The sequence below is a fragment of the Abrus precatorius genome, unplaced genomic scaffold (genome assembly GCF_003935025.1).
Source record: "Abrus precatorius isolate BTA unplaced genomic scaffold, Abrus_2018 Scaffold2, whole genome shotgun sequence".
NCBI lineage: Eukaryota > Viridiplantae > Streptophyta > Magnoliopsida > Fabales > Fabaceae > Abrus > Abrus precatorius.
In genome coordinates, this window is record NW_020874362.1 from 30,950,076 (window position 1) to 31,010,640 (window position 60,565).

The window sequence follows — 60,565 nt, forward strand, 5'->3', positions numbered from 1 at the left end:
CAAAACTTTAGACACTAAGAGAATTTGTTTTGCGCATATATGTGATAAGATTAATTTGAATAAACCAATAATAGAAAAAAAAAATATGGTTGAAAGATTTTTGCCAAGAAGTAGAGTATAAAAGCCTAAGTCACATTTGCTCTCATTATAAACATTATAGACACTTGACATGGAATTTTAAATAAATGTAAATGACTATTGTAGTTGATTACAATATATTGTCATCTATGTAAAGGTTCTTACTTTTTTTTTAGTGTTTTTTGCAATGCCTATGATGAGAACTTTCAATGGTTACAATAATGTAGCTATTACAAAAATAATAATCAATGTGAATAATCACAAATCATTAATCCTTATGATCAAGGAGTCAATTATAGTTAATGATAAGGAGGATTTATTTAAGGATTGAGTGGGATTTATGTGAATAAAAAAGGAATAAGAAGGGGTTGAAAGTTAAGATGACATGAGAGGAATAGAAAGTTAAATCTTAAAAATATTGTGCAAAGTGTTAAAAGTCATGTAGTGTAAGTTACATTATCTAGGTGGTATAAACTTGTCAATAGGATTAAGGGATATGAGAAACAAGTGGGCTATGCTAAAGTGCCTAAGGGATACACTATCTCCAATCTAAATCTCAAAGACTATGTAAAGATGTAGACAATTTAGGCTAGAATACACTAAAACCCTTAAGATCACATAACCTAGATACAAAAGATCCTTTGTCTAATAATGAGCTTACTTCAACCATTGTGTAAGAGAGTAAAAGGGTTAATCCAACTCAAAAAATGATAAGAGGAGTTAGAGATTTCTTGGACTTAATCCTTTATATATTAAAAAAGCTCATGACAGTGTAGAGGGCATATGGGTTCAATCTTTGTGTGTTAACTTTTGATTTACTCTAATTGATAAAATTACCTAAGCTTTTACATTTTCTATTGATGGCAAAGATAAAAGTTAGTTCTGCTCAGCTATATGTACTTAACATTTTTATATTACTTGAGTATAATTGTGGGATCATTTGATAGACTTAGAAAAAGATTATTAATGACCCTTGGGTACTTATTAGAAATTTTAATGAAGTAACTATTTCTTGAAAAATCTCACGAGACACTTTCTTTATTTTTAAAGCTTGCAAATTTGCTAATATGTTGTTAGAGTGTACTTTTATGGATATTGAAACTACTAGGGTCTTTTTACATGGAAAATAAGTAATATGCATGAATACATGAGCTCAAAAGTTAGATAAAAATGTTATATGTTAATTGAAGACTCACTTTTCCTCATCATATCATGGAAGTGTTGCCTATGTATAATTCAAATTAAGCTTAAGTATATTTTTGGTCCTTATAAATATTAGACATTTTATGATAAGTTCTTATACTTTTTTTTTTAGGATTTAATCTTTACAGTTAATTTTTTTTCCATTAAATGTTAAGCTAGTGAAGGGAGAGGGGTTATAGGTAGAAGAAGGGTAAAAGACTTTTTTACAAATATCAGAAATGTGTTTAGAGACTTATTTGTAAATATTAATTTTAAATAATAAAATAGTATAAAATAAATAATGTGATATAACATGTGAGAGTGCTAAGCTTGATTAAAAATAATTAAGATTGATGAAAATAATTAAAATGATTTGATAAATTGAAGAAAACAAAATGCGAAGAAATTAGAGTTAAACTTATGTGGATATAGGCCTAGGGTTTTGGCTTCTTATGATTACTTGTATGTATTCTAATTCAATTCTAATCAACAATTGTTCATGGGCAAGTATACCCGTCGAAAAGTAATAAAGAGTTTTAAAATTAAGTTCTCAAGTTATCGTCTCACAGAGATTATTTTCAAGTACCAAGTACGCTTCAATTTAATTGTTTAAACTAAAAAGGTGCATAATGAATTAAAGCCAAAAGTAGTTTAAATCTAAAAAGTAATTGAAAGGACACAAAAGGAATTTTTTACAGAATTTGGATAAGGAGAACTTAGGGCATATGTTTTCACCCATTACACCTTTCTATGTTCTTTTTAGTTCAATTCTGATATTAGTGTCGTTAATGTTCACCAACCACATATACTTATTCTATTAATAGTCAATGATCATGCAATATTAATATTATTTTTCCTATGCGATTACTCACAATGATTATGTAAGACAAAAGAAAGAGAAAACATAAATAGCCTAGGGGTTTGTTAATTTAATAACAATTGGAATAGAAAAATTAAGTTTGATCTACCTAACCCTTTATCCTATCTTATCCTATAGTTCTATTAATTACATGTGGTACGACTGCCTATGATGCAACTAATTATGAGATGCTAAGAGTGATTAGTTCTTAACATGCTAAGTTTAATTCAATAGGATAAAGACTAAATATAAAAAGAAATCAACACCGTTATTAAACATAAAAATCATATAGAGTATGCAAAAGGGTCTGCCAAAACCTTAGCTATGGATTTAGCTACTCATAACAAAGTAAATAACTCAAAATATAATAAACAAATACATAAACACAAAGGAGAATTCGAACTGAAAAGGTCCAAAACAGAAAAGGATGGAAATAACACTCGTTCTCTAGGGGCACTCAATCACTAACTCAAACTTTGAAGGGACATTCGTTGTCTTTGCTAAATAACTCTTAATGGTTAATTCAATTAAAATTTAGGGGAACAAGATGGTGTGTAGAAAATATCTCTTCTAGGAGCATAAGGACTCTTTATATAAGATGTCCACTGAGTTCCCCGATCATCACTTGATCTTCAACAATTAAGTTTTATCTTTTTGAATCAAAATTGGTTTTGCCAAATTTTTGTAATCTAAATTGAAATCTCTTTCGATCTATCTGAGTTTGATCTATATTCAAACTCTTCAAAATTCAAAAATTAACTTTCAAAATTTGTTTCCAAATTGAAGCAGCATAATAGTGCAGTGTTTCCAGTACGGGCGTGCTAGATAAGGATGCATGCTCAGGTTTAAATGCAACACCGTCGTGCACTGTTGCGAAACACACCCTTGATGAGTGTGAAGCACGATCGTGCTCTCTTATGGGGTCAACTATAATTGTCTAATTTTTGCTTAGAATATTCTTATAATGCACCGGTGGTTCTTTTATGCTTAACTATGAAAAATATCGATAAAATTAATGTGAAACACCTATAAAACAAGTTTCAAGTATTTAAATATGTCATAAACATATCAAAATATGAACTTATCAACTATGTTAGTGTAATTACCAATCATCTAATTGATTATTACCACTACCTAATGATAATGGAATAATGATAATCTTCTTATTTGGATGTTACCCTAATGATAATCAATTGATTGAAAGTTTATGTGATAGATTGATCCTCATAATCTTTAAACTCAAACTCTATGATTTTCATTAACCTATTAATGGTATAATCATTTATTAATTGATCAACTAAGATTAATATTAGGTGGTCAATTCAAGAATAAAAAGAACAAAAAAATAATTTTAATCAACAACTAACATCATATTATAAAATCAAATTTGAGTTCAAAAAAGTTACATTGTAAGTATCCACCTGAGTCCCATGACTAAGGTATTTAGTTATACATGTTAATGATATTAAAAGCAAAAGAAACTAAACAAAAAGTATCCATAATCCTAAATGAAAAGGAACAAAACAACTTTGTGACTAATCTATTTGAGAGGAATACCACCTCTTAGAAATATAGTGGAGGTGATGAACATAATGGAAGAGGGAACTGATGTAAATGTGAAAGATGGAAGAATTTTGGATGGAAAGTTTAAGGTTTGAGTGTGGAGGAAATAAATGAGAAAGGGGAGTTGTCAAAGACAATTCAAAATTTATAAAGAAAAGTTTCCCCTTAAGAAAACCTAAAATTTTCTTTTATTTAACGCCATTAAAGTCGGCATGACGCATTCTCTCATTGAGCACACCCTAGACAAATAAGTCTTCACAATTGAGCATAAGACGTGCTCAAGACAGGGAGTCCATATCTTAGTCAGATGATTTGTTTGTTTAACATGAGTTATGCTAATGTTGGGCACAATTATGCTCATTTAAAAATCGCATGTGAAATGATTATTCTTGTCAACTTAACTTACTTGTTTTGGTAGATCTAGTGATCAAATAAAAATTTATTTGTAATTTGTAATTTGTTTTGTTTGATAAAAAAAAATACTCAAGAAAAAAATATAATAAATTATTATTTAAAATCATCAAATATTCATAAAATTGTATGTATCAATACCACCATGGAATGTTATAATTTTTAATACAAATTTACTATTTATTAATTTTTTAATATATGTCAAGCACACATTAAAAAAATTATTTAATAAAATATATTTAATATTTTTTATATCATATACAAAAGAAAACTCCTAAAACATTTATATAAAGTATATAAATATATGATTGTAATGAAACATATTGCGTAAATTATCTTATTTTGAATTTTAATTCATATATATAAATCTCAACTCACGTTAATCTGTACACTTCTTGAACTTTAAACTAATCGAACTCAAGTTAAAAGTTATTGATTTATGTAATGAAACATGAACTATTGTTGAATAACTTGTTTTAAAATAATTTTGAAACAAATGAAAGATAGATTAGAATGAAAATAGATGCATAACTTTTGGTAAATTGCAAATCTAATCGAATCAAGCTGTTTTTGTCGTGTCAATGCAGTGGACACCATGTAAATGAGATAACCAAGAGATATCAGCTATCTAGCTAGCTGTGAATAAAAAGAGATGGCATGCTAATAATGGTAATGTGTGGTACGTCTTAGCCAACTTGTGTAATCAAAAGTACTTTCTAATCTTTGATCTGGACCAACGATATTTGTGTTGCAGCAGAGGATTTTCACTTTAGCTTTACTCACCAAATGGCATCTCCCCGGGCCTTGCACGTGATCTCACAGCCCATAAAGATATTTAAAAAAAAAAAAAAGCTTGCGTTTCAAAAGGGTCTTTCAATCGGATACAAACTCATGAATCTTAAGGGATAAATATTTTCTTTTAATGAAAAAGTGATAAATATTTTGGGTTAGATACTTCACTAACAAGTATTATATTTGAACTCTTCTCATAATAAATCAAATATAATTTGTAGGAAAAATATGAGTAACCTGTATTTTAATTCTTTTGAAAATTTTATCAATATAAACAAAATTTTTATTTGATTATATTAATAATATTAAATATTATATTTTTAATAATTTTTTTTTTGTTAATCATTTTAAAATACAAACAATATAAATAAATTTCAGTTTCAAAGTATTCTCTCTCATCCGTATAGAAATGGCTTTCACACTACACAACCCACGTACGGACATCTAATTTTGTGCATAGGTTAATAGAATAATTTTTATCTAATTTGTGATTCTCATCTATATCTGTTTATATATATATATATATGTATATATATATATATATATATATATATATATATATATAGACACACACGTGTGTATTAAATATAAGAAATATACGCATTTTAAGAATTAGTTTTGAATAATTATGCTGCTTATAATTTTTGATAAATATTTAGAGATGTATGGTCTTATAATTAACGTTGCTATATTTTAAAAAAAAAATTATAAATAAAAATAAAGTTCGTTAATTAGATATTAACTTTTAATTCAAAATTTTGATGAACAGAACTTAGTGTTTATAAAAATTTATTAAATTGAGTAAGTAATTTAAAATTTATTTTAAAGACAATGACGATTTTTTCATATAATTGTTTCTAGTAAATTTTAAATAAAAACATTGTCAAGAGAATTCCGAGAGCATTTTTAAAAGTATTATAAAATGAGAGTATTTTTACAGATTAATTTTTTTATTATATCAAGTAATTTTTTATATTAAATATTTGTTTTCTTAATTTAATATTACTTTAAATTTTTATAATTTATTTTTTATTTTACTTAATACAATATAAATTTAATTATGAATAATTATTATATTTGATAATCTTTAAATATATTATATTTTAAATAATTTATTTAAGATTTTAAAATTGAATTTAATAAGACTTATGTATTGCCATGAATAATTACTATTATATATATAATAAGTGAGACACATATGCTCACGTTTTTTTTTTTTACTAAAAGTATAATAACAAGTTATAATTTATATTAAAATATACATAAAAATATAAATTGTTAACATATCTTTTAAAATTAAATAATTGAATATTAATAAATCTTTATATTATATATAAAGTGATATCTTTAACATTATTTAGTATGTAAATATCATGGGGACCCCTTCAGAAGTCTTTTGTTAGATAGTCAATGCTATCTTTGCTTTTCCCCCTTTTTGTATCCAATGGGATATGGATCTTTTATTTTTGCTAGATTCTTTCCCTTGTTTGCTAGATGGTATATGAATCTGTGTAAGAGAGAAACTTTATAAAGACATTTTCATTAAAAAAAAAAAACATGCTTTTTTAAAAAGGAAGCATCGGTGAAAGGTATGCAACAAGGTTTGCATGTTGTGGAGTAAAAAGAAAGTTCACCAGCACATGTATATGTTCTCACAAAGACCATCTTCTTTATAAGTATCTTATCTGTTTAAATTCATTTTTAATTAATATAGTTTACATTTATTTTGATTATGATTTTTATGTATTAAAAAATAGTTTTCATTTTATAATTTTAAAAATTTGTTTGTCTTGCAACCATTCTTCAACATATGAGAAAGCTATTCAATGATCATTTTTCCAAAATCCTTTTATCTGCGTACGACAACTCCACTGCCAATAACCTGAGACAAACCAGCATGTGGTCTACGTGGAGAAGTGATCCATCTATAATGCATGCATGTAATGCAACTCAATGGTCTGAGCCCATGCTTCAAGTAAACTAAAGCCAAATATCCACCTTTCAAACGTTTCACACACTATTGAAAAGTGCACCTTTATAGGCTCATAGAGTATCACCAAACCTTACCCTCCACCTTAAAAACTTAATTAGAAGGAAATTATGAGTTATTATGTTAAATAGAATTATTTCTGTGTTGCAGAGATATGAACACGAGTATTGAGTATGATACAATATTTGCATTATTTTTTTAATATTAAAATACGAGGACAATATATTTATGACAATATACTTATATTTATGTATGCATAATGAATATTTTATGATAATTAAATTTTAATCATATAACAATCTTACAAAAGAAATCATAAAATTAAGGTTATATTTTAATAAGTCCTATAAAATATAAAGAGACAGAATTTTATTATACCAGTGTAAGTTTAAGAACTCTTACACTTAATCTGAGCCTTTCATTTAACTTATATCTAACAGGTTATAATTTATTACTTCAATGACAGTTAAATGTAAATTAAATGAAAGACTCATACAAAGTATAAAAGTTTTTATACTTACATCAGTATTAGTATGAGAAGATTATTCTCCAAAACATAAAAATTATTGTTAATAATTAACTAGTAGTAGATACACTTGAGATATGGATGCAAGTGCGCTTTATACGCGTATCTTTATACAACATACGCATACATAAACTGTTTGTATTCATGCATTTGAGAATTACTTCCATTAAAACAAGTACAGGTTTCTTATATGTTTTGTAGTCTGATTTTTCAGAAGTAGAAGAACACGTGAAAGTCAGGTTCCCTGAAGCAATCGTGCTTTAGTTATAAAATGTGTCCTTTGTAGTTCTTTCCTTTAATCATTTTTAACTATTGCGGTTAACGAGAGAGTAAAAAGTGCATGATGAACTTATTATCTAATGAATAATCACAAGATGATGACTTTGTCTCCGTGATTTCCCAACTAGGAGTTTGGAAAACAATATTCTTTAGCTTGCCTAAGGCTGTGAATATAAAAAGAAGAGGTCCCATCAGGTTAGTAAAGGGAATGATGTTCGTGACGAGAGATCATCCGAGTATTGAGAATGAAAACATATGGAATTTATTTTTGTATGGATACCTCGTCTATTTTACCAAGCATGAGAGAGGTAAAAAACAAAAAGAAAAAGCGAGAAAAAAGAATGAGATAAGCAGTGTGATTAAGAGAATTGGATATATAGAAAAATAAATTATAAAAGTGTTAGAAGATTTAATAATAAGAATGATATAACCCATTTTAATAAGTATCCTATAACAAATTACTTCAATATCATGTGTCTTGTTAGAAAGAAAGCAAGTTAACATCCTTTTGACATATAGATTAATAACATTTATCCTTGTTTTGTGGCAACAAAATAATACAAAGTTTTTGGAAGTTACTATCCCATTTGTTTTAAAGTAATTTACTGTTTTCACTGGATATATTTCAAACTGGAAATTTAATTTAGTACATCTATCACTTGTTGAAAAGCTAATTTTATTTATCTTTTACGCATTTTTTATAACTTTCTCATATTTTGTTAGCTCTACGAATGCTAGAGTTTGATTTTAATTAACAACATGAAAAACTTTAATTAAAAAAATGCGTATAAGCTAGGTTATCGACACATGGGTCTTACATACGTTACAACAAATTTTATTTAAAAATTTGTCACTAGGTATCATATATTTGCAAGTAAATGTATTTTTATATTTATTCACTGACATTTCAACCATCTATTATGTAAAGGAAGAATAACGGATAATTAATTGCCATTGTAACTTTTACTTTTAGTTACAATTATAAATTTTTCTTTTTTACAATTTAATGAGATTATAAGTAAAAGACATAGAAGATATTACATGTGTGTTCACTATTTATTTTTTTGTGTGGCAATACATATAATTTATTATCTATCTAAAAGTAATTTAAATAAAAATAAAAAAATACAATTTATGATAATAAACTATTTGAATGAGCTTCAGTACATGTCAGTTTATTTTTATATTTTTTTATATTTATCTTTATATTAATTTTAATTCCATTTTTTTTATAATTATTAATTACTTATATTAAATTTATTAACACTTAATAGTTATACAATATTAATAGTCTTTTTCTTAATTATTACTCCTACCTAATAATCATATAAGCCAAAAAGAAAAGAAAGTATAAAGAGTCTATGTGCATGTTAATTTAACAACAATTAAAAGAGAAAAATTAAGCTTAGTCTATTTAATTCTTTGTCTCATTTTACTTAATAGATCAATTAATTATTAACTATATGTGGTATAGTTGCCTACATATAATTAATTATGATATGTTTAAAAGTTAATTCCAAACTTATACATTGTAGTGTAATAGGAAAAACACTAATTAAGAAAAGAAATTGAATGATTCATGTGGAGTCATGCAAATGATTCACTATAACCTTAGTTATGAATTTAGTTGGACATAATATAATAGAAAACTAAAATAATAATAAAACTAATCACTACAGGAAAAGAATGATTTATTCATGATTAATTATGACACTAACGGGGTTTAAACTGTTATTAATGACATTACCTGTGGTTGATAAAACCCTAGCTAATTCAAACATGGCAAACAAATTACCAAAAGTTTTGGACAACCGTAGGGAATTGTTGTATTCTTCACGGTTGCCTAACTTTTGTTAATTAATTGCAGTTTGTGATAAACATTGTTAATGGCCCGCGCTTCTGTAACCACCATTAATTACCTGCAGTTCAATAACTGTTGTCAACTATCGTTAAATACCTGAGATTGAATAACCATTGTTAATTACCAGCAATTCAACAACCTTTGCTAATTACCCATGATTTAGTAACTATCGTTAACTACATGTGGTTTTTGAATCCCAGTTAATTTGCATAAATTTCCTGTAATTTTAAAACTCCTGTTAAATACATGCGCTAAAAATTATAAAATTATTATAATTGAAATTGAGATTAATTTTTTTAATCTACCTATATGTCATATAATATTTACATAAAACAATTTACTTTTAATTAATAAATATAACAAATTTTATAAATTACAACATCCATACTTCTATAAAGTTAAAAGCCATACATAAAGATCTCATAATGATTAGTCACATTAGTTGGTTGTTCATTTTCTTGATCAGACATCTAAGATGTAGTAGTTAAGAATAAGTTAAAAATATAAATTGTTATTAAATTTGTATGTAATACTAATAAAACAATTCAATTTAAAAGTATTAACGATAAATTTTTAAACATAGTTAAGTCTTGAGTATATTTTCCTTTGTTATATTTCTCTATCATGTTACTCCTATACTTCCTGTATTTTTTTTTTTCTTGTTCCCTTTGAATTGAGTTGCATTTTTTATCCTACAGTAATTGTCTTTGAATAATGTAATGCTCATCATGTGAAGTTCTCACAATATTGTACACTCACTAATTCTACCTTTCCATTTAGAAGCATGGCATAATCATCTTTTTCTTACTAATTGATGCAGTGTAGACAATAGAACTGCAACATCTATCCACAAATGCAATAGAACTTGTTGAAGCATTTATTTTATGCTCTTGTAGACTAAATTTTATAGTTTCAATGACATACTTACGTTCATAGCTTTTAAGGGTAGGTGAGATTATTATATGAGTATTTGACAAATAGAAATTTAGAAAAGTTATAATATAGTTTTTTAACAGCCACTTTGCTTATGGGTCAGTTTATATACATCTACTCACCCTAGCTTCAAATAAAGTCATAAAAAATGCTATTATTATTATTTACTTTTGTTAGAGGGAGAAGGCTTGTCTTGGAAAGGTTTTAAAAAAATAAGACACTAAATTTTCATTCAATGTCAAGATTACTTTTGAGATGTTAATAATTTTTTACTTATTCTTGATATTTTATGGATACTAATTTAGGGTGCTTGTGTCTGAATCTTTAAGTACACTCCCATATCAGATGCAGAATCAAAGATATATTTTGTTTTGTTAATCAAGGTGCACTGTCATTTTGAGGGCATTTCTTTTCTTATTATGTAACTTATCTAGCATATCATTTTAATTTAAAAGAGGCATTTGAGTGATTTTGTTTTCAAATTGCTGCAGGTGTACCTTGAAGGAAAAATGAGCTAGTATTTTGCAAGCTTAAAACCAAATGATGTTGAAGTGAAAGTGGCCAGAAGGTATAAAAATGCAGGGTTACGTTAAGATAGGTACAAATAGAAAAATTTGGAATTGAACATTGTAGTATACACGAGGTAGCGACTAATAATTCTAACAATTTCAACAAAATTACATCAGATAGGCGTTGGCTTTGTTTCATCAACTACACACTAACCTTATTACACATCCAACTAATCTACACCATTAATTGCGATTTTTTAAATTCAAGTAATATATGTACAAAATAAACATCAAATGCTTCCTAATTTCAAATTTCTCCATCCACATTCAAAGAATCACTCTCTCTCTCTCTCTTTGACAAGGACTTCAATGCTTTAACCCCAAACAACATCAACCCCAAATGTAAAACACAAATTATGCTTGGTTGAGAAACGTTAGGAGGATTAAATCAAACCTTTGTACGACAAAGAGACCACAAAATTGATACAAAGAGGAGTTGAGAGAAGGGATGATATTTTCTCAATAATAAGGTTAGGTTATGCAGGCATAAGGTAAATGGGAGAAAGGGTATGATTTGTGCTGGCATAAGGTAAAGAAAACTGATAGAAAATTTTTTTTAATAAATTAGTTGGAGTTTTTTTCAAATGTCATTAATTAACCATGATTATTATATTAAACCGTAAGAAATGTTTAAATATAACTACATTTATTTAAATTGCAGAAAAATTTTAAAATTTAACTACAGTTATATAAATCGCGGGGAAAAAAACTATGGAGAAAATTAATTTTTCTAGTAGTAAATCTATAATCAATAAAGAAGTAAACACAAATTAAAGGAGTCTTTAATAAAGAAGAGATGAAAAGAGTTTTTGATCCCAAGACACGCTCCCAAAGATCCAAAAGTCATCAACAACTGGCCAAAACCAAGATGTTCAAGTTGCAGGTCTCGAGATTCTTTAAATAAGGTTTCAAAACCCTAAAGGTTATCATATTTTTTATTCCCTTGGTAAAGAGCATGGTCGTATACACTACTATGCATGATCGTGCATATGCTTTAAAGCATGGGCATGCTTGCCTTATTTTTCATTCAATTTGGACCTTAAATGCATCCAAAACTCATTTATGATCTTCTCATGTTAAATTGCATAATTAATATAACAATTAAATCAAAATTCATTCAACTAAAGTACATAAAAATAGACTACAAAATATTACAAAATACACACTTATCACAAATAATTAAATATTAGTTGGTATACATAATGTCAATAAAAGTTTTATCCATAGTTATATTGAGTACCAACAAAGATTGTGATAATCGCTAGTAAAAGATGTAAAATTTTAGTATTAATTATTGCAATATTTATAATAACAATTAACCATGACATTTCTCGAATTTTTTACAAAAAAATTATTAAAAAAATAAAAAATATAGAAATAGATTCAGCAAGAATATATTTATCAGAATGAACCTGTTTACTGTTGCATAAAAATGCCAGTACAAAATTTGGTTTATGACGAACCAAATTCTGACTTTGGTTTTTTTTTTTTAAATTTTGTTTTATGTTTTTATATAATAAAATAAATATTATTATTTAAATTATATTTATATATTTATATTTTGTTAAAATAAAAATTTATAATATGTTATTCTAATAAATATTTATAAATATTTTTTTAATTATATATAATAAAATAACTTTTATTACTTGAATTATGTTTATATTTTTATATTATTTGAAAATGAATAAAAATAATAAATAATATTTATTTTACATATTTATTAAAATTTATTTTACATATTTATGATAATAAATAATATTTTAGAAAACAATAATAATTATATTTTTAAAAACTAATTAAAATATTTAAATAATAAGTATATTATTTTAGATAGTAATGTTAATACTTAAATTATTTATACTTAAAGAATAATAATTATATTTTTAAAAATTATATAAATATATTAAATATTATTCTATTTATTTATTTATTTAAATATATAATTTTGAGTTAATATTTTTAAATATTAGTATGATAAAATAATATTTTGAATAAAAGTTTTATTTTAATTAAATTAGTTTTTTTAAAATTACATTATTTAATATTATAATTTTTAATATCCTAAACCCTAAAACTTTACTATTATAATTTTTAATAAATTTTATTTTAGAATAAAAATTTTATTTTTAAAAAGTAAATAAAATATTAAATTATAAGTTAATTATTTATACTTGAGACAAATATTTTAAAATTAACGTTTTCATATTACTAAGATAACATTGATGAAGATAAAATGCATTAATAAAGATAATAACAAATTCATAACATTAATAATTAACTATCTCTATAATGGTAGCCAGTTTCACAGTGAATGTGATGTCTGTGACGTACTGAATTTCGTTATTGTGGTTGTTCCTCTGGAATTTCAGGATAAACTTTTGGAGAATTTAGATTATTATGAAGGTCTAGTTGTTGGAATGCATTTGATGAATTACCAGGTTCATTAGCAAAATCCAGTTGGTAAAGAGACTGCATGTAAGTTTGTACTGAAGATGGAGTTGTAAAATCAACTCCAAATAAGCTTGTAAAAAAATTTTCTGATGTTGTTGCAAACGAATGTCTTGTGTTAATTATGTTTGCTTCTGGCGTAATGTTCAGAGAAATTAATGCAATCTCATGATACGATGGTGTGGATGTCGTACCGATTTCAAATGTGTTGGTAGTCCTTAGTTGTTGGTCGCTCCTCCTTAGATCTTGTAGAAGTGGTGGCACAAATAGGAAATATATAGAATTGACAATGTACTATTCCATGTATTCTTGTGTGGGACATAATAGGCCTTACATTGGATGACCCGTTATTGTCAGCTCACATCTATTGTTCCATATCTTGATCTATTGAGCATGTCTTGTAACCCAATTTTCATCCTATCTTCCTCTTATGTCAATTTTGTGGAGCTCATTCAAATTATTTGGTGGAGAAGGGACTTTTTGGAAGAGATGAAATTGTAATTTAACTCAATCTGTTTGATGCCATTTAACAATTGCAAAATAAAGGATGGCGGTACATGAAGTTCACAGTTGGACATCTCTATATGTTTCCATGGGTATTGATATTTACAAGTCTTGATATGGCATCCATAAAAACTACAAATAAATTTAACTTTGTTACTTAAGATGATGTGTAAAAGATAAGAAAATAAATATGAATTCAAATTTTTGTTATGAAGAGTTACATGATTAGCTTGAATTTGATCAAACATTGATCTATACCTCACAATATCATTGTGAGGTTTATTTCGAATGTTTAGTACTCTACCCCCGCTCCATCTACACACGAGAGGGTATATTGGTGGATTACTAGAAATTGACGCAATATATGGAATGCGATACCATGCCTAAGACATTAACAATGATGAGCAACTACTTATTGTTTTGCTACCAACTTTCGTGGCTCTACGCATTTTCCCATACAACATAGCTAAATAAGCAGAACTCCAACTATATCGTCTTATTCTTCTAAGATTAGTTAATAAAGCTAAATACATAAGATGTACTTTATTGCCTGTTTTGTCAAGCATCAAAACACCTCTAATTAAACTTAATATATAAGTCCAACAATGGGCGTGAACTTCTTCTTCAGATGGTTCTTCTAGTAATGGTAACATGTTGTCTCTCAGCCACTTCAGTTTCAGCATAGAACCAATAAGTGACTCTCCCTTGACTGGCATGATACCGAGATATGTGTCACACATTTCCTCCCAGTCAAACATTGTTGGAGCAATGACTAGTAAACTGTCAACTCTTAGCCTGAGTTAAAGTGCAACATCCTTCAGGGTTATGGTGTACTCCTCTGTTGAAAAATGGAATGTGTGAGTTTCAAGTCTCCACCTCTCAACCAAAACTGTTATCAATGCGTGATCTATCTTAAGATACCTTAGTTTTGCTACCCCAGCAAAACCAAGTTGTTCAAGTATAGGAACAATTAAATGACAGGGTTCTGGCATTGAATGACAGAAAGATGAAATCATGTTTTTAGTTTCCTGCAATTATTAACAAATTAATAATATTATATGTAGAATATTAATTTACATATTCAGTAAATAATAGTAATGTGTAAAACTTAACGTTCTTCCAATGAAGGCGAACCTGTGTTTGTTTCGCTTCCACAACAACATTTTTAGTAATGGGAGCAAAGACAGAGAGAAACAAAGAACAAAGATGAATGCAAGTTTGAATGAAAACATGTGACCTTGGATGAACATATTTACAGATATACTTTGGTACGAGAGAGTAGCCTTGGATTCTTGAGAAGTCACTATCTCTTGGTCTACGTGAATGTCAGAAGGCATCTTTGATTGGGAGGAGAGAAAGTTTGTTTGGAAGTATATGGAATAGCTTGAATGAGAAGAGAATCCAATGCTGGGCGTGACTAAGAAGTTACTATCTCTTGATCTACCTGAATGGAGAAGTCACCATCACTCGTAAAAAGTGGTGAAACATTCAATGACTGAGAATCTAATATTACTATTATAAATAGCCATATTCGTTTTCATTTTCTTCATTCAACCTTCTAAGCTTGTTCCTTATTCTTGTGAACCTTCTCCTTCTAAAATCTTTCATCATTCACTTTCTTTAGTCTAAAAATGTCTTCAATCTATGTCATTGTTCACTCTGATGGTACCATTAACTAATGTCCTAATGAAGGAGTCACATTCACCTCATTATCAACCAAATTGGTACATCTAAAGAGAGGAGTAACTCTCTAAAGGCTCAAGAAAGTCATCAACACAAAACTCAACCGAGACAAAAATGAAAGGGTGACAATCATACATTGTTACTACCTAATTAGACTTGACTCAAGAATTAGTAACTACACGTGTTGAGTGAACGATGATGAAGACGTCGAGACACTCTTCAATATTCACGATTCAAATCAACTTCAATTAGGTATAAAATTATTTGTTACATTTGCTACAAATGTAACCTAGGCATATGATATGAATTCTGACTTTCAGTCCTACACATAACTTTTAATTGGTCCATTAATAGACCTCAATGAAATATCCTTCCAACCATTTGAGTAAACCCTACCCTCTCAACCTTTTGAAGAAACCTCCGTTAAAGAACATGTTGTTGTGAGTCTCCCAATCGAAATATTTGATCCTTTTAGCGAGGACGAAGATGAAATCTTATCTCAAGAGTAGGATGATGAAGAAGACTCCCTCCCACTTCCAAATATTCCACCATCACAACCATTACCATTATACAACTCACCTCCACATTTTCTAGACTTGTCCAATCAAATACAAGAACATAACTCTGAGTTTAGCCATATCTTTAATCGTGAAATGGTAATGTATTCGCCTGGAAGACTATTTGTTGGCCAGCGCTTCCTAAAAAAAGAATAAGTGCAAGACTTCATAAATAAATTTCACATTGTCAATTATTGCACTTACAAGATGAAAATGTCAAGCACAACTAGTGTTGTCATGGAATGTGTTCACAATGATTGTGCCTGAAGATGTTGCCCTATATTGCGCACCAAAGAGCAACACTGAAAAATAATGAAGCTTGAAGGGTGTCACACATGTGCTTCCCCACTAATTTCACAGGATTATAACAATTTGAGATCACGAATGATTTCTCAAACTATTCGTGAAATTATTGAGACTGATCCATCCACACCTATCGCAACCATCTTAGCCCACATAAAGTCCACAATGGATTACACAGTCAGCTATAGAAAGGGATGGTTGGAGAAACAATATGCCATTGAAAATATTTTCAAAAATTGGGAGGAGTCATACCATAAGTTACTTAGACAGTTGCTTACAATGCAATTGTATGTTCCAGGCTTCATCTGAAAATTGAGTACACAACTGACATACAAGGGTGGCCTGTTCGACGAGGGGAATATGTTCTTCAAGAGGTTGTTTTGGACCTTCAAGCTATGCATTGATGGTAAATATATTCTTGCTGGGTCTATTTTTGTATTTTTTTTTTAATAATTTTTCTGTAAAAAATTCACATTTCTCTTCCTCTATTTAATTAACTTTTAACTATTGCCTCTAAAAATTTATAAAAAAAAAAAAGGATTTATCTCAACCAGTAACACATTATTAATCATTTATCATGACCTACATGTTTTTATATGTGATAAATCCTTTTAATAATTATTAATAATTTTGCTAGTAAAAGAAATAAAACTCAAATAACAGTGAAAGATATCTAATCTAAACTAAAGAATACCAAGATAGAAAAGAAAAATAAAGAAATCTAAAGAGTAAGTAATATTCAAACGAATTTATAGTGGCTATGCTAGTTAACAATTTTAGCCATATCAATTAAATAATAACAAGAGAAAAGTTTAATAACTCTAGATTTATGAGTAGTGAATCATTTAAGTTCTACATGTATTAGTTATGTATTAGTTAGTGCATCCATATTCAACAAGTTTTAAATCAGTTTAACTCTTTTCTACTTATAACAAGTCCTACAAAAGAAAGTTAAGGGTAATTCACTTGATTTAATAACTTGAATAAAAATATCTATAATTTTAAATCTAAAACCATTTAACATACAAAAAGAAAGTGCATGTAAATTTTTTTCTTGAATCTCTCAAGATCATTAGCAAAGCTAAGCCTTAGAGAATAAGACATTCAAAATCAAGCTCCTATTAGACTTGGAGTTTGAACTATACAAGCTTCATAATAAAAGCAATTTTTAAGTTGATTTGTATTTTATTGAGATTTCTAGAGATTAATTGCTTCAAGTGTTTATAGGTTCATAAATCTAAGATCTTCCTTTCAAATATTATACCAATATTTCAAATGTTTAACTTATATAGAGGAAAAAGGAAAAGTAAAAACACGTGTAGAAAAAGTTTATTCCTATTTCAATGATAGTTTTCAACAATAGAAGAAGCTGTAAAATACATGAATGACATGCAAAAGGGCATACACGGGTACATAATCTACAAAATAATGGAATAAAAATAATTCTGATGTGGATAGTCTGCTACACGAAGAGTATTGTGATAAGTAGGTTAAACAATGTCTATCTTGTAAAATGGGTAAACATATTGGTTAAGGAGCAAGCCCTTCAGATAGTTAGTAAGCAAAGTGAAAACATGTGTAGAAAATAAGATATCTTACTATATTACAGTGAATGGTAATAGAGCACAATTGCATTTGAATCTCTATATGAAAACAAAAAAAATAGATAAAACTTTTAAGTTAATCAAAGATTTTACTTTTGATTCAATAACTATTAAAAGAGTTTATGAAAAAACATAAAATGTAGAGCAATAGTATTAATAGATAGTATTAATAGACTAATAGATAATTGAACTCAACTAAGTGTAACGAAAAAGAAAAATACTAATAAAATTGCATCTTTCTTTATCTTTAGTAATAGAAATATCCACATGCATTAACATTAAGCAAGTAATAATGAGCTTTACATTAAGATAGTAGTAACAAGATAACATTTTAAACTAAGTCGTGATAAGATTAATTTGATATAAAACCACTAAAAAGAATTGTTAGAGACATGCAATACATTTACCAAAAGAAAAAAAAGTACCCAAGTGCATCAACAACTTATGTCTCAAATTTATTTTCTCTTTATTGCTAATTCCCTTGAACAAAAGAAAGAAAATAATACGTAAAAGGGCTATAAAAATATAAAATAAATAAAAGACATATTACTGCAATAAGATTAAGATGATACTACACTCGAAACGAAATAATATATATATGAATTTAGCACATTTTATGAGCATCTAAGTTATGCAGTTGCTAGCTTAACTATCCACAATGATCATAGAGCAAAACCTATAGTTGGCAAAGTTGTAAAGATATACAAATGAGTCAATTATTTACTTTAAAATAAAAATACCAAATAGTTCTTAATAAAGTACATAAATAACTTGATTTCAAATTATTATTATCTTTTCCGCATATAAAAAAGATAAGAAAAAAATAGAACAAAAATTATGATTATTTTTTAAAGAAATGTAAACTTAATTGGTGAGTGCTTGTCTTAAGTTTTTTTTTTTTTTTTTTTTCTGTGTAAATTTCAATTGAATGGTTTGTTTAAAGGAAAACAAGTAATGAGAAGTTCAAGTCAATTTTAGTTATTAAATTTTTTTTTTTAAGTTCATTTTCATATTCATAGCTAATAAATAAGTAAGAACATGTATCAATTAGCATACCTATGGATGACAACTATTTGTTTCAAACTAATATTCTTAAGTGTCACACTTGTTTTTAACAAGGATACAAATTATTATTGTTCAACATAAAAGCTCTACTAAATTAACTAAATTGTTTTACATGTCCTAATCATGTATTTATTATAACTATTAAATTATTTAGTAATTATTGGAATAATTCAGAGTATACATCTTGCTCAACCATTTAATAATTGGATAATATATTCATTAAAACTTGCAAACGATAGTAATATTTTTTTACATAAAAAAGTCAAATATATATATATATATATATATATATATATATATTTACATAAATAAGTCAAATATCTCACAATTTATTTTGTACGCTTTGGTAAGTAGTAGAGCCTTAACATTTAAGTTCTATTGGCTTGACAAAATAAAATGTTATTGAAAAATTTGATTGAAAAATAGTAAGAGAAACAATAGTGAGAGACCATATATGAAAATGCATTTCAGAAAAAAGGTTAGTTTAAAAGTCATAACATATTTTGACATCATATAATGAGAACACGAATGGAAAAAAAATCTAATTAAGAATATAAAAATCTGAAAAGGTATCATAAAAATTCAATTTTCTCCACAAAATTTATGAATGAAAAAACATCAAATTTTAACAATAAACCTTAGTAAGACAAATTAGGAGAGTAAATGGTGAAAAAAGTAATTGAAATTACTTGAAGTGCTAACGAAGAAGCATTGAAGCAATCCACATTATTGATAATAATACTAGCTCAAAATTATAAGAAAGTATGTGAGCTTCACTACACCGAAATGAAGATCTGAGAGTGATTCCGTTTTAAATTAGAAAGTGTTTATAACTGCTCTAAAATCTTGCGTTATCTGATGTGTTATATTTAAGAGAGCAGTTAAACAACTGCTCTTAAAAGTTAAGATTAGAGAGCGGTTCCAAGCGGAACCGCTCTTCAAAGTATAAATGTAGACTGCGAATCTAAAATTTGAAATTAGTTTCTTTTTTAGTTTTCTGCTGTAAAGTAAAATTAATTTATTATTACGTTTAAGTCAAAATTTGAAATTGATTTCTTTGTGAGTTTTCTTCAGTTTTATCACAAATCAAAATTGAATCTTGAGTTTATATGTTTAGTGTTAACCAAACAGTCTACATCTGCATGAACCAAACAGAAAAAAAAAAGAACAAATTAATAGGATGATTTTTAACGTTAATAGAGAGAATGGATGATTCATCGTTAATAAAGTGAAGAAGTACCTACAGATGTAAAAAAAATAAATTTGTTAGCGCAAAAAATATGAAAAGAGCAGGCTAACAAAGAATAAAGAGGTACCTACAAATATGAAAAAAAAAAAAAACTAATTGTTAGCGCATAGAAGATGAAAAGAGCATGCTAACAGAGAATGAAGTACTTACAAATGTGAAAAAAAAAAACCAATATGTTAGTGAGAGAAGATGAAAAGAACAGACTAATAGAAAAAGATGAAGAAAACATAAGAGAGCAGAGAAAACGAATAAAACTTACAGTAAAAGAGACCAACTTTGTTAGCTAAGAAGAAAAAATGAGTTAAGCGTGTTTCATTTATAAACAACTTTAATGACTTTAGAGAGCGGTTAATAGATAACTGCTCTTGCTCTTAGAAGTATAGTTCTGAGAACAGTTGCTCCCAGAAGTATAGATCTGAGAGCAGTTAATAGAGAAACGCTTTCTAAATATATAGTTACAATGCAGTTTTTACTAACTACTGTCTAAGTTAGCACTCCAAAAATTCATCTCTGGCATAGTACTTCTATTTGATTCCACTTATGAGTCACAACAACAAAATCATTTAATTTTTTTAAAAAAAAATCAATATTATTGTATGTAAGAAACTTGGAAAAAGAATGTTCTATCATGCTCTAAAGATAAGTGATGTAATTTGTCAATCCTAGAATGAAGATTGTACCTTCCAACTATCTACTATACAATAAATATTATGTGAGACTAGCTAATATTTGTAAGTTGACCTTATGAAACAACATAAATCAAACCATTAGAATTTGAGGTTGAGGTTATTCCTATAAACTTTTCCAAAGTCTCGAGTAGAAAATAGAATTTAAAAAATTTAAATTATAAAAATGCATACCTCTTGAGCAATAACATTCAAAATTGCATTATTTTATGGATCTTTTGAAAATCGTATTTGAAAAGTAGAAACTATTAATTTTCAAATAAATCTCTAATTTCTGAAGCCTAATAACTGCATTAGAACTTTGAGATGCAACTTTAGAACTTATTTGACATGGAAGCTTGGCAAGACAACGCATTCGATACTTCTTTTTAGGCCCTTTCACTTTTGAGTATATATCATTGTTCAATCTAAACTAAAGAATCATGTGAATTTCCTAGTTGACCATGTGCTTCTTTAGCTCATCTTACACAAACCACGTTGAAAACATCAAACAACCCATTTTCATCATAAGTTTCTATAATAAAGTAGAAATTGTTAGACATCATTTTTCTTTTTTACTAAAAAACAATTATATATAATATTCAAATACAAAACGTAGTAAAAAATAATATTAAAAGAAATAAATCATTTCATGAATCAACCTTGGAAGGTTCTTGGTTCCCATGCAACGCAAATCTTCAAATTTTAAGCCATTCCTTTTGGTTATGTTACATATTGTAATAATGAAACTAGGCATATGCTACCTACATGTATAGTTAAATTCTTGTTTATATTTAAAGATAATTGAAGTTTAATTCTTTGAAAGTTAATTGATAACTAAATTACACTTCACATTTACAAATTCACACTTTTATTTGATGGAGGGGGTAACACAAATTACTTAACTTGATTGAAACTTTAAGTTATATTAGGTTTGAAAAAAAATTGTTTTTTATTTAAATTATAAATTATATATAAATTATAAATACTAATTCTTGAACAATAAATTATAAAAGTATTTTTAAATGAAAGCATTTTTAAGAATAATTTCAAATAGAAACATTTTTAGTGATTGGTTTTTTTTATGTCAAGTGATTGATTACCTCTACCTGGTTTATCTTTTAATTTCGTATTAATTTAAAATATTTTATAGTTTATTCTTAATTTTATTTATTATATTTAAATGTTTATTATTAAAAAATATAATCTTTATTTTTAAAATTTATTAAATTTGAAAAGTATTATATAATATTTTTAAATTATTTATTTTAAAAGAAATAATTTAACTATAATTAATATAATAGTCAACTTTCATATTTTATAATTCAATAGACTGATGAACTTGAACTTGATAAGAAATCGAATGAATCAGAATGACTTAATCTGATTGGTCCAATCTCAACCGAGTCAATTTATTTGGCTACCTCTGCGTTTAGATAAAGCAAAATGTTATTCGAGAAAGAAAAGGGAAAGAATGAAGAAGCGAAGTGAAGGCGAAGACACGAGGCAATGCAAGCGGTAGCAGATGTGGAGTGAAGAACGGTGATTCACAAACGCCACAAATTCTAGAGCTTTGCAACAATGGCATTGACCCTGTAGTTACGTGGCTTTGCTGCTAGGTTCGTTTCCATCTAAAAAAAGGTTTTCAATTGTCTAATTTTGGGGAATTTCTATTTCTATTCCTATAAGTTTATTGTTATTGTTTAATAAAAGGAATATTTTAAATAAAAATTATGATAAACATTTTAGGGTGAGATACATCTAAATTTTGGCTATCTTCATTAACAGATTATTTAAGTTTATTTCTTAAATATAAATTAAACCAATTGCGAATTTTAAATTTAATAATATAGTTCAAACACATCAAACTGTACTTTCACGAATATCATTAGTTCCTTCCCTTCTTCCCGTGATTTCTCAGCCACTCTGCAAGCGTCTCAATGGAGAACGTTCTGGGTCTTATCAAGCTTCGTGTGAAAAGAGGCACAAATCTCGTAGCTCGCGATTCACGTACCAGTGACCCATATGTTGTTGTTACCATGGCTGAACAGGTTTGAAGCTAGAACCTTGTTGGGACTTTGCCCTTTATTGTTGGGTGTGAGTTAGATTTTTTTTTCCTTTGAATTTTGATGATTTGGGGCTTTATTGAGACTGGTGGTGGTGTTCAATTTAAAATTGTTCAATATGTAATAGTAACTAAGAATTACTAAAGTGGGGAAATTATGTTGTTTGGGACAACTACACCCTGAAGAAATAGAAGAAAAGATGTTTTATATTCTAATCAATGCTATATTTATCGTTGTCAATTGAGCTATAATTCTTTACAATAACAAGTTAACAACGTCGATTTGTTTTATTGAAACCCTATGAAAAAGAGCTTCAAGAGGTCTATTTGGGTTCTTCACAGCCAGTTCTTACAATGTGTGTGAGAAGAGTGTTTTAATGTATTTTATCTTTTTTCTTAAGTAAATCATTATTTCATTTTGACTTAAGGAGTGATTGCAATAGGGATTGTATGTTAAGGTAAACGCAAAAAGTTGAATCCAATATCTTGCTATTCATTTGTAATCAATGGTAAAATTTACTTTTCGCCACAACTATCTGTTACTTTGAATTGCTCCGTCTGAACCCTTAATTTCATGTTGATCCAGAAATTGAAGACTGGTGTTGTGAAAGATAGCTGCAATCCTGAGTGGAATGAAGAATTGACACTTTATGTAAGGGATGTTAACATTCCTGTACTTCTGGTGAGTACTTAAACAGTCTATAACGTGTCATCAGAATAGCCTGGTATTAAATTGTTGATGGCTTGGAATTGTGTTGTTCTCTTCTCTTCAGACAGTTTCAGACAAAGACACTTTCACCGTGGATGACAACATGGGCGATGCAGATATAGACTTAAAACCATATCTTCATTGTGTTAAGATGGACCTGAACGGTCTCCCAGATGGGCATGTAGTCAGGATGGTTCAACCAAATAGGACTAATTGTCTTGCAGAGGAGAGCAACTGCATATGGAAAAATGGAAGAGTCATTCAAGAGATGAGTTTAAGATTGAGAAATGTTGAGTCTGGGGAAATAACCCTGGAAATTGAGTGGGTTAATATTCCTGATTCCAAGGGCTTATCAGAAATTGAGTTTTAGGCATGCTTACCTGCCTTAATTTTATGCAGTAGCATAAATAAGTACTACTTGTATTGTCATAAGTTGATGTTAGTTTGTAACTTATGGAGTCAAAACTAGAATCTAGTGAGTTGCAGACATATCTAATCGAATCATTTGTTTTTATAATGATGACATGATGTGTGCTAGTAATCAAGTATTTTAATATTAATGTAAAAATTTATGCTGGACATAAATCTTAGATGCAGGTATTTGATATTGCCATCAAGAACAGCTAAAGAGAATTATGCAAAGGAGATTGTACCTTCAACCAAAGGATAAATTGGCCCTATTATAGTGCTCCTTGTGAATTCTACTGAAAAAGTGTAATTAGTGTAACCTGAATTTTCTAGTGTTTGAACCGCTATTATCATTTGGGAGCAATTGAGTTGCTTGGAGAGTGGTCTGCATGCGTTAGAAAAAAAGAATAGGCCCTGGCCCATAATATTGAGATATATGCATAAAGAACCATACTAATTAAGAAGAAATATATGCATAGGGAACCATACTAATTAAGAAGACCCCAACCTCTTTTCTTGCTCTGTTCTTGATTAAACAAGGATGGTAGCAGATCATTGCTTTTGCATTTAAATTCCAGCATTTGCTACCCACGGCATTTGTTTGTTTGTCTTTTAAACTTTTGTTCTTAGGCTTTGTTTGGGAGTTTGGAGAGAGAGAAAAAAAAAAAAAAAAAAAAAGAGTTTCAAAGGTAAAGAAGGAAAGGGGCAAGAAGAAAGAAGGAAGGTTAATATAAAACTCTCCAAATTAGAGAACTTCAAAAATATGTGATTAGGAAGGTTTTGGAAAGTTTATAAACCTTCTCCCTCTTATTTAAAAACTTTTAAATAAGGATAGCTACTGTAGAAGTCTTCCTCTTTCCTCTCAAACACCAACTTCCAAACGAAGTCCTAGTCATCATGCATTTACAAAAAATAATTTAGTGTCAGAAATAGTGATGATAACAAAAAAAAAATGACTTAAAGATAATGGGATGAAAATTAATATGGTCAATATAATTTACATTGCGAAGGAGTTCTCATTTATCAAGCAACTTTGCAAACAAGTTGATCTAACTTACACTTATTTCTAAAATAAATTTCTTTTCAATTTTTTTTTAAAATTAATTGCAATAACATTAAAATTATAATTATGTTATTAGAAATATATTCTTTTAGGAACTTTTAAGATATAACTCTACTTTTAAAATTTTAAATTAGTTACAATAACATATTTTGTTAATTTTAGATTTAAAAAAATTATTCACGTTAAAATCATACGAATTGTTGACATTGTTTATAAGTGTAACAGGTATTTAACATTCATGACAACGTATATGTTGGTGGCTTTGTTTATTCCAATATTTACAATATTAAATAACAGAAGATATGTATGTTAATAAAGAGTAATAAGAAAAATAAGTTAAACAATAAAATAGATAAGGTAGCTATTAATTAAGAGAAAATTGTGTCATAATAAGATGATAATCTTATATTTTTAAATAATAAATATACATAACTAATAATTTTAAAAGTCCTTTTTCTATCCATAAAGGTCTCAAGCATAAACCTTAGTAGTTTTACGTAAGATTCAGATTAATTCCCAATTTATTTAAACAAATTTAACGTAGTTACCATTTTTTACATGAAGAAGGGGAACAATAGGGCGGAGGGGGGGAACTGAGTAGATGTGAGGGGGTGAGGGATGGGGGAAACTGGGTACTTACTTTTCTTCTCCTACACACACACTCTTCATCACGGTCCTTCAAACCTTCTCATCTACTCCTCCTCTCTTCATTTCTTCTTCTAACTTTCTTACTCCTTGTCCATATGCATCCATATCATTCTTCTCTAAACGATATCTCAGCATCATCATCCCCTCAAAGAAGAGGAGTCCCTCCAGTAGTACATCACCAACGTTCATGTCACTAGCAACATTGTCACAAAGTCTACCCTCTTGCAAAAAAGAACCTCATCTACTCCCTTTAGCTCGCTGGTCATAATTTTATTACAGTCTAAAGAAAGATTTCATATTTGACACATTTTAAATTCATAAAAAAAAAATATCAAAATACATTTTGACATATTTTTTATTTAGTACTAATGTTCTATATTTATCTTAGTCATATTTTTCCGTGCATAAGGAAAGAATTAAAGAGCTTACTTTAAACAAAATTCAGGCTTATGCAGCTTAAACTAATAATTTGTTAGTAAAATATATTTTAGTATTTAAACTAATATTTCTCTTCTGTTGCATAAATATTTTTGCATAATTTATTCTAAGGATAATTTATTATAATATTACTGTTATATTCCATATACTAATTGACATGCAAGAATAAAACGAATTGCATCCATAACATACAAGAATCGGTCCCTTAATTAATTTTGGTCATGATCTGCTGAATATGAATACTATATTAAGTATGGATTTTTTAGAAAATGAATCATTATACTTTATGTACTTTTTTATATGATTTGTCTCATATAGATAAATAAATAGACAGACAGAGAAATAGATACATTGACCTCAAAGTCTGAAACAACATATATGCATAAAAAAAATTGTACCAGAAAAAGGTCTCACAAACTTACAGAAAAAAAAACACAAAAATTTCTTGTGTATAATGGCTCGGTTGTCGAAATTTTCTGGGTCCACTACCATGTAGATATTATATGGTTCTCCAGAAACCAGCGAAACTCCCATTTTCTTGTGGTCCTTTCTACGACTTCACAGGATATCACTGCACGAGCACGACTTTGACTCCTAGAAGATCTATCTAGTGCTATATATAAATCCCACTGAGAGAGTGTAATTTACGTACCATGAGGCTCAGAGAACACAAGCATTCATCTCTATAGAGGAATTTGGATTTTTTGAATCTCCTAGTTTTTGCTCCAAACCTAGTAAAGTGAAGACTTCAGCGCAGCTAACTCCACTTACTGCTAGATTTTGTTGTTGTGCTTCAATTGACACTAGCCACAAACATGGTCAATAGTGTTTGATCATTCCAAACGAGAGTAATGACAAAAAAACCATAAATTTCTGAACACGTTTTATATACACAAGTGATATGCAGAATATACCATTACCAGGTGCTCTTTTTAATCTGAAAATATCACTTGGAAACTAAACCATCTTATGACAAAATAATTGGCATATAGACAAAAATAAGAACAAAAATCTTGGTTGTTTGTAAGTTTATTGGAGATATTTTTTTATTTTGGTTCCTGAGATATTGAATTTGTAAGGTTATGGTTTAATGCCACTGTGTTTACCTTATCTCCCAAAACTTGCTCTTTATTCAAACAAAGCAAGAGCGCCAAACGAAACAAACAATGGCAGCTTCTACTTCTCCAAACTTCTCAACATCTTTGTACAATAATACCCAGAAAACAAATTTTCCATCTTCACTCGGAAAGAATAAGTCTTTGCAGACCCAATTTGGTTTCTCATTTTCTGTGCCATTCAACAAATCCATACGTGTGAAATCCTATGGCACTGCTAAGTATGATGAAGTAGTGGTGGATGAAGAACTGGACAAGATTAGGAGGCTTCAGAATGGTTCAGATGTTAGAGGAGTGGCATTGGAAGGTGAGAAAGGTAGAACAGTTGACCTTACTCCACCAGCTGTGGAAGCAATATCAGAGAGTTTTGGGGAGTGGGTCATCAATGGTTTAGAAAAGGAAAGGGGACACCCTGTAGAGAATGTGAGAGTGTCTCTTGGTCGTGACCCTCGTATTTCGGGGTCAAAGTTGAGTGTGACGGTGTTTTCAGGTCTTTCTCGTGCTGGTTGCATGGTGTTTGATATGGGACTAGCCACCACACCAGCTTGTTTCATGAGCACATTGTTGCCTCCATTTGTCTATGATGCTTCAATAATGGTAGGTTACATCAAACTTTGGATTTTCACTTGGTTCTTTGACCCATTTTGTATTATCTTCCTTTACAAGGTAGCTTTCATAAGAAACAGAAATTAAGACACCAAAATTGATACCAGGAATGACTACTACTTTAAAGGTATGGTATATATTGGCACTAATTAACTGAAGAATTGAAGCTACAAATTTTCTATGTGCGCGTTTGGTTCAGCTTATTTAAATTTATTTTGTCAGCTTTCTGAGGGAGGTTTTGAAAAATAAGATACTATTTTGGTTGAAACAGGTTGTTTCAAACATGCTATATTAGTTTTAAATCAAGGTGAAAAAGATAGCCTTGAAGACTAATATATTTAAAGGCATATAAACTAGGTGTGATGGTTCTGTAACAATTAGGCCTAATACAAACACTTCACGAGTTACGCAATTCGTGCTGCAGATGACAGCTTCTCACTTGCCTTATACCCGTAATGGTCTGAAATTTTTTACGAAGAGAGGGGGATTGACTTCGACGGAGGTGGAAGAAATATGTGACAAAGCTGCTCGCAAATATGCAAATAGGATGGCCAAAGTGTCTACCATGCTTAGTGTTCTTCCAGCAAGAGTTGATTTCATGAGCACTTATGCAAAGCACCTACGAGAAATCATCAAAGAGAGGATCAATCATCCTTTTCATTATGACACTCCACTCCAGGGATTTCAGGTTTGACCAAATTACACAGATATTATATATAAGTATTTATCGTTTGTTTGTTACACTAGCCAAACTCACTCTTGTTCTATCATTAATTCGTTATATTAGGCTCTTAGCAGCAACAATACTTCGGACTAATATATTTCTTCACTCCCTCATAAAGCACTGCCTACAAAATAATAAATTAATACAAATTAAAAGAGAGGGCAAAGGATTCAAGCGAGAGGTGAAACATGTGCTTAGTTGTAACTTGGTTATGAAAATATCTCATGACTTACATAAGTTCTTTTTTTTTTTAACTTATTTTAATAAACTTCTTGGGGTAGCTTATCAAAATAAGTCTTTGTTTAGCTTATTCCAATAACTTTTACTATCAAAATAACCAGTGTTTCTTTGTTAATTGCTCTGTCTATGTTGGCTCAATATAGTTCATTTTCCATTTATACTTTGCTTGTGATATATAGTTCATCCTATTAAAACTTAATATTCTAGTTGAAGTCTTCATCCTCTATTCTAATATGAACTTATGCCTTTACACTTCAATTGCTATGAAATACAATGTGCAGATAATAGTAAATGCTGGAAACGGCTCAGGAGGCTTCTTCACATGGGATGTGCTGGATAAACTTGGTGCAGATACCTTTGGCTCTCTGCATCTTAATCCTGATGGGATGTTTCCTAATCACATTCCAAACCCTGAGGATAAAACTGCCATGGCACTGACAACGGCTGCAGTTTTAGAAAATTCAGCTGATCTTGGAATAGTTTTTGATACTGATGTGGACAGAAGTGGAGTGGTTGATAACAAAGGGAACCCAATAAATGGTGACAAGCTTATTGCTCTCATGTCAGCAATTGTATTGAGGGAATATCCAGGATCAACTATAGTCACCGATGCTCGTACAAGTATGGCACTTAATAGATTTATAACTGATAGAGGGGGTCAACATTGCCTATATCGTGTTGGTTATAGAAATGTCATTGACAAGGGAGCACAACTTAACAAGGATGGAATTGAAACCCATCTTATGATGGAAACATCTGGTCATGGTGCTCTCAAAGAAAATCATTTCCTTGATGATGGTTAGTTCAAACTAATGTCAATTATTCACGCATGTTTTGATTTCCCGTGTTGAATATTATAGTTTATAGACCATGTTATCGATGATGCTTTTTTCGGCCTTTGGAATAAAAAGGAGCTTACATGGTGGTGAAAATTATAATTGAAATGGTACGAATGAAGCTTGCGGGATCAGATGAAGGGATTGGTAGTCTTATAAAAGATCTTGAAGAGCCATATGAATCGATAGAACTTCGGATAAATATCATCTCCCAACCTCGACATGCTAAAGCTAAAGGATCAGAGGCGATTGAAACATTTAGAAACTACATTGAGGTATATTATGAGTTTAATTTTAATATATTATTAATATAATTTTTTACATTATCTATTAATTAGAATTTATAATAAATACGACTTTTAAAATAATTATTATATATGTCAACGATTTTAGTTACATGACAGTTCATGATTGCAAATGACAGCCAAAAAATAACAATTTATGTATTCTAATTTAATTCATATTATATATATTAAAACCAGAAAACTCTTCAACTCCGTGATTTGAAACACAATGTGATTGTGAAAGATTATAAATATGTGGTTTTCTATACAGGAAGGGAGGCTTAAAGGGTGGGAGTTAGACTCATGTGGTGACTGTTGGGTGAGTGAAGGGTGCCTTGTAGATACAAATGACACCCCGGCTCCCATTGATGCTCGCATGTACAGGTGGAAACAAGTTAAAGAAAATGCTAGCAGTTAAACAAATGTGATTATACATTTCTTTATGTTATAATTATTCATAAAAATTGACTTTGTTATGGGAAATTCAGGGCAAAAGTATCAAATGATGAGCATGGACAACATGGTTGGGTTCACATGCGACAGAGTATACACAACCCAAACATTGCTGTGAACCTGCAATCATCTGTTCATGGAGGGTGTTTGTCCATGGCAAGAGCTTTTAGAGATGAGTATGTCATTTTGGCAATTTGATGTTTATAGAAGCTTTTACCATAGCTATGATTTTTGTGAGCTGATTTGGTTTGTCCAATCATTGCAGGTTTCTCATAACAAGTGGAGTTCATACATTCCTGGATATTACTCAAGTTGATAAGTTTGCTGAAAATGGCTCCGTGGCCTAACTTGAAATTACTTTATTCTAAATGCTAGTCTGGGCTACACGTCTTGATCACGGATAGCTATTGTAGCATTTCAATTGATATTATTTTACTGTGAATTATTGTATCATAAGCTTAAGAAAAGGAAAAGTATACAACTGCAATTGAGTACATATTAGTCTAGTTTGAGTAAAGTTTTAAAGAAGTTTTTATAGAAAAGAATTAATATAAAAAATAAATAAAACTTATTTCACAGTTAAAAACAGTTTATTATTTTAAATTTTTAAAAGTTAAATAAAAAATTATATTATTAACAAAACCAACTACAAAGTGGAAGTCTATAATTAATTTAAAACTCCAGAGCTCAACAAACGCAAGCCACTATTATTAGCAAAACCAACTACAATTCCTTAGCAGCATAATGAACCAACCCTTCACAAGCTGCAAGATCTTTCATTAAGCAAATGGAGCCATCCACATTAAGCTTTAACCTATCTCTAGGAGGCCGATACCAGGAAAGCATAGATTCCTGTTCAGTAGAATTAAGAAGAGAGTTATTAGAAGTAACATAATTCCCATATCATTTTATATAATTAACAAGAGACAAAAGACTTTTTAGCTTTCCTTTTAAAAGTTTTAGAATTCCTACTATTTCAAAGAGACTACACTACAATTCCAAACAAAACAGATTCCAATAATCCAAACCATTTAACTTGCTTAAGTTCAAATTAAAGACCAATCACCTAGTAAAGCCTAGATTGAAAAATTTACTCATATCCTTATCACCACTTGGATAATCCTATAAACTAGAGACAATCTCACGATCCCTCAATACATGCATCACATATTCTAAGGCTAAATTACAATAATCACATGAATCAAATTATGGAAAGCCTTTAAATTCTTATTTCTAAATAACTCTTCTAACAAAAAAAAATTAAATTAAAAGTTTTATTGGAGTATCATCTTTAGCAAGGTCATGTTTAGCAACAAGCACAACCTTACTTAAGAGTCGGTATGAGGGTGCTTCATAAACATGTACAACTATGTTTAAGTGTATGCATGGCTATGCTTGGCTCCAAATTATTTAAATTAAGAGATTTTCAAGGATTTTGATAATCCTATTTAAGTAATAATTAGGGCTTGGGACTTGGAAACTTTGGCTTCGCTGAATTTTGATGATTGTTGGTGTTTAGGAGTGAAGATAATTGGTGAAGAAAAATAAATACCTTTCCAACTCAAGAGAGATTTTTTTTATCTTGTTCATGTTTCAGACACTTCTTTTTTGACATTGAAAAATGAAATTTCAAGTGTTCTTTCTCGTCAGTGTCTTGATATTCAAAGTTTACGTGGTCAAGGGTATGATGGAGCTAGTAACATGTGTGGTGAATGGAATGGGTTACAAGCTTTGTTCTTGAAAGAATGTCATTATGCATATTATGTTCATTGTCTTGCTCATCAATTGCAATTAGCACTAGTTGTAGTTGCTAGAGAAGTTAGTCATGTTCATCAATTTTTCTCAAATTTAACATTGATTATGAATATTATGACTACTTCTCCTAAACGACATGATCAATTACAAGCGGTTTAAGCAACAATTATTGCAAATTTGGTTACTAGTAATGATATACAAACAAGTAGTGGAATTAATCAAAGAAGCACTTTAAAAAGAGCTGGAGATACATGGTGAGGATCTCATTTAAGTTCAGCTCAAAGTTTACTGCAGATGTATGATGCTATATGTGAAGTTTTTCAAAGAGCTACAAAAGAAGGTAATTATTTCCTTCGTGGTGATGCTAATAGTGCTTATGATATTCTCACATCTTTTGAGTTTATTTTTCTATTACATCTTATGAGAGATATCTTGGAAGTTATTGATGACTTTTGTCAAGCTTTGCAATGTAAGGGACAAGACATATTGAATGCAATGTCTTTGGTTTTCTCTACTAAAACTTTGATCCAAAGAATGAAGGAGTCAGGTTGGGAAAAGTATTTTAAAGAAGTCATGTCATTTTGTGAAAATCATGAAATTAATGTCCCTGAGATGACTAGCTTCTACATTCCTAGAAGAGGTCGAACTCGTCAAAATACTGAAAAAATTACAATTGAGCACCATTATAGAGTTAATATATTCATTGCTACTATTGATACACACTTGCAAGAGCTTAATAGTAAATTTTGTGACAATATGGCCGATTTGCTTACTTTGACCTCAACTTTAAATTCAAAAGATCTTTACAAATCATTCAACGTAGACAAGATCTATGAATTGATCAATAAAGTTTTATCCTTTTGATTTCACTGAGTAAGGAAAGATGCTTCTTAAAATACAAGCTCAATATTATGAACTTGATGTTCCTTTTCATTCTGAATTGAAAAATCTATCAACAATTTTTGAATTATGTCAAGGATTGGTGAAAACAAGAAAGAATTTATGTTAACAAGATTTTATGTTATCCTCTGGTTGATCTTTTAATTCGCTTGGTATTGACTCTTTCGGTTTCAACGGCTATTACTGAGATATCATTTTCAGCTATGAGCATTGTGAAAAAAAAAGACTTAGAAACAAGATGGGAGATGAATTTCTTGCTAATTGTTTGATTACATACATTGAAAGAAGATTTGTTGAGAAATTTGACACTGATTCCATTATTGACGAATTTTATGACATGAAGGAACGATGTGCACAACTTAAATAAAAAGTTACATTGTATTTAACTTGTATTCAATATATGGTATTCTTATTATTAAATTTATTTTCTTCCCCCTCCTCCCTTGAATGGTTTTTGGATCCGTCACTGTCCTTATGCCCATCCTGGGTTCAAGCTCCACAATTGCTTGTTGTTGTATAAGGATCGCATATGGCTCAATAGCAATAATTCCTTCATTTCCTTAATGTTGGAAGAGTATTACAAGTCACCTTTAGGGGGTCACATTGGGCTTACCAAGACTTTGAATAGGCTAAAGGAAAATTTTTTCTGGTCTAACATGAAGAGAGATGTTCAATAGTATATCCTTTGTTGCACTGATTGTCAACAAACCATATATGTTTCTCAGAAATCACTAGGTTTACTCTAGCCTATTCCCCCCCCTCCCTCGCATCCATGGGCGGACTTGGCATTGGACTTTATTGCTAGTCTTCCATCGTATCAAGGTTCTATTAAATTTTAGTAGTTGTTGATTGATTTTCTAAAGGTGCCCACTTTGGTATGCTTCCTACTCATTTCACAGCTTGCAAAGTTGTTCACCTTTTTATTGACATTGTTTGCAAGCTCCATGGTTTTCCTAAGAGTCTTATCTCAGAAGATTGCGATCTGATTTTCATGAGTCATTTTTGGAGGGAACTTTTCAAACTCAATGGTACCAAGCTTCATATGAGCACAACATACCATCCATAGAGTAATTTTCAAACAGAAGTATTGAACCGTATATTACAGTAGTATTTGAGAGCTTTTGTGCATCACAATCCATCTCAGTGGGGCAAGTTTTTGAGCCTAGCAGAATGATGTTATAACACTACTTGGTATTCCACAACCAATTTAACTCCTTTCCAAGTGACTTATGGGAAACACCTCCCAGTATTGAACTGTATATTGCAATAGTATTTGAGAGCTTTTATGCATCACAATCCATTTCAGTGGGCCAAGTTTTTGAGCCTAGCAGAATAGTGTTATAACACTACTTGACATTCCACAACCAATTTAACTCATTTCCAAGTGACATATGGGAAACCTCCTCCTAGTACCCGTCAATATATTTCAAGTTCTTCTCCTGTGGAAGCTGTTGATTCTATTCTTTCTTCCCGTAAAGACATGTTCAACACCCTCAAGAAGAAACTCCAGAAAGCCGAACAACAGATAAAAAAGACTGTAGATTCACATCGCCTAGATGTTACTTATGCAGCCAGTGATTAGGTCTATCTGAAACTACGCCCTTATAGGCAGACTTCACTGTCTGGTACCACTTACCGAAAATTGGGCAAGCGATATTTTGGTCCCTATCAAGTCACTGCAGTGATTGGCTTTGTTTCTTATCGCCTTGCTTTACCCAACACTGTCAAGATTTATCCAATATTCCATTGCTCTTTACTGAAACCACACCATGGTCTAGTGCAGCCTCCTTAACCTCTCTCTGTTGAGGTTCTGGATGGTAAACCAATTCTTCAACCTCTTTCTATTCTGAATTTCAAATGAGACTCTTCTGTTGACTCGCCCCAAAGGCTGGTTCTTGTCCAGTGGCTTGGATTACAGCCCGAAGATACTACTTGGAAACCTTGGGATGATTTGAAGACCACTTAGCACCTTAAGGACAAGTTGTTTCTTCAAGGGATGGGGAACAATAGCACCCACGGCCTAGAGGAAGATATGGATCACAGGCCCAAGAGAACCATTAAATGTCCACAAGACTAGAATGATTTTATTCATTGAAATGCTGGTTATTGTTATTCATGTTTCTGATTCATAGTTGTTAGGAGAATATTGGGTTGTCAATTTATTTAGTTGCTCTATTATTCTATTTGTTATCCAGTATTATAGTGATGAAAGTAATAATTGATGATAACTAGTCAATTTTAGAAAAACTGTAACTTCTCTCTGCCTCCAACTCAGGAAACTGTTATTCCTATTTCATTCCCCTATCACAAACCCACACACATATCCCACTAATCCAAACATTTGAATCCATATATTCACAATCCATCAAAGCACGTTCAATACTCTTCTTGAAGCATTGTTACAACATTGACAGATAATTAGGCATCTAAAGCCATGACCTACCAAACGTGGCTCATTAAAGCAAGAAAGTGTTCCCCAATGCTTCTTTCTCCCCTTTTGTTTCTAGTTTTTAGTTGTATGAGTCACTTCACATGTGCGAAAACCTTCGTCCATACGATCGAGGTACCTCAAATTATATAATAATAAGTAGAGTACATAGTTGAAATGTGAGTATCATTATTCATGTTAATGTACTATATATGTATAAGAGCAGAGCGTGGAGTCAATGGTCCCTTATTGAAGTTTGGGTTCTAATAGAAGCGCCATTTCTCAATGTGACCAGCAAGTGTTAGACCTCTGTTTCCTGGTATCGAAGGAGAGGTTGACGGCGAGTGGTTACCATGATCTTAGCAAACAAAATGAGAATATGAATTTATCATTTTTCACAGTGGCGTGCCAATATGATCTAATATATACATACCCCCAAAGGTATTGCGAAGTTGATACACTTCAACGTCAAGTCATTGTACAAGAGTAGATCCATGTGGTGTTGTGTTAGCGTGACTTAATTGTCACAGATTATAGTATTCTTGTGATCAGAGGCCTAATTTATGGTTGTGATCATTGTGTTAAACGTGTATGGAATGTCAAAATCTGTAGACTTTTTACTGAGTTACGAGTTGAAAATTAACCTAATGTAAAAGTAAAGCTAAAAAACCTTAAAAAGTTGAGTCTATGGGAGTTGCCCCAAGTTAAAAATGATGTCCAACGTTCCTAAAACTGTTAACAAAAAAAGAGAATCTTGTTAATAAGGATGTTTAAAATATATATTTAGAAATTATAGTAAAAATAATATTAACGTACTTATTAATATTCTAAAAAATATTTAATATTTTAAAAATAAATTAAACTAGACTCGCAAAATGTAATAATTGTCTACGACCTGTTTATCCCATTGCAGAATTGAAACTCTGGCATTCTGAACCGGGCCCTGGCATGGGCTCCATACACAGAAGCCATTTTTTCCAGGGGTCCAGTTGTCATGCCCTATGTACTAACTGGGGCTCAATTTCCAATGCGCCAGATGCTACTCTATTGAATGCCTATATTGCAAACCAGATGCTTCTCCAAGTGTAGCCATTTCAATTTCTAATTGGAGACTAAACAAGACATTCTCAAAATATCATTTAAAATTTATTTTATATTATCTTCATTCTTATTTATAAAAAAATAAATATCCAATTTATTAACAACAATAAAAATATAGTTATATCTCAAAAAATTATATTCTATTTTAAAAGTATTTTATCAATTTAATGTCTTTTATGTTAAATAAATAGATGTATTTATTTATATGGGGAAAACGTGATTAACTCATTACTACAAATTTCATTAAAAAAATAGAATATAAATTTTTTAACAACTAATGAATTTAAAATAGGTATTTGTTTTGTATAAATAAGTTTAAAAAATGTTAGTAGTTCTTATAAATAGAATTAGAAGTAATATTTTTATAAATATTTTTAATTATTAAATAAATAAAATTTTTAAAATTTAAATATATTTTCTTTGATATTTATTTTATAAAATAAATTGATTGTTAAAAAAATACATAGAAAGATATAACAAAACAACTATAAAAATACTCAGCACCTATTACCCAATTGGTTGGCAGTTACCAAAAAGACAATTTGAGGTACTAAATTCATAACGGTATTGCATGCTCTCACTAAGACCTATTAACAAATGGTACGTATACCTTCCTTTATTCATAGGAGCACCACTTGGAGTGTGCATCGTAGTATTATTTATAGGAAAATGTTTAATGCAAGGGGAATAGAGGTTGGAATATTTATAGAAAAATGTTTTATAAATATTTAAAATGAAGGATTATTATATACATACATACATACAAAATAATACTAAAATATGATTTTTAAAACTATTAAACCACCAGAATTATTATATTTATATCAAACGTACGAGTAGCGTGAGTAGGGTATCCGATTTATGCAATTGAACAAAGACAGTTAGAGGAAAGACACAATGAACTGTAACATTAACTATAAACAACATACATATAATAAACGGGTTAAATCCAAAACTTTCACTGGGTAGCTACACTAGTTCACAGTTTGCATCATGATTTTGAATTTGACTTGTTTGTTTCCTAGTGCATGGTTTTCCTATATTTCCTAATTTTGCCGCATGACTTTGATATTCACGTTATAAAACCCGTACTGTGTCTAATCATCATATGGTAAGTAGGCTGCTATAGTTGTTTTGAGAGAGAAATGCTACTGACTCCCCAGTTCCATGTATATTGCAATTAGCACATTGCCGTAGAAGGAGAGTTTCAGATCCGTTGAGGGGGAAATTAATTTTGAAGGCATGAATTGCTTTGAAAGTAAACACTTATTCAATACAAGAAATCAATCATCAACAAAAGCTATCATTGCAAAGTTGTATGAATGTGACCCTTATTGATTCACATTTATAGAGCCTTTATTTTGGGCAGTTGATATTATTTATAGAATTATCTTTCCAACTAACTTTATATCTATTGTGGGACCTTTGTTTTGGTTATGGGCTATGGCTTCCACATTAAGCACCAAGATGCTCCCCCAGGACATGAACGAGCCGGTCATCCTAATTGAGGGAATGAAGGAGTGGTGGTTGGACATAGTAGTAATTAGCCAGCAAGTAGCACCATCACATAAAGCAAAGAGTAGGGTGTTGGAAGCAATAAACTAAGGGTCTTTTCTTTTCTTCTTATTTTTTGTAAGTTGGACGAAGAGAGAGAGATAAGGTAGTTGCACTAGTATCACTACCTCTTTAACTCCCACATTTATGTAGGTGTTCTGTATTGGCTCCAAGGTCCAACCAAACATTCATTTCATGGGGAAACTCCATTCCCCTTGTAAAGAGGAGTGAGAAGAGGGAATCAAATAAAGCATCTCATTCTTGAATAGAGAATTTAAAATTGATCAGAAACTTATAGTAGGGTTTACTATAAATATCTAGTCCCTCTTCTCTAGCCAGTCTTTTGGTGTGGTTTTATGGAACTTTGTTGAAAAAAACTAATTCCAATGAAGTTTCCGTAGCTTCTATGTATCTCTCCTCACTCTATCCTTGAGATCATGAACATTGTTTTGTCCATATGTGAGGCAGGAATATAAAATATTCATGTTTTGAGAACATGCATGCATATGGTCCCGTGGAGCACTCTGTGAAAATTAGACATGGAAGAAAGTGATTTCCCCAACACACAAGGATGTTTGTAGCCTCATTGATGTGCTGATCCAAGGCCAGTGATGTATTTTCCTTAGAGAGAGTGCCTCCACTTGAAATACTATACAACCTTTATTTTTGTTTTTTTATATTAAAAATTTATAAAGATTAGAAAATCTAATATTTTATCAACATTTATTGTTAAACTTTTTTAATTTCTCTTTTATTAACGTCTCTCTTCTGACTTTTCAACAACTCAAATAATACGAGTATTTTATTGTTATTTTATATGTTTTAGGACACATAATAAAAGTTTTTAAAATATAAAAAACTTTAATATATTAATAACAACAAATACGAATAAATTTTAACAAAAAATTATTTATAAATTATTTATTTTATGTTATTAAACATATGTTAAAAATTAATATTTTATTAATTTACTTAATATATGTTTAAGGACGTGCAATAAAAAATTATATATAATTAAATTTTATTAAAAATATGCATTTAATATCACATGATTCAATATATTAACAATATTAAAATGTTATAATTATTAATAAAATTTTATTAATTAATTTTGTATTGTATATCCTTCAACACAAAAAGAAAATTTGATATTTTATAATAGAAAAAAAAATAGTGCAGACAAATAGATAGATAGTATACGGATAAGTCCATAGGAGAATTCATACAAAATTTTGTGCCAGCAAGTGTTCATTTGGTTTAGTACTGTGCTAACAATACCATTTTATTAATATATTTTTAACAACTGTTTATGATTAGTCAGTATTTAAAAAGTTAAAATATTAATCTTATAAATTAATCATTTTTAAAAAAATATTTAAATTTCTTGAAAATTTAATTAACTATTCTTAATGTGAAATATTATTTCTTAATTTCAAAATTTCAAATTAAATTTAAACATTTAAAACTACTAAATTTTTATTAAAAATAGTATAGTACTCAAAAGTATAAAATATAACAAATATTTTTAATAATGAAAATTTATTATTTTAATTTTTTAAACTAAAATTAAAAAATTGAAAAATTATAAAAAAAATAAAAATTTTCAGAGTTTTGAAGTTTCGTAAAGGCGTGAGAAAGCGTGTTTGGGCATTGAGACAGGCATCCTGTTGGAGAAAACTTGGTGCATTTAAGTGAAAAACAGATGGGGAGTTCTAGGAATAATCAATCAAAGAAGTTCTATTCCCACCCAATAATTAATGCCTATACCATCTCACCCCTTTTACCCAATACATATACACCACACTGGAACACGTTGATGTTTTACATTAACCCTTCACTAATAAATCATACGACATGTTATGCTCTCATCAAATGGTCAGGATTCTTCTACAATTTTGAATGTTTCGCCATTAAATACGCTGCCGTTCTTTTTAAAACAATTTCATTTTTCTGTGTGTAAAACAATATAATTTTAAAAAGGTTAATAAATATTTTTTTATTAAAAATTATAACATTTAATGTTATTACTGTATTTAAATTTTATATGATATTTTATGATTTTTAATTAAAAATTATTATATTTCCTGACACATGTTATAAAATTATTTTTAAAATATTTAAGGTTTTGACTGAAAATTAAGAAAATAAATATTATTTTAAATTTAATTTTCTAACATGTTAAACATTTTAATTACCGCAGTGCATTGATACTATTAAATGTACAATTTTAAATAAAAATTATTAATTTACCTTAATTATTAAATATAAAAATTTAACACAATATTAATTATTTATTTATTTTATAAAATGACAACGAAAAGTGAATAAAATAAAATATTTTTTGCATGAATCTTGCTGACCAATACTTTTACGACACTGGTTAATGAATCAAAGCTAATTTTTTTTATAAAAATAAAATATGTTTTTAAAATCATTGAGGAGGTATATATTAATCACATTCTATAAAAAAAAAATCTTTCACTTTTATTCCTTAAGTATTGCTTTAAAGATGTTATACTTAGCATTTACTTATTTTTTATTATTTTATTAAGTATTAAATAAAAATGGTATATATTTAGTATCTTAAAAATATTAAAAAATATATAATTCTTTTATTTAACAATTAAGAGACTTTGTAAATAGGAACATTTTTTATGAGTTTTTTTTTTAAATTCAAAATATATGAAATTTTTTGTGAAATTATGAAAATATAAATTTTTTAAAATAATCGAGATTGGTGACTTTTGACTAAAAACTGTCAATGACGATTTTTAATATATTTTTTAAATATTTAATTATTTTTTATTATTTTTTATTATTTTTTTAAATTGCCGTTGACAACTTTTAAAACTTTATCATTTTTTATTTTTTTTATTTTAAATTTTTATACTGCATCAAAAATTGCCAGTGAGATTTTTGAACTCCATATTTTCATAATTTTGTAAAAAATCTCATTTTTTGAATTTAAAAAAAACATATAAAAAAAAGTAGCCTTATAAATATATATATATATATAAGATAAAATAAATTATAATTATTTTAATAATTGAGATAATTTATTGATATAAAGGGTACAAATATTTACAATGATTTATATCTAATTAAGATTATTGTATGCAAAGAAGAATGCCTATTAACTATGATGTTAGGCCTATTGTTTTTCCTTATGGGTGTAGAAGGCAAGGGAACAATGCCTAATAATTAGACAATGAGCGTAGTAAATGCAGTGTCAGTGATCTGGCCGATTTTCTAATCATGATATTACATGCACAATTGTTTTCGTACATGATATTAAATGTATACTTTGTACCTATATATATCTATCTATGAAGAAAATATGGAAGATTTTTCTGAAAGATTTCCCATGTTTGTTAACTGTTATTTTTGTTTTTATTTATTTATTCATAAAAATTAAATAAACAAAAAAATTAATTATTTTATAAAATTTATTTAATAATTTTCTTCTTTATATTGTATTAATAGATTTTTTTTATTTTTGAATTACTTAATTTATGTAAATATTTATAAAAAAAGGTAACAATTAATTATTTTTAACGTTTATAAATAAGAACAAAGTTTTTTTTCCTAAAAAAATAAATAAAAAAGAAAGTAATGTTACTTTGCCCAAGAAAAATGATTAAAAATTCAATAACTAAAAGATATTTTAAAAAAAATATTACTAACCTAATTTTTAATAAAAGAATATTATATTTATTGATTTCTTAATTATTATGGTAAGGTAATGGCTAACAAAACCTACTTTTTAGAATTCAAATCCTTGATTCGTTACGGTGAATGTTTGAAATTCCGCACAAAATTGAGAAAACAGTCACTGAATCAATGGCGTAGCAGTGTTCAGTAGGAAGCTGTGGCTGTAAGATTAACGTACGTCGTACTTATGAGCTAGCTGTGTATGTGCATCACAATCGTCTCAGATTCAGTCATTCAGAGTGACAGTAGTTACTTGTGTGGCCATAAAATACCCTACCCGGAATGCAGAAGAAGAAGAGTAGATGATTAAACTTACCAATTTATTCACACGCTATGATTTTCTGTTTTGAACAGAAGGATACAGAAAAGAAGGAAAATCATTACTGCAAAAGAAACGAGAGCATTAACACTAGCCTCTTCATTTTTTTTCCTTTCCTCACCCAATTCTCTTCCACTAGCTACAGTGCACACACCCAGTCCTCATTAAACACCCTCCACACTGAAAAGGCTAAAGCATGCTCTCATTCTTTACAAATCCAAAACGTAAGATAAAAGCTAAATAAAAGCATATAACATAGGAATTACATTAGTACATGCATTAAAAACACTAGCATACAAAATTAACCTCCTACCATCAGTACCATGGGTGGAATGGACCACTAATTGTGAAGAGGGTTTGGACCGGTGTGAATTATTCTTTTGTCATCCCCATAAGGAGCAGTGTGTTGTGGATCACCCTTTGTGCGCACAAGGTTGGATTGAGTAGTTTTTTTTGAGGGTGTGTGGAACAATGCCCTTTTGAAACTATGTTGTTGTCTTAGTAACCTTGGTCGTCGAGGTGGAGGCCTAATTGAATGGCCTCTATTTGTGCTTTTGCTTTCATTGTCAATGGAGAAAAACAAGCTTATTAGAGAAAAAACTAAGATGACCCACAAGAAGAAAATTGCAACTCTGGCCCAAGAAAGCCTTCTTTCTCTTGTCCTTTCTCTTTCTCTGAAACCTATCATTGCAGTTGCCGTAGATGTTGTCACACACAGAGTGTAGCAGCTTCAGAACACCCACAAGACCACCATGAAAGTGCACACCAAAAGATGTCTATTTGACCCAACACACAACAGAGTATGTAGAAACAGAAGTGAGTTTTGGGTGATTCAGAGGGGGGAAAAGAGGTAGAAAGAGAGAGTAGTAAAAAAAAAAAAAAAAAAAAAGAACCTAAAAGTTTGGGTTATTTCCTTGTCTTATGGGTCTAGTCACATGATCTTGACCCTTGATTCCTGGAACCTTCTTATAATTCTTAAATTTCACTTTCTGAGTCCTTTTCCGTTGGACTTTGCACCCACCGCTACAAACGGATGTCCTGTTCGATTTTATTTTAAAATGGGTGCGGATTTTGTTTTTAAAATATAAAAACAATTGTTAACTTCAACAGCATGATTAAATTTAAGCAATTAACTATAGTAATATTTTATTATTTTAGTTTAAAAAATATATTTATTATATTCAAATCATATTAATATCATAAATATATTTTTGATAAAAAAATTGTTTTCAAAGCGTTTAAAAATTAAATTTAACAAAACTCAAAATATAAAGTTTAGTTATGACTATGTTCCATATTTAACGAAATAGTTTTTTTTTATTTTTTCCAAAAATCTATACGGAAATTTTAAATTTATTGCATAATTTTTTATAGCTTAATTCCCCCCCTTCCTTTTTTGGGGTTTAGCCTAATGTAAAAACTCGTTAGAAAACCCGTTTTAATTAGAGAAAATGGCTTCTGAATACGATAAATGACTTTTAAATAAGCTAACGAGACAAGACTTTTACAAGATTAAGATATTTAAACAAGTCAACAAAATAAGATTACAAAATAATACTAACATATTTTTAGTTTAACCGGCCAACTTTTTAAGATTAAAAGCACTTTTTAATAACTTGAAAGTTAACTTTTTCAATTACACAATTAAAATATTCTTAGCCTAATCAGAGTGAAAAATAGACTAACGTGGGTCCAGTATAAGTTTGAGACACTTGTCTATTTCCACACTTATTCATCTTTTTACTCTATTCATACTCCATTTCCATGACTGGATGGATTGCTGGTTTGGATTTTTATTTGCAATTTGGCATCTGATTTGTTTTTGTTTTTACTTACTTTATATATATATATATATATAAAAGAAAAAAAATTTATAATTAATTTAAATTTTTTATTTAACTTAAATCTAACAGTGAAGTATTAAATTATAACTCGATAAATTTAAGTTAAAATTTTTATTTTTACATGTAGAAAAATACTGCCTATATATATATAAAAAATGTTTCTTACCTGTGTATGTTTGGCTTGGTAAGGGTGTGGGACTGTCCAGTATTAATAACCGATGTCTCCGGAATATATTCAAATTTAGAGGGTATTGGGAAACAAACTCAGCGGTCGTGTGTACTATATTTTTATTTTTATTTTATTTCTCTCTAAAGATCAAAGTGTGCATAATTATTTACAATAACTTGATAATTCAATCGGCATGATATTTATATCAACGTTTTTAAAATTCCATGTTATTCAATCTAGCATATTAATTAATTAATATAATAATATAATTATAATTAATCCAACAATGTGACGAAATATTCAAGTTTAATAATAAATATAGTATTCATAAGTTTGTAAGCATATTTCAAATTATATAAATTTTGTTAAATGTTATATTATAAATGCTTTAGTTTTTATTAGAAAAAGGATTTCTATTTTTTAAATAATAATAAATTCTATTTAAATATGTATATTCATAACAAGAGACACTGATGGTTGGCTCTTGTTTATAAGCAAAACTATAATAATTTTAACAAAAAACTTGAACCAGTTACATGATTAATTAGATCAAATATTTATTGAGTGAAATGGAGATGATTCAATTCGCAGAATTATTGTTATTATGTTTATTTTCCTCTACCAAATCGAAATTTTTTTTTAACAAGTTAACTAGCACGCTGAACTTTATTGTACAATTTAGAAAATATATTCCAACTTTTTATGCCAGAAGACAAGCTTGATCAATGTTGATATGCATTAAATTCAACTTTCAATGTTTAAATTTTTTTGAGTTTAATTACAAGGCTGTTGGAATAAAAATAAAGTCTCTGACATCTCATCTTCAAGATATTATAAATATGAGGAGTGAAACTTAGATGTTATTAAATATCGAAAAATCGTATATATTTTTTGAGCATTTATTTTTTTTATGTATTTTTAATACATTTTTAGTTATTTATTAAAAAAAAAAAAAAAGAGGTTATCAAACTAAGTGAAAAAAAGTGTGCTCTAGTACTCCACTACATAAGATTGAATTGAAATTAACTTTATTTTTCCATTCAATACACTTTTAGCGGATATATTTAAGAGATACCTAAGTTTATAATTCTTTTAACCAAACACTTGGGCATGTCTTGCATAATCAAGTGATTTTTTAAAAAAAATAAGCTTTAAACCTGAAAAGACTTTTGAAAGAATACATAAAATAATGGAAGACAATATATATATATATATATATATATATATATATATATATATAAAATACTTATTTGTTATGATAAAAATTATTGACTGTGATCAAGAATAAAGGCGCAATCCTCATATTCTTTAAATGAACTAAGTATAAATCCTCTATATTATGTCTTCTTATAAGTACTATCTTTATACTACTATTTATATTATTTAGCCTAAGGGGTAAATTGTGCATTCACATGAAATATTGTTGAACTTGCTAAGCTTAAAGACATAAACTTGTCTTTATGTGACAATTAAAGTAATTCTAAGACCGTGCTACTATTATCAATTTTCTCTAAAAAAATCCTTGTGCATAATTGTTTTCTTTTTTTCAAAAAAGGGTTAAAAAAAACATTTCAACCATTTCTTATTATTTCTCGTTTCATTTCAGTTCAGCGATTAAACTTTTTTTCCCCTTATATTTAGCATATTTGAAATCACATTAAATAGATATTTTATTCATATTTGTAGCAACGGTACTAATAATCACTTTTGCATCAACATGAAATAGAATCTATATTTAACATGTTATCAAACATTGTTAGTTTCAAAGGCATGTTTGGACAAGCCATAGTTATTGCATGTTTAAAGTCAAACCAGTCGATCTGTAGGGTTAATTTTCAAAATAATGATTCGTGTATGATATGTTGAAGACTAATTAATAACACTAGATAAAAATAATAATAATAATAAAAGATAATATTTAATGAAAGTAAAAGAAATTTAATAAAATTATTTAATTCATACTTTTTTAAGTAAAAGATGATATTTTGTTTAACTCTTCATTTCATTAATGAGGCTAAGTTAGAAGAGGTTGTGGCTCTTTTTTCCTACCAAGGCTGTTGGGATTGGCTGAGAAATAAACAGTTTCTCCCTTCTTCTATGGCTTGATTACTCCCTTCTTCTATGACTTGATCACTGTTGTTGATCTGCCTAAGCTTTCTAATAATGAGGATCAAGTTTTCTAAAGGTTAACTAGTAATGATTTGATTAGCCTACTCCTTTATTTTTGAATGTGCTGGTAAGATGTTTTGTAATAATCAACTTTTTAAATTAATTTGGGATTGGAGGGCTTCCCTATAATTTCTTTTTTTTTTTTTATTTGTGAAAAGTTGTCTATGAAAGGCTTCTAACTAATGTTGAGAGATTTAATTATAAAATGACTAATTTGCTCCTGTGTACTAAATGTAATAATGCTCCTAAATCTATGATTCATATCCTGAGGAATTGTTGTTTTCTTCTCAAATTTGGTCAAAATTGATTCTCTCTAATAAGTGGGTCTCTTTCTTTAATCTTGATATTTCTAATTGGCTTTCTTTTAATCTGTTTGCTAATAGTCTTTTTCTGCAGCTCTTTTGGGATATTTTATTTGGCAATGTGACTTATAATTTGTGGTGTAATAGAAATTGTACTACATTTCATAACTCTCCTTTAATGCATAAGATTGCCTAGTATTTTGATTTCTTTTCTCTTTGTAGCAAGGGTAGTCTGCAATCTACTACTAGTTTGGGGAATCCTCACAGCTTAATTAGATGGCAACTTCCTCTAGACAAGCAATTTAAGTTGAACACGAATGGATCTATTCTGCATGATTGGGGCATTGCTTGTTGTGGGGCCTTATCCAAGATCACAATGGTGACTTTATAGCGGGTGTTTGTAATACCTTCTCCCTTGCTCTCCAATGCTGCTGAACATTGGGGGATCATTTGGGGACTCAAGCTTGTCATTTCTCAGAATATTTATCTTATTTGGATTGAATGATTATAAAGAGGTCATCTCTTTAGTTACTAACATTCAAACGGTAATCTAGAGAATTAGGACTTTCCTTTAGAGTATGAAATTTGTTAGATTTAATCATGTTCTTCATGAAACCAATCAATATGCTGACTATTTGGCTAGAAGTAGGGTTGAAGTTGGGTTGCCTTTGGCCTTTAGAACCTCTTCTCAGGCTTTATTCTCTAAATTTCTTTTGGCCTAGACTTGTTGGCTAGTTTGTTGTTTTATTTTTGGGCTTTGTGTGACCCTATTGATTAAAAAATAATAATATTTAGTCCTTAATTAATAATATTGAGGTGCTTTGATGATAGTCCTTAAGATGTTTAAGATAAGTTATCTAATGCCCCTTCAATTTCAAAATAATCGTTATTTTAAATATTTAAGTTTGTTTTAAATTATTTATCAATTTAAAAAATAAAATTAAGTGATATTAATCATGTTTTCAATTTTATTGCTACATTTTTCTGTCATAAAAACATTAAAATATAATATATTAAATTGAATTTATATTTATTAAATAAAAAAATTAATAAATATATGTTTCCATAAAACCTTAAATAATAATATTTTAAAACGAAATAAGTATGTATTACGAGTGGATTTCCTGATTGAACTTAAAAATTTATTAAATATTACATGAAAAGTTTTAAAATTATCATAATAAAAAGATATAAAATTTTACTTTTTATGGTGTATAATCTTGTTTTCTTTCCTTTGTTAGTTTTGGTAAATAATGTACAAATATTTATTTTTATCTTACGAAAAGGAGTAGCAATACACTCATTACAATAAAATTGGTCGCTATACTAACGGGTAAAAGTCATAATTTTTTTGAGAATTCATGATATTAGTCAATAGTCGTCAACCAATTAAAAAGAAAAACTGTTCATCAGTAAATTAAATAAGGGGCAACACAGGCTACTCTCCATGACCATGAGCCCTCCACTGCACTCCCACATGTTCTTTTGCTGGATTAAATATTTATTTTGCTCCTTCAAATTTCTAAGTTTCAATATTTTAATCTCTGACTTTATAAATTTTTCATTTTAATCTCTCACTTTATAAAACAACATTATTTTAGTCTTTTTATATAAAAAATAAATTAAAATGGTAAAATTAAAATGATTTTTCTTGTAAAATTAAAGATTAAATTAATCAATAAAATAGAAATTTATTATGATTTGTTGTCGTAATTTTGTCAACTGGTCCACCCACTTTCTATTGCTACTTGAAGCCCACGGCTCTTGAATCAGGTAGAAGGGTATGAAATGCATATATCTGGTATTAAAATCTCCATAAACATGTGTTTTTTCTTTCTTTCTTTTTTTCATCCCTATCTACTTACACCTAAAAGCATGGTGTATCCCACAGCTTCATATATCTATGACACCCTAGCTCTCCATTGAGGCTTATTGAGACGGATTCCACCTCATCTCAAAATCTGTGTATAATTTATGAAATATCAAATATTATCAATAAATTATAAATAATCAATACAACTTTAAAAGTTGAGATATACTATGATCCGTTGGGACCATGAGACTACAAAATTATGTTGGTCCCCTTTCTGATATGGCAAGATCACCTATAATGTAACTTTGTGATGACAATAAGTAAGTTAAATAAAATTATAAAAATAGTGGTACATGAAATTAATTTTTTTAAAAACACTTGTTAAATTTTACTCTTGATATTTTTAAAATATTTAAAATTAAATTTTTATTGTTAATTATCCTTTAAGTGATCAGCTGAATATATAATACACTGAACAATAGAAATTCCACTCATCATTATCATTCTTATTTTTAATATTTTACAATTTAAAAGTTAATATTAATAAAAACAAATTCTCTAAAAAATTATGTTATTTTAAAAATTAATAATTAATCCATGTTATATTTTTTCCCTCCTCTCTCTTCACCGTTAAACTCGCTCCCTCTCTTATCTCTCCCACGCTCTCTTTACTCTTCCTCAAAACCAGGACCTCACAATACTCCTTAAAAATAAGACCCTTTAGACATAAAACAAGACAATTATTCCTGCAGAATAAAAAATATTTAACAGCAGTGCCAACATAGTTTCCTCTTTATTCCTCTTACATAGTTAAACTTTGAAGAGAAGTTAAATGCTGCTATATTACCACTTTCCAAAGTTCCAACGCACTAAATAATAACAGATAGTAACGCAACATGAAACTGGAATCATCCTAGCTTATACAGATTACAATAATTTCAAAGCAAAAATTGTAAATCAAGCTCAAAAAGCCAATATCTCATTAGAATTTCTTGATGAACACAAACCCTTTTTTCTTCAGCAATGCCACATCTCTTATATTTCGAACGCACAAGAAATTTTAAAAAATAGTAAATAAAATTTTAAAAAATTGAAATGAGAACGATGAATGCATAAAGAAAAAACGAATGAAAATTGATGATAATGTCACATCTCTCACCAAACCGTTTTCAGGAGGCAAGGATTGGCCTTTAGTGTGGTGGAGTTGGTTGTCTTCTCCATTAAACCTTTCACCTTTCATTCCTTTTCATCCACTCTTTCTTCCATACCCATCAAATCCTTATCTCAAATTCACAGTTTTGTTTATATGATTTTGAAAAACTCTAGATTTGTACTTCACTTTTTTTTTTCTCTTTTCGTGATTCCCTTGCTTGCGCACTTTGTTTATGTCTTTATAGATTTCATTTGAGAAGTTATTTCATTGTGATTGTTGCGCTTTCAACACTAACATAGAAGAATCAAAAGAAAGCAAATGAGGTTGAAGAAGATGTTGAAGGATCTTTATACAAATATTGATATTTAAATAATAAAATATTAAAAATAATAATGACATGATATTTATCAGTTAAATTTCTATTAATCAATTTATTATTTAACATAACTTAGTTAATAATAGAGATTAATTACAAACATTCTACAAATGTCAAGAACTAAATTATAACAATTTCTTTTAAAGATTAACTCCAAAGAATATTACTTTTATGATGACCACAAACATCATTAAGTCATAAAATAATAAACATATAAATTAGTTATGATATACATCTATGAATTTTAATATATTAGTTGAAAGACATAATTAATAATTGATATGAATTATCATGGTAGAAAAATTCATCTTCTTTTTTTATTTTGTCTAGAAATTCATCTCTTTTAAAAGTTATATTCTTCATAACTTTGGTTTAAGTGTCTTCTTAAATTCATCTGTAGCCTATATGTATTAAAGGTCCCCGTTAGTGGATTTATCCAATAAGGTTACTATCCCTAGATGATTAAAATTAAAAATTATTTAATTGTCATACAATAATTTAAAAGTTCTATATAGATTGAAAATTCACTTTCGTCTCTCAATTTTGTATGTGCTCATTTATTTAATTTTTAAGATTTTTAAAATATCACATTAATCTTTAATGTTAGTCGTCGTGAATTATATTAGTCATGGCTAATATGTGATGTAATACAAACTTTAAAATCTCTATATAAAACATTGTTCATTAATGTAGACACCAATCAAATTTGAATAAAAAACTCTAAATCAAAACAAATCGACACAACTAACAATAAGAATCAATTATGACCATAACATCTCTCGAGTTGGAGAGGTGGATTCACATACATTAGACTCAAAACTTGGCTCTTTTTTTTTGCCTCGTATGATTTCTAGCATTTTTTTTCCCTAATATTTGAGTTTTCTTCCCTTTATTTTCTTTTCCTGCTTCTTTGTACCAAAAAGACCAAGGCACATAACAATGAAGTCATAGTAGCTAGATTAGTATTGAAGCAATAAGCTTGGAATCAATCAAGTTGTAACAAGAAAAACAAAGTATGAAATCAGAGAAATATAATGAGTGAGACTCTTGTGAACAATAATGCAAGACCACACAATATAGAGAAAAGGAAGTGAGAAGAAAGATAAAATGAATGCAAGTAATGTAAAAATATATCAGACAAAAGAGAAAATCTTCATAGCTTGGTAGTGGCGCATGCCACATTGAGAAGGGATAACATGAGATGAAAGTTTAAGAACGAGAAATAAGATATGTCAATGGGAGAACTTTCTAGGCTTTAGGGTTTTTTAAAAAGTTGAGCCATTCCCTCTCTACAACTATACCTCTTAGTCTCTTAGCCCTCTTTTTCAGATTTTAAAATTCAAAATGAATTTTCAAGTTCCTTTTGAACAATGTCATGCATATACTCAGTAAGCTCAATGTTAGTTGGATTTGAGTTTTAATTGGAGCAAATTTGAAAATTGAATATGACCATCTTTACCCAACCAAAACTGAATTTTAAAACCAATAATAAATGTTATCCGATCCAACTTAAAATTAATTTTGCTCGTTTAGTTGTCAGTTTTAGACAAGTCTTAGTTGTTTGTTCATTGGTATTGTTCATATTAAGGTAATAAATATGAGTGAAGAAATTTCACATTCAATAGGAACATGTTAAATTAATAAATATGAGTGAAGAAGTCTCACGTTATGTACGAAGGGAAAAGATGAACACACACTCTAATAGCTTTATAATTTTAGGTTGGATGTAATATCTAAGTTTATTGATTGATTTAAAGCTCATTAATGATAGTATGAGTAAAACAGTTCCACAAACAAGTAAAAATAAAAACTTTAAATAATATAAATGACAAATTTAATGAATTTCATTTTTAGAAAAATAATTTCAAAACACATTTATACTTGATTATGTAACACTACTTGATGTGATTTTAATTTTTTATTTACACGGTTAATAGTTAAAATTCTTGTTGCTTGAAAATTTAATTTTGTATACCATCAGTTTATATCCGCTAACAATTTATTAAATGTGTTATAACAAAAATTATTATATTTTTGAAAATACCTTATAAAAAAAATAGAAGAGGTGTTACTACTATTAACTGATTCAGAGTAGTGGGTGTACTCTTTTTACTTTTTTTTGGTAAAAAGTTGTACTCACCTTTTGTTTTTGCGCAACGAGAAGTGGGAGTACTGAGAAGCGCGAACCACACCCTTCTAATTATTTTGGGCCACTTTTAGTCCAAATTAAACTGGGCGCACTAAATGGGCCATTTACATGGGAGCCCAAGCCCGACCCACTAAAAGAACAAAACCCTACTTGACAGCATGTTTTTCTTCTGAACCCCAATATCTGCGTGCGTTGTTGCAGGTAGAGAGAGCGAAGCAGGGGCAAGATGGGGCGCGTGAGGACGAAGACGGTGAAGAAATCCTCAAGGCAAGTGATAGAACGATACTATTCTAAGATGACCCTCGACTTCCACACGAACAAGAAGCTTCTAGAAGAAGTTGCAATCGTTCCATCAAAGAGGCTCCGCAACAAGATCGCGGGTTTCTCCACGCACCTCGTGAAGCGCATCCAAAAGGGTCCTGTTCGCGGCATCTCCCTCAAGCTTCAGGAAGAGGAGCGTGAACGCCGCATGGACTTTGTACCTGACGTTTCCGCCATTAACACCGACCACATCGAAGTCGACAAGGAAACCCTCGAAATGCTCAATTCCCTCGGATTCAATGATATGCCTGGCATCACGCAGGTTGACCCTGTCCCTGTTCAACAATCATTCCCCTTTTCCAGGAGGTATTGATGGATTTTAGCTTCCAGTTTTAAGATACTGCAATTGTTACTGCTCTGTTTTGCTGCTTTTCGCTTTTACTTTATCTTGCTTCTGCTGCCTGAATGGAGACCGACAATGTTTTCAGATGAAGTTAGTTATTGAGATGGTGAATAGCTTGCTTTCGGGATTATGGAATTCTATTAATTGAGGTTTTGAGAATGTTAATTTTGTGTACTGCTTTTAATGTTTACAATTAAGCCCTGTTTAGAAGAATTTATGGAAATAGCTTACAGTTCAGTTCTTGTATGCTTCCTAGGTTAAAATTGTCATACAGCTTATTATTCGTGAAATTGATAAATAAAATAATGAGGGATGTGTAATTGAATGTATCCGCAGTTGCATATGTTCCTCATAGTGGAGTTGAATCAATTCATAAGGGGATTAATTTTAATATGCAACTATGTTTTCTGATGTTTCAATTGGAGCACTTCCCTGTAGGCCTACTGGTCTCGGTGAGCATGGAAAGCTAATTGAAGTTGTTAGTTTTTGAGAGAACCAAATCAAACTGACTATTGTGGTTTGGTGAATCGGTTTTGATTTTAATTTTGGTTTTCGAACTGATTTTTAATTCTGTGAATCGATTTTGAACCGGTTTTGACGTTATGAACTAATTTTGCCACAAAAAACCAGTTCAGATTGATGGTTAAGGTGCAAATATCAGAACGGGGATTATCAAAATGAAGTCTAATTATTTGTAATTAAAACTGAAACTAATACTAACAAATAATACTTGAACAAGTTCAACAGTTTTTAAAGTCAAACATCGTTCATGTTTTGAGGTTTAAAAGGACAGTAAATTGCCTATGCGAAGGTTCGGCATATAAAGAAAGCCTACAAGGCTAAACTTCTTCCATTACGAGGAGAATCGGTTCGTTGAATCATCGGATATCATTCACTACCCAGCTCATAAGGATTAGTAAGAATTGTCGATCCAATTGCCGTGCTTGAATAAATAAAACGTTCAGGAGATGATAAAGAGTAAACTATTGCATGGTCATGTATTTTAGTTATTGATATTTAGTTTTTTTCACTTTGTTTTACATGTTGTACGCAAAAATTGATTAGAATGAATTTTTTTTTGTAAAGGTAGGAATTAATGAAAGATTTTAAAATTGAGCCTTAAATGTTTTACTAATGTAATTTTGAGGACTAATTTGAAGATATATTGGATGCCAAATGGATGATGAGTAATGCAGCACACAGGACATACAAGGACAATGTACGTAACACTCTAACGCTAACGCTCTGCACTTGGAATACACCGTCCAAATTTGGAACTAATTATTTGAAAGGGGTTTACATGGGAAGTAAGTAATCTACGAATGAACTCATCGTTGTGTACTGGGATTCTGGTAAAAATTAATTCAAAAGAGTCATTCCGATTTGTACACAAGCAATGCAGCTACAATTGGCTTTTCAAGAATGCTTCAACAACAAAGTATTGGGAAAACTCCACACATAGGGGAATCAATGACAGGAGAACAAAAAACAAAAAAACTCCGCTGCTCAAGTGAGTGGTCAGCCATTATACTTGATTGTGAATTCTGTTTTGAGGGAGCTGATCCTTTATCTAGACTCCATTAGAAGCAAAAAGGGCAACCGGTAAACATCTATCTCATGAACAAAGAATTGGCAATGCCTATTAATCTCACAAATTTCCTATCCGTCCAGAATTTCGCGTTTAACCCATCTCCTATATTCCAACTCAGACCCCCGGGATAAATAAGGTTAGAAAGAAACTAATCCTTTCTAAATATGTGAAACATGGTCATATTTATCGATTATTGGATCATGACCAGATTAAACTTATATTTAGACCTAAGGACGTTGACCCACACTTTATCCTTAGAAATAATCATTCTTCAACTAAATTTTATCATAAAAGGAGAATTTAACATATGAATATTTTTAAAACTTTAAACCTCCCTCAAATTTAGGAGCACAAATTTTAATCCGAGTAATAACATGACACTTTGTAGAGTTCATAGAACCCCAAATAAACCTTTTATAGATACACTTAATTTCATCACAAACAGAAATATAAATTAATTGAGTTTGTATAGTATAATTAAGAATACTAACAATATTAGATTGAACAAGAAATATCTTGTCAGCTAAAGATCATTCATCTCATATAAAGATAACTTCTTCCTAATCTTATTAATTAAATAAGAAAAATATGTCTAAAAGACCTATGATTTTGTATAGGAATACATAAATAAATAGAAGATTTAGTTCTCAGAGAATCACTAATAGCCTTAACTAGATTACAATCAATGTTATTTGAACAAAAAAATTGACAAATTGGACTTCTCCTTATTAATCTTCAGCCTTGAGGAAGTATTAAAATCATTAAGGACTGATACAATGGTGTTAGTTTGTTGCAAATTGGCTTTAGTTGTTAGAATGATGCCATTAGTAAAAAAAAATAAAAAGTTTTTTACTCTAATTATGAAATGAAAAAGGAAACAATAATAAAAAAAATCTTAGCCTTTATTACATGAGTTAATCTCTCCATACACATAATACAAAATTATATATTAAAAAAAAAACAGATTCCCTTACCTAATACCTCTAAAAGGACAAAATACATCATAAATGTTATTATTCCAATTTATGCACATAAAAGAAAGAAGAAATACAATGGTAAAAAGATTTATGAATTTAGAATTTAAGCTAACCTTTTAAAAAATATAAACAAATAAAAAAACAACAACTAAGCCTGTTATGGGCTATTTCCAAATGAAGTTTGGATATCATATAACTTACTTGTTTTACCTTTTTCTCTATTAAATGAATGGATTTATTCTTAAAGGATAATTACATTATTAATTCTTTGTCTATTAAAGATAAAACAACATTAGTTTTTATATATGAAATGAGACAGTCTTTAACCTATTTGCCAAAATTTTTGTGACAACCTTATAATTAACATTATACTTAATTATGTTTTTATTCTTATGAAAGTAGCATTATTTAGAATTTATCCTTAAATTTTTTTTTAAGATTTAGTCTAAGACATTTTTAAAATGATAAATCTTTACTGTTGAGGTCTATTAAGTGATAAGTTAGATAATAAAAATTCAATTATCTTTATTACGTCATTTATTTATTTTTACTATTTTATTATCTAAAAGTTAATATCACAAAAAAAAGTCCATAAATTTATAATTTTTTTCTCTTGTGTTCCTCATTTCCCTTTCTCCATTCTAACAATGGTTCTTAACCTTTTTTCTTCATCTTCCTTTGTTGGCTTGGCAATGAAATAACAAGCTTTATTGATTTGATTTTTGCATTTTCTTCTTGTTATATAAAAAATAGAATGACCAAGAAATTAAGAATTTTATTCCGCATGTAAAAAAATAGATGAATAGAAAAACACATGTAAATTATGAAATCTGCCCTACCCCACTAACTATTCAAAATTTCCCATTTAGTTGGTTGAGAAAATATGGATATATAGTTGCTAGCTCCTTTGGAAAGCCATTTTGTACGCATTGTGGATCACAAATTTGAACCATGCTAGTCAATAATTTCAAACTCTCATCCCTCTTGCAATCATGGGTCACAACATACCCCAAAAACATGTTAAGAAAAAATCTTTTAAGAATAAAAAAATATTTTTTAAAAAATTAGAGTAGTTGCTACCAATGTTTATTAAAAAAAACTTTAAATTTTTTTTTTTAAATAATATGATCTTTGAAATAAAAAAACCTATATTTTTTAAAATTATAGGAAAGGAATTAGCTCTCTAATATGTTTGTTTAAATAACGATTATCTTAAATTAATTGTGTAAATTTATTATAATTTTAAAAATATTTATTTAAATCTAAAACAAAAATTTTACTATATTTATATTTTACCCTTTTGTTTATATATTACAAATATTAATTGATATTAAAAGAAAGAGCCTGCTCTTATGTATCCTTAGGTATAATGAAGAACTTAAAGCTACATAATTCGATTATACAAATTCTGAAAAGGGATTGATTAAAATTATATTTAGTAAAGAAAAGTTTATTTTGATATTAAAATTAATTTTATAAGATCGTAACATTTAGGATACAAGATAATGTAGTTATATATGTATTATACGATGGACAATATAAAAGAAGAAGAGAGGTCTTTTAGCTATATTACAAATCGTTAAAAATAATTTAATAATTTTAAAAAATATTTTATTTGTAAATGAAAAAATCTTGAATTTATACTTGAATTTAAAGATTTATATTGAAAGAGAATTTAAGATACCATAAGTTATATATAAATCTCTTATAATTTATTGGCCAATCGAAAGCAATATAAACTACACATTGATGTTTCAAAAAATTATGTAATAAAATAAAAATATTTGGTTATTTAATTTATTAAAATTAAAAATATGTCTTAAGAAAAATTAAAATATGAAATTAATTCAATTCAATGAAAGGAATAAGTATATTTGAATTGATTAAAAAAGAAATTATTTAATAAAAAGATTACAAAATTATTTGATAAATTTATATCGTACAACATTCAAAGTAACGTTAGTACACAAAAGTTTTAATATTACACAATAACACTATAAATTGCTGCATTAATATTATGAAATTTTTTTAATTTAATTAGTTAATGAGTATATAAATAAATTATATTCTAGTAAAGAATAGAAAAATAATTGAGACGGTGTGTTTTTAATTAATCATGAAAATAAAAATAAATCTTTAGAAAGTATACTTAAATTAGATATATATATATATATATATATATATATATATATAAAAGATAAATTAGAGAAGAATATCATTGAGTTTTACCAATTTATATTATTTAATAATTTAAATAAAAGAAAATTTTAAAAAAAAATCATATAATTGATTAATTTTAGAAGTTAAATTTAATTTTTTAATATATCGATGGTGTATGAAATCTAAGGTAACATTAATTCATATAGGTTTTAACAATTTATAATGTAGAAAGATAGAGTTACTACATGTTAGCATTATAAATTGTTGCGTTAATAAAATATTTTTGATTTATATTAGTTAATTGATTAGTTAGTTAGTAATTAAAGAGGAAACATGTCTTGAATAATTGTTAGTATAATTATATAATTAATTAAAGATAAGATATGATAAATTAATATTATATAAAACTGAAGTAATGTAGGTATACGTAAGTTTTACTATTTATAAAATGAAATAAAGTAAATCATAAATATAAAATTAAATCACATCAACATTCTACAAATATACAATAAATAAAATAAAATAATTCTAAAGAGCAAATAACTAATATAATAATTAAGATATAAATAATGAAATAACATGAAAAATCACATCATCTGATCCAAGGTATAAGTCACCAAGGTCTGCAGTAACCTGGGTTCCTGTAATCTGCTCAAATGTCCATCGAGATGGTCTCCAAAGATGATTATGATCGTGATACGTAAATAGGTAGGTCAATGCTGATGGAGTCCTCATAGTGTCAGGAAAGATATATACACAGAGAGTATGATAGATTCTACTTATGAGGAAATAAAAAAGAATGCTATAAGTTAATTCCATTTCCATCATAATAAAGTCACTAGGTATACTATTTTCATATACAACAATTGTAAAGAAACAAAGTGTCTGATACTCATTAAATACATAATTTAACCTATTAGTTACAGAATTATCTACTAATCTAATCCTCTCAGTGGGTACTGTCATCTTGGTTTCCTGAACGAGGTGATGGTTGAGCATATTATATCCTATCTTGCTTGAGCGAGAATGCTTTGAAATAAGATATTTCTAGGCGCTCAATCTCGCTTGAGCGAGATTCCCTACACTAACCTCCTCTAATACTCTCCAAAATACACTCCTAACACATCTTAATGCTATTTAATATCAAACAAAATATAATTTGATGACAAAATAATCCATTATTCTATGAGTGTTTGTTCTATAGAAGACACAAAATCTTGGGTTGTCATAGTTTTCTTTTGATAATGGAGGTTGTTCATGTCATTATTTGATTATTCTCTCTTTTAACTATTCTTCAACAAGTTAGCATATTTGTTGCCTAAATATGGGTATGACTAACAACTCATCCCTTTTTTTTTTTGTAGGCGTCATTTCCACTACCAGCCTCTTGACTCCTTTTTTTTTCCTTTGTTCTTCCTTCTAGCACGTATACATCCTTTACAAAGTTCACCTCCTTTCCCATTCTCTCGTGTTGTTTCATTGCTTCTAACACATTTCTTGCCTTTTTCAATAGTTCTACAAAGGTTCTTATTACCCCGTGGACAAGAAAATTTGTGACCTGTCCTATACATTCTTTATGCAACCATATACTAAATCTATTTTGAGGAGTATTTGACACAACAATCTCGGTACCTTTTGATGAAGGTAATTAGTCCTTTACTATTTTATTTTTCTTTACTTTCCCTAAGTCCATGATGTGTAAGGTGCCCTCTTCCTCCAAAAATTTGTTACAGAACTTCACCATTTCCTCTCAATTTTTAATGGAATAAGGATGTATCTTGGCATACCATGTGAATGCTCACCCTGTGAGTGATTTTGAGAACTCTTTCAATCGTAACACTTAATCGCATCTATATATTCTCAATTCATTCAAGAAAGTTATTACATGCTCACGTGTGCTTCTTGAGCCATCAATTTTTTGAAATGCAGGTTGTTGATACCTTATTAGGTAAAGTATTTTTGAAAATAGAGGTGGTTCCATGTTTTCGATTGTGTTGTACTTATCTATATGTCCTTGCAAGAGAAGTTGTAATTCTCCCTATGTTACTATTGTGTCATTTGCAACAACGCACTCTATGTTGGAGGTGTTGCATTGGACTTCCTAGGAAGTATGATGGAGGGGATGATTATTTGTTTTCATGTGCTCTACCAAATGTGTAAAACTTTATTTGTTAGCAAGTAACAAGTTAAGAATGAATGTTAGGACCAAAACTGTAGGTGTATTAAAAGTTGGCAAGGGCGTTTCAAGTTGGCCCAAAAGGTCAACTTCACCTCTATTATTATCTAAATCTTTTAATAGGGCATCTCGCCCTTGTTGCATATTAATAGGCTTAGTGTTTGGAAAATCCTCTAAGTTCAAATATAGCTTCTTGGGTGTGATGTTTTGCTCCACCATTCTTTCTTTATAAGCTTTATACTTCCTAAGTGAAGTCGCCTATTGTTTCATGATGAAAATGAGTGGAAAGGATTCGTAAGCTTCTTGGAATCTATCTTAGTTGACCATATTCTTATAGCTTGTCTAACTTTTAGTTTTGAGGAAGCCTTTTCAATATGTTGGAGTGTTTTCAGAATAATTGTTGAGCTTAGTAAGCCATGATTTTACTTAATAACTCAAAATTAGTCTTTGCTTTTACCTTCTGCAAGTTTTGTTTGGCTTTTTAGCTAAGGTTAAAAGGATTAAACAAAACATTTTCTATACTATTAGAGGTTGAGATTTC

General features: G+C 28.9%; 3 protein-coding genes across 3 annotated transcripts; all 3 read left to right on the forward strand.

Annotated features, from left to right (window-relative positions):
* Positions 1-22,632: 22,632 nt before the first annotated feature.
* Positions 22,633-24,416, forward strand: LOC113859105 (protein C2-DOMAIN ABA-RELATED 7-like). The gene is made up of 4 exons (XM_027491921.1): positions 22,633-22,743; positions 23,046-23,175; positions 23,776-23,871; positions 23,963-24,416. Exons 2-4 carry the CDS (start codon positions 23,065-23,067, stop codon positions 24,266-24,268), a joined length of 513 nt encoding a protein of 170 aa, XP_027347722.1. The 5' UTR covers positions 22,633-22,743; positions 23,046-23,064; the 3' UTR covers positions 24,269-24,416.
* Positions 24,417-27,531: 3,115 nt separating this feature from the next.
* On the forward strand, positions 27,532-31,226 carry LOC113857971 (phosphomannomutase/phosphoglucomutase). The gene is made up of 7 exons (XM_027490334.1): positions 27,532-28,167; positions 28,601-28,864; positions 29,422-29,938; positions 30,052-30,251; positions 30,532-30,644; positions 30,749-30,889; positions 30,979-31,226. The coding sequence occupies exons 1-7, from the start codon at positions 27,622-27,624 to the stop codon at positions 31,058-31,060; spliced, it is 1,863 nt and encodes a 620-aa protein (XP_027346135.1). The 5' UTR covers positions 27,532-27,621; the 3' UTR covers positions 31,061-31,226.
* Positions 31,227-52,629: 21,403 nt separating this feature from the next.
* LOC113858611 (40S ribosomal protein S17-4-like) lies at positions 52,630-53,686 on the forward strand. Its single transcript, XM_027491320.1, has one exon. The coding sequence runs from the start codon at positions 52,683-52,685 to the stop codon at positions 53,088-53,090; it is 408 nt and encodes a 135-aa protein (XP_027347121.1). The 5' UTR covers positions 52,630-52,682; the 3' UTR covers positions 53,091-53,686.
* The last annotated feature ends 6,879 nt before the right edge of the window (positions 53,687-60,565 follow it).

Excerpts from the sequence above, each read along its gene's own strand:
- LOC113857971 (XM_027490334.1), top strand. The coding sequence starts at position 27,622 with ATGGCAGCTTCTACTTCTCCAAACTTCTCAACATCTTTGTACAATAAT. Across the intron at positions 28,168-28,600 it reads TCTATGATGCTTCAATAATG|ATGACAGCTTCTCACTTGCC; the intron begins GTAGGTTACATC and ends TTCGTGCTGCAG. Across the intron at positions 28,865-29,421 it reads CTCCACTCCAGGGATTTCAG|ATAATAGTAAATGCTGGAAA; the intron begins GTTTGACCAAAT and ends TACAATGTGCAG.
- LOC113859105 (XM_027491921.1), top strand. The coding sequence starts at position 23,065 with ATGGAGAACGTTCTGGGTCTTATCAAGCTTCGTGTGAAAAGAGGCACA. Across the intron at positions 23,176-23,775 it reads TTGTTACCATGGCTGAACAG|AAATTGAAGACTGGTGTTGT; the intron begins GTTTGAAGCTAG and ends ATGTTGATCCAG. Across the intron at positions 23,872-23,962 it reads TTAACATTCCTGTACTTCTG|ACAGTTTCAGACAAAGACAC; the intron begins GTGAGTACTTAA and ends TCTTCTCTTCAG.
- LOC113858611 (XM_027491320.1), top strand. The coding sequence starts at position 52,683 with ATGGGGCGCGTGAGGACGAAGACGGTGAAGAAATCCTCAAGGCAAGTG.